This window comes from Lytechinus variegatus, chromosome 6, assembly GCF_018143015.1.
Source record: "Lytechinus variegatus isolate NC3 chromosome 6, Lvar_3.0, whole genome shotgun sequence".
Lineage (NCBI taxonomy): Eukaryota > Metazoa > Echinodermata > Echinoidea > Temnopleuroida > Toxopneustidae > Lytechinus > Lytechinus variegatus.
The window spans coordinates 3,319,054-3,391,142 of record NC_054745.1 but is presented as its reverse complement, the minus strand read 5'-3'; the positions used below and the strand labels follow the sequence as shown (position 1 = coordinate 3,391,142).

General features: G+C 37.3%; 2 protein-coding genes across 2 annotated transcripts in view; both read right to left on the bottom strand.

Annotated features, from left to right (window-relative positions):
• Window positions 1-18,335: 18,335 nt before the first annotated feature.
• On the bottom strand, window positions 18,336-44,415 carry LOC121416851 (cationic amino acid transporter 4-like). Its single transcript, XM_041610369.1, has 4 exons — window positions 44,349-44,415; window positions 24,823-26,745; window positions 24,061-24,169; window positions 18,336-19,122 (listed from the first exon to the last, which is right to left on the bottom strand). The coding sequence occupies exons 2-4, from the start codon at window positions 26,458-26,460 to the stop codon at window positions 18,971-18,973; spliced, it is 1,899 nt and encodes a 632-aa protein (XP_041466303.1). The 5' UTR covers window positions 26,461-26,745; window positions 44,349-44,415; the 3' UTR covers window positions 18,336-18,970.
• A 13,335-nt stretch (window positions 44,416-57,750) lies between these two features.
• The window catches only part of LOC121416848, a 16,882-nt gene continuing 2,543 nt past the window's right edge, over window positions 57,751-72,089 (bottom strand). The window contains exon 2 of the mRNA XM_041610366.1: window positions 57,751-59,095. Within this exon, the coding sequence (XP_041466300.1) occupies window positions 57,957-58,985 (1,029 nt within the window). The 5' untranslated portion in view covers window positions 58,986-59,095 and the 3' untranslated portion in view covers window positions 57,751-57,956. The remainder of the gene's footprint in view (window positions 59,096-72,089) is intronic.

Here is a 72,089-nt window from a genome sequence, read left to right as displayed (position 1 = left end):
TTGCCATTTGAAAGTGCGACAAGAGTATGTTACATGTTCGGGCATTTTGTACCATATACATTCTACAAAAAATATTTGGTAAAAATGATCCATGAATTGTGTGTCCAACCAACATCGGGTATTTCTTTTGGCCACTTTTATTTATCCAGAGTAATGAAATTTTTGCCCCTACTAAGGCAATCGCTGTTTTTTTCCCTTACTGGACAATATGCTTCCTGCATTAAGGAAAATACTGCCAAAAATTCGTTGTTGGACGCATAATTACCAACGTGCCGGTTAAAATTTTACCCAATATTTTTGACTGTGTACAAATAGTAAGTTTGGAAAGTGACCAGACCCTAAAATGATGTAGCTACATTTTCTACGTGAAGCTGACAAAAGATGTATATCAAAATTTATTGTTTGCCTCATTTGCAGAAACCAAAATGTGATTCACCTGTTCAATTTCCATTCCACATTCAAAACAATTCAATAATAGGAGTTTATGTCTCTTGAATGATTTTTACAGATAATGATAATAATAGGCATTTATATAGCGCAATCTATCTAGAAATATTATTATTGATATTATTATTATTACCCCGGCTTTAGCTAGAGATGCCTTTCAGCGCTCATGCATTCAAGGAATTAATCCTGCCGGGTACCAATTCACCTCACCTGTATCGAATGCAGCACAATGTGGATAAATTTCTAGCTGAGGGAAATTACGCCATGGCTGGGATTCGAACCCAAGACCCTCTGTTTCAAAGTCAGAAGACTTATCCACTGGGCCAGAACGCTCCACAGTGCATGGGTGGGGGGGGGGGAAGGGGGTTCACTAAAAAATAAGATAATTTTTGGTACATTTATCAATTTTTCACACCTACCATAATTCCAGGGGTGCTGCCTATGGATAATAATACATGTAGCATCCCCAGGAAAGTCTGGGGGGGGGGGGGCGTCAGCATCCCCAGCACCTCGCGCTTCTCAGGGTCGTACTCCATGGCTGGATATCAGCACGAAGAGACCAGGGGGCCTTATGCATTGAAAACTTTTGCCATAAAAAAACATTCTGGAAATTAATAAATAACTCTGGCGAACAGTGAAAACTGACAAAAAAGAAGACGCCAGTCTGATAGTTTCTCATTCACGCTACAGGCCCAGGTTCGAGTGGTATCCTGGAGATCGCGCTAGTATAGGTAGTTCCTTTTCCTTTTGGAAGCTGTTACGGAAATTATTGCCCATTAAAATTGAGCGTGTTCGTGACTTTCTTGGCAATCGTTCAGGTAAATGGACAAATAAATGTTTTTTTTTCCTGGAAATATACTTTAATTTAACCTGCCGCTAATAATAATACAAGTGAACCCCCAGGAATGTTTTAACAACGCATTAGGTTGGTTACCGTATAGGTACACAATTTCCCATCAACTAACCCGTTCGTTGTAGCTTCAGAAGGTTTTTTTTATATTGATTTTGCTTGTGATAAATATGCAAATGAACCCACAGAAAGTTTGCAGATTCTGTGTTCACCAAGCTAATTTTCGATTGGTGTTTTTATCACTGTCTAAACAGCTAGTCTGGATACTTCAAATTTCAGACAGAGAGTGTAATGAAAAAAATGAGAATATGTATAATTTCATATCTTCACAATCCAAAGAGAATTTGAGGTAAAAATACGAGATTACCTTTTAAAAAAGACCGTGCGTGATCTACCCCAGCAAACAAATAGGCCCTACACTGTGAGAAAATGAAGTGCTAATTTAACACTTACTGTGCTTGTATAGTGATTGCACTACGAGTGCTGATTTTTTAAACTTGAACTAGAAATAAGCACTAGTGGTGCAGCCACTATACAAGCATTTAAATGCTAAATTAGCACTTCTTATTTACAGTGTAGAAAAATGACTGAGAAAATGAAGTGCTAATTTAACACTTACTGTGCTTGTATAGTGATTGCACTACGAGTGCTGACAATAAATAAATGTTTGGTACCACAAAATCGCAAAATAGCCTTAAAAGGGACATAATTATTAAGCTTCTCCACATGCTCATATCGTAAAATGGTAATTGTAAAATCGAATGATCATATATATCGCTAAACACCTCTTTTTAACAAGCCTCTATAGGCGATCGAGAATGATAGTGACTATAGCGTGTTTAGCACACTAAAAATATTTACCCAATATATCATTTCATTTTCAGGATGTCAAATTGTGCGGGAGCGGGGAGCACCGCTCCCAGGAAGCAACAGAAGAGGAGAGGAAGAGGAAAAGAAAGAAAAGAGGAAGGCAAGAAAGGGGAAGAGGAGGAGGAAAAAAGAAGAAAAGAGAAAACTTAGAAAAAAGTGCCATATTTTCATTCATTTAGTTACATCTAGACTAGCTTGCAAAACGTAGCAGAGTAATTCAGTAATACTGAGCACACTTATTCTGGATTTTTTATACATATTTTACCTTGCACTTGCACAGTGCCAGTGAGGTGAGGACAGGTCTGAGTGAGGAAATTGAGTATAGGCGCAAAACAATGTTATTTATCTATTAATTGATACTTGAGATTCTGATATATATATCCGATATTATGTATCATGTAATAATAAGCATAAGCTAGTTTATATGACATGTACAAAATGTATCATGTAAGCTGGAGAAGCACAACCGACCTGACAGGCAAATGTACCCAGAAACAGTCAATGAAACAGTTTTTGTGGCTTGGAATGGGCCAGAAGTGCATTACTGTGATAATGTTGTGAGAAAAGCCTTGGATAGACACTTCGGAAAAAGTTGGCACTTTGTCAGGTCTCACCCTGTGAAACTTTATAGAGTATCAGAAGCTGTTGATCACATCCAGACTCAACATCCAAAGTTCCCCATGGTGTGTTAGCAGGCCTGGGGTCCGTTGCAGAAAGAGTTGCAATCAATCGCAACTCCAAAAATCATGCGCAACTTGATTTTCCAACCAATCAACAGCGCGCATTTTTGACTTGCGATTGATTTTTTTACTTGCGTTTAAACGCAACTCTTTCTGCAACGGGCCCCTGATGTGCTAGTTACCGCCTACATGGTAACACGCACTGTAAGTTCCTAAGGACCATGTAAACTTTACCAGTGCAAAATAAGTATTCTTAGTCTGTAAGTTGTAACAACACAGACATGACAGAAGTTGTATGATGCTAGAGATAAGCATTATAGCAAGCACTACACAATAATATATACGATTACAACTGTACAAAATTGCAAGGTCTATTTAAGCATAAAGCAGTACAGAATAAATACTGTAAGTTTGCATCAGTAAGAAGTCCTAACGTCCAGGCTAGAAAGGTGTATTGTACCTCTAGGTCTAAACGACCCAATGGGAATGGATCTTTCATCCATTTAGATGCTCAATTATATGCACTACCTGTAACAGTACAAAGCCAAAGTGAGTACTGAAAGTCTATACATAAGTTATCAAGTATTATTGGGGTGACTTTGTAACAGTACAACCATGTGAATATGTAACTCATGTTGTATCTTCCTTCACAATGCGCAAAAATGTAGACATTTCAGAATAATGTTGATTATGAAAAATCAACCACAAGTGGTTGTTTTTTACAAGCTGATTGAGGAAACTTTGAGCTTCAAAACTTGCTCCTGAGGAAGAAAAAATAATTTGACGCCCTGTTTCATTTTATTTACAATATGTTTTGTCCTATACATCTTGATACATAATCAATAGAACAAGGAAAATATATATCACAATAATCAAGATAATCTATTCAATGCCGTTCGACTTTGTTTATTCAGGCCATAGCTGCGCGTTGTTTACCTGTTTTTTGTAGGTCTTCGATGTCAGTGAAATAGTGACTTCCTGGAGGTTTGTAAACTAAGGTCTGTACACTGGCCATCCTTTTCTGTCTCGGAACTTCGCTTTTGATCAATGCACCATTTTGCTATTATTCTGCCTTGATTTTGTTTTCTAATCATGTAAAAATTGTTTGTATATATTGTGATCCTCGATGATTTTCCAATAAAAATATAATTAAAAAAAAAAAAAAAAAGATAATCTATTCAAAGAGGTTGAATGCAGGAGGCTATGGGGTAGAAAGGGAACATGAATGTTTGCTGGGTAATTTTTCCCCAAATATTGGTCAAAATGGATGTTTGAATGGTAAATTTCAACGCATCATTGCGTAAAATTTAGAAAATATTCGGTATCTTTTTACCCAACAAACATGCGTGCTCCCATTTTACCCAATATTGGGTAAACTTTTTTTTAGAGTGCAGAGTTGCTGTTAAGCGTTTGGTGTTTCTAGGAATGAATTCCTGCCAGGTACCGATTTACCACACCTGCAGAACAATGTGGATTAATTTCGTGTAAATCTTCAATAAAAGTGATTAGTGAAAGGGCGTAGGGATTGGGGTGCACCGGGCGCACGCGCACGGCCCTCCCGCTGAGGCAGAGGACTTGCAAGCACAACGAAATTTGTAACAGTTCTTCTGTTTTCAACAGCTAATTTTCCAAACTTAAGTCCCAACTACCCTAGATATGCACCCCCTCCCCTGCCCATACCACTGTAGTTCCATCTCCTCATGCTCAAACCCGTTGACGCCCTTGAAGGGCAGGACTTATTCGTGATTTGGGGGGACCATTGACTTCATGAAAGGAAATCCGATCCAACCCTAGCAAAAAAAAAACCCTTACCCCAAACTTAGCCCTAAACTTATCGGTGACCAACATATTGCTATCTTGATTGTGCTCAATATCTTTACCAGCAATTTACCACGTTTTTGGAACAAACCTACTGATACAACTTCGATGTTTTTGTTTGTTTGTTATCAAACACCCACTTTACTCTCTTATCATATCATGATCACGTTTATCCTAACCTACTTTTAATTCGTTATGGTTAATATTACAAGTTTACCAATATAAGCTATGCTTTTTAATAGGTCCCTTGTTTTTCGTGTTTGTATATCGATCGGTAGTTTGTCTTATTATCAAAGTGTATATTGGAACAACGATTTATTCACTTACTGATCATATGATATTATTTATAATGGAAATATTTCTTATTACATTTATCATGCTTCGCATCATGTAGGCCCTATATGTTTGTTCTTGTGTTTATTACTTGGAAGTATAAATAACCTGAATCTTGAGACTTAAAAAAATGAAAAAAATCAATGGACAACTAAGGATGATAACTCCCCCCCCCCCTCTGTCATTTTCGCGTTGTATTCATCATTTGGCAATAACATTAAATATAAGTTCACGATTTAGTTACATGTATAGTCCCGAGATATTTGCCTAATTTGAACTTTTCATGAAAATGATGAAGATATGCATGTAAGAAAGGTACCGTCACTTGTCATATGAGATGTCCCATTTTTTTGGAAATAAAAAAAATCTTCCAAGGGTCATGGATAAAGTCGCTCAGGCATTTAAGGAATAGATCTTTCCAGGTATTCATTCTCCTCAACTGGGTTGAGTGCAGCACAATGTGGGTTGAATTTCTTGCTGAAGGAAAACAGACAATGGCTGGGATTCGAACCCACTTCCCTCTGATTGAAAGACGAGAGTCGTGACCACTAAACCACGACCCCCCCCCCCCCATTCCCAATACCCTCAATTTCGGCTATTGAGGGTCTTTAGAATTCAAATAAAATAAATCAAAGAGGGCTATCTTTTATAATATATGTTTGTTATAACATGTAGGCATGTAATTTTAATTAAAAATCACCACTTTTTTCATTGATATTTGTGGAATACATTCCTCTAAGCAGATTGACGATTAACAAAATACGAATAAAACTTAGCTAATGCAAGAGTGGGAACGTGTTTGTTCCAACACATTAAATATAATAGAACTAAAATAACCCAATAGATCTTATCAATCAAAACATTTCTGTTCTCGATTGAAGGATGATATGCCAATATCCTGAGTACAAATAAAACATGACAGTTTGAGCTTCAATGCAATCATCATTTCTTGTTAGTGATAAGTGATGGGCAAACTTTATTAATACACTGATGTATCAATTTCTTATATTACTTATTTCATTATCATATTCCTCTTCTCATTATTCATGGTTTACCGTCAAGCTAGAATAAGGTATACATAAAAATGCCAGCTACTAGCGTCAAATATTGGAATTTAGCCAGGGAACATGTAGGAAATGTTGAAACTCATAACTTACCCTTATTAAAACAAATGATAATCAGGAGCATGACGAAAGTTTCTCTTACTTTCTGACCAGCCATTGAAGAAAAAAAAAATGTGTATTGCAAGTGCAATGAGCCTCATCAGATCACGATAAGATGTTGTTCAACCTCGATCCTACGTTCATCAACTCATGTATTTGTTTGGTTCTTTAGAAACTGATGCGCACATCATTGCTGACGACCCCAGAGCCGTAAATTGTTTTTATATTATTTTCATTGTCCAAGAAAACAGAGAAAGCTATAAAGATGAGCGAGCGTGAGCGAAAGCGCGTGACATTTTCAGGGTTGAGACTGGTGTGTTTGTGTGTAGTGTTATGTTTGGTATTGTGTAGGGCCTATGCTCGAGTGTGCAGTGTGAGAGTGTGTGTATGGGATTTGCGCGCGTGGGTGGGTGTGTGTATTTCAATATACAGAGTGTGTGTGTGTATAGTGTTATGTTGGGTATTGTGTAGGGCATATGCTCGAATGTGCAATGTGAGAGTGTGTGTACGGGATTTGCGCGCGTGGGTGGGTGTGTGTGTTTCAATATACAGAGTGTATGTAAGCATGTGGTAGAGGTGTGGTGTGTGTATTCGTAAAGTGATTGTATGTGGTCATTGTCGATGAAGATATTTTATGGATTTTAGAAACAAAGTAACCCTAACTAGGCCGGGCTTTTTTTGCTTTTCTGTGGCCGCCGGGGGTTGATTCAACGGCTCGGTGTAAAAATGGCAGAGGTAAAAATGGCAAAGGTACACATGGCAGAAGTAAAAATGGCAGGGGTAAAGATGGCAGAGGTAAAAATGGCAGGGGTAAAAATGGCAGAGGTAAACATGGCAGAGGTATAAATGGCAGAGGTAAAAATGGCAGAGGTAAAAATGGCAGAGGTAAAATCTGGCGATTAAAATATGTACGTCCGACCCCGTGTATGGAGACCTTTCCGATAATTTATGTCTCTGATTTCTGGTTCTTTTGACATTCTTTGATGTTCTCAAATAATCAAGTTTTTGAAGTGAAGTAAAACTTGATAAAAAGGGGTTCGAATATACAACAGAGTTGATTATTTTACGGATTTGCCCTTCAGGAATAATGCAAGAAATCCATAATTTTGGCGAGACAAAAAAACCCACAAAGATAAAAATGGGGTAATATGGTTAGAGGGGAAGAGAGAAGGGCGGGGGTTATTGGTTAAACTGATGAGGTTGCAGAAACAGTAATTTCATGAGAAAATTCTTTATTAAAAACGATGTATAAATAAATCTATATATCAACGTAGACCAATGTCTTAGCTGGTACATTTACACAACCCTACTCTAAATCATGATAGGCCTATGCTTTTACCCCCCTGATTTTACAGAAAAAAGAAGATTTTGCAGAAAGCAATAACAGAATCGTTCTGTAAATTCGTAAAACAGAAATTTTTCTGCAACTTAACAGAACAGGTCTGTTTAATAATGGGACAATGGTGTTTTATTCATAAAGGAAATTTGTAAGGTTTCATACACCAAATACCAATATTCTGTAAAAATGTATTAAAGGTTACGCAATCTGGTAAGATTAAAGGCGTTTCCGAGACTCTGCGGCAGGAACTTCTTTTATTTTAAGCATGAATTTTCTAAGAGTGTACCGAAGAAGAAGGAAAGCAATTAATGATAATATAGATCGCATAGACAGGTAAGCACATGTTGACGGGCGTATCATAATTCATAAGCAAAACCTCGACACTTGGCTAGAAGGTTTTGTTCTTATTGCTTTCTATTTTCTACCATTTGACACGTATGTCTATCTTGCAATTACACTCTAAACACAAAGAGTAAAACATTACCCAATATTATGTAAAAAGGGAACATGCATGTTTGCCGGGTTAATCTTCCCCAAATATTGGGCAAAATGCAATTTGTTTGACAATCAGATCACGTTTAAAGGTGTGCAGTAACCTGAAGAATGTGCGGATAGTCGGCATCAAATTACTGAGCAACGTGTATGGCGTGCAAGTACACGTCATTAATATATTAATGCAGTTGAACTATGCAACGTTATGGCAGAATGAATAATAAAAAAAAATCATTTTCATGTCTTATGACATAAAAACTCTAAAAGAAAATCAGCTGATCGTTGATTTGGAAGTAAATGCAATTAAACCGAAATGTTGCAATTTAAAATGGAGTAAGGTTAGAATATGATATTGTTACAAAACAATAGGAAATTTCTCTTTAGTTTTGTGCAAATATTTTTTGTATTCATGGTGGAGGTTTCGATATGTTTATTTAATTAAAAGTATTATGTTTGATATGTTTGCATTTGTGAAAAGTGTTTCGTAATGGGAATTTTTATTCATTTCATTTATTTTTCCATAAAATACAAGGCTCTAGACAATTACCAGAAAAAACTTCGGGATAAGGGATGCCCATGAACAAAATATAAAACATCAAAACTACCGAAAGGAGCTGTAGAATCAGATTTTCATACATATTTGTTTGAAGATGCAAGAGAATTCCATGTACATTTAAAGATAAAGTTAACACAGAAAATAGTTGAATTGAATCTTTAGAGGAAAAATCAAAAGAAGCATGTAATGTTGAAAATTTTATCCAAACATGATATAGAATGAGAAACTTGTGACATTTTAAAGGTTCGCCTATTATTCACAAAACAGATATGAACAACTCATTGACAGGCAAATAAGAGTCGATGTCTGTCACTTTTTTTATTGTCTGAATTAATCAATATTTGAATTTTTATCAATATGAAACTAGTAGTCAGGCAGCATATGTCATCTACTTCGACAAATTGGCTAAGTCTGATTTTTCACTTTTATGTGATTGGTGACATCACAAGGAACAACTTTCAACTTGGTGACAAATTTCTAATGGTCATCTTGACCATGTGAGGGGTCAAAATGTGGTCAATAGGGGTCAATTTTTGAAATTGCCCCGATCGTGTCGAGTTATACATCAAATTGTTTGTTTTGTTATACTGAACAAAAAAGTGTACATAGATATATACTCTTGACCTCCCGTTAAAAAGTTATGACCGGAAAGGTCGAAAGGTCAACGAACTTTTGGTAAATGGCAAATTACACTGAAAGTAATAAGAAAGCTCCTTTTCCGTGTTTTTATGCATGTGTGTACTTTTTTTATTTTCGATTTGATAAGTCCATCGTCAGAAGTCCTTATCCAGAAGATATGAATGGTCAAGACAAGGTCAGGGAAAGGTCAAAAGGTCAACAAACTATCATTGGTAGCCAAAATACACTAAAAGCGGTTAGAATCTAAGAAGTAATTGGTTCTTTATTTTGAAAAGACTCTCTATCTAAGAAGACATCCATTAGATAAAAAAGGGGTCAAATGTGCTCACTTGAGAACAAAATAGAGATAGACGTTGCATACATTCAGTAGTATTGCAGGAATACTTTGAAACGACTTGACAAACCCTAATGCCCTTAAAATCGTATCATCTTCATGATGTTATAAGTGCAACCAGCTCTTTCAGAGTTTCTTGATTTAGGAATTCAATTCAAGTTAAATTCATTTTCCATTTACTAGTCTTTGATATGGATAGAAACATTTCATCCATTTGCTTTGTACACAATATTTTAATCAATATAGTATTGTAATGTATTGGGGTATAAATATGTAATACTATGTTAAAAGAATAAACTAATCTATTGATCAGTGCTTCCAGCTCCTAAAAAAGATGCCTAATATCTTATTTGGATTAACTTGCGAATAAGATAATGAGGTTAGGATTGAGGATGATGATAGGTAGGGCTCCAATTGCTCCTTATATTTCTGACAATTAAGAGGCAACTTCGTACAGGCATGCACATTGTAATCAGTCATGTGTGTCTATCATGCAAATGTGATATATTCTGACCAGTACTCGATCTCTGGATCTGATTTCTGATTATGTGCTGCCATTATTACGGCTTGTTCTATTTTTTCCCCGGATTTTATCAAGTGTGTTTTTTCCCAGAGCATACAACATGAGACTAAACTTAATACCAGTTCTCACAGCTGCCCCAGAAATTGTGAAGACTTTAATTTTTACTGTAAAATAAATATAATTGACCAAAAGTATGCACGAAATCCTTAAGGGCCCCCAATGATAAGCTCAGAACAGCACATGCACCAGAAATGTGTAGCCCTTCTTGGCTTCAGAGATCGAGTAATGGTCAGGATATCACATCTGCATAATGGACACCCATGACTACAATGAGCATGCCTGCACGATCGATGTTACCTCTTTGCCAGAAATAATATAACCGTCACACATTAGAACTAATTGAGGAGCAATTGGAACCCAACTTATCATCCTCAATCCTAACCTCATTATCTTATTCGCAAGTTAATGAAAATGAAATGTTAGGCATCTTTCTTAGGAGCTGGGAGCACTGATCAATCGATTTGGGGTTTTTTTTTGTTAACATAGCATTTATACCCCAATACATTACAATAATTTAAGTAAATTAAAATATTCTGTACAAAGCAAATGAAGAAAATACTTCTTTACATATAAGACTAGTAAATTGAAAATGAATTGAACTTGAATTAAATTCCTAAATAAATAATTTTTTTAAAAATCGGAAAGAGCTGGTTGCACTTATCACACCATGATGATGATAAGATTTTAAGGGCATAATGATAATGGTTTTAAGTCGTTTCAAAGTATTAATGCAATACCATGATACCACACTGAATGTATTCAACGTCCATCTCTGTTTATCTGTTTTTTTCCTAAACAAGCACATTTGACCCCTTTATATATAATGTCTTCTTAGATAGAGACTTCAAAACAAAGGCACCCACGAAAAATAAGACTTCTAAAATTCTAACCACTTTTAGTGTATTTTGACTTGTAATGAAAGTTTGTTGACCTTTTGACCTTTCCCTGACCTTGTCTTGACCCTTTCTATCTTCTGGATAAGAACCTCTGACGATGGACTTATCAAACTCGAAAATAAAAAAAGTACACACATGCATAAGAACACGGAAAGGAGCTTTCTTAACAATTTCAGTGTAATTTGCCATTGCCGAAAGTTCGTTGACCTTTTGACCTTTCAGGTCATAACTTTTTAACGGAAGGTCAAGAGTATATGGTTGTGTACACTTTATTGTTTAGTATAACAAGGCAAACAATTTGATGTATGACTCGACACAATAGGGGCAATTTCAAAAATTGACCCCTATTGACCACATTTTGACCCCTCACATGGTCAAGATGACCATTAGAAATTTGTCACCAAGTTGAAAGTTGTTCCTTGTGATGTCATCAATCACATAAAAGTGAAAAATCAGACTTAGCCAAGTTTTCGAAGTAGCCGGTAAATCATGACATATGCTGCCTGACTATAGGGCAACCTGACTGAACCATGAAATATTGAAAAAGGAATAGCAATTTTCTATTTCTTTATAAACCCCCTTAAAAAAGGTTTGAAAATCCGAGTTTGGCCATTGATTTCTCCCACTTCTCAATTCCCCACAATGCATATTTAATATCATTCAAATGATCATTTAATTATCTTTAAATGATATTATGCTTGTTATGACCATACCATCACAAAAATAACATGATTAAAAAGTATTGGATGAGGTCTGAATTGCAAAGTTGCAAACGAGCAGAAACAGTGATAAAGGGTCAATACAGAACATGATTCTTTTGTCTGTGTCAATAGAGATGAAATCCATTCAAATCAAGCCCCTGCTTGTTCATTTTTTATGCTTTGTTGTGATTTATGTTGTCATGGTTCTATGAGATAACATGGTTTGAGTTGTGGTTTGAAAAACCCATGCATGTTTGTTTGTTGTGTGTTTGCATGTGCAGAGGTGTGTTTAATTCCATGCTAATGTTGAGGATAGGGTGCATGAAAACAGATGAAAGAAACCACTGAGAAACTCACTCAGTGACTTTCAATATTGTGTTATCTAGCAACTTTTGAATTTTGACCTTGCCCCACATTTTAAGGCACTGCACCTCCATGTGAACCATAATCATATCATGTAGGGTATCAGTTTAAAGAAAATTAAATGATCTTTTCATTGATATTCATTACACATTGATATTTACCAAGGAGGGATTATCGATCAAAGTCAAAGGAAACCGCTGAGAAACTCACTCATCACCACCCGGGGGGGGGGGGGCACTTCAATTCACGAATGGATACCATGCGCCACCATGGGGTCTCGAAAAGTACCCTAAACACGTAATTTCCATATTCTAAAAATGCATCCCTTAACAAGTATTGGCGTGTGAAACCCTACCCTTAACAAGTATTGGAAACAAAACGATACTCTTGGCAAATATTCCCTGAAACGAACCCCTAAACAAGTACAGGAATGTTTTATTGTTACGGGTCCTTCGGTCGTCGGCTTTACCTTATTTGGTTTAGTACGACCACACCTAATTCTACACCTCGCGCAAATCGGACTCTAAACACGAAGTGTTGGGGCAAAAAGGACATCCCTTATAAAACATTTCAATTTTTTTATCACCCCCGCAAATTCGACCCCTAAACACAATATTTTCCTAGCGAAATAGATACCCTTTTTTCATTATTTTAGTGTTTTTGACACCCTTATCACGTTACGTACGTAACGTGCCCTATCGTGAAAAGGACATCCTTTTTACGTGTTTTTCTTGTCGCGCATGGTATCCACTCGTCAATGTAAGTGCCCCCCCCCGGATCACCACTGAAAAAAAGACAGTGACTTTCAATATTGTGTCATTTTGCAACTTTTGAATTTTGACCTTGCCCCATATTTCAAGGAACTGCACCTCCATGTGAACCATAATCATATCATGTAGGGTATCATTTAAAAGAAAATTAAATGATCTCTTCATTGATATTCATTTTTTGAGGAGTATATACATATAAAAATTATGGTGACATCATTTGTGTCTCATTTTGTGAAAGAGAGCGAAATTTTAAAACGTCTTATTTATCTTCTTTACTTCCGATTTCGATGAAATATTTAGTGCTATGTTTGTACGATATTTCTTTTTTTTTAATTCGAATCAACTTTCAGTTGGTGTGGATAGGACTTTGTAGAATTAAAAGTACAGTCTTGATTGTGACGAGGATGGGAATGATGATGTCGACGATGATGATGGTGATTATAGGGTATGATGAAGGACTAGTCCGAATAAGTATATGTTTTTGGTGAATATTTTGATTTGATTTGATTTATTGTTTCACATTCCACTAAAACATACATCTTGAATATAATCATGAGAAGATGATGACAGAAATACACAATTGCAGTGTTTTACAAAGAAATACATTATCGTGAAATATGAGGATCCCATTAAAAAGCAAAGCTTGTAGACATATAGGTTCCCAGAAGAAAAAAAGGATTAAAAACTCCTAACGCAATGAAGCGAGATAAATCAAATGAAAAATAAGCAATATACGTTATAAAGAGATCTACATGACAATCACTCGAGCAAGGCGCCATTTGAAGGTGACAAGAAAATAAATATTGCGGAAGATATATTCCATTGCAATGGCCCAGCATTTTGTAATACCGCATGAATAATGCGCATACATTCGTAATTCCGAAGCTTCGTTATTCCGAAGGTTCGGATATTCAGAAGGTTCGTTAACCCGAAGGTTCGTATTTCCAAAGGTTCGTAATTCCAACGGATCGTAAGTCCGAAAACGAAATGAGCTTCGTATTTCCGAAGGTTCGTTAGTTCGAAAACAAAGTGAGGTTCGTAATTCCGAAGGTTCGTTAATCCGAAAAAGAAATGAGGTCCGTAATTCTGAAGGTTCGTTAGTCTGGAAACGTCATGATTAACAAACCTTATTTCGTCTTCGGACTAACGAACCTTATTTCGTTTTCGGATTAACGAACCTTATTTCGTTTTCGGATTAACGAACCTTCGAACCAACGAACCTTATTTCGTTTTCGGACTAACGAACCTTCGGAACAACGAACCTTATTTCGTTTTCGGATTATCGAACCTTTGGAATAACGAACCTTCCGAATAACGCTACAAATGTTCGGATTAACGAACATCGAGGTATAGCCAATTTACGTGTTTCGGAATTACGAACTTTCGCAATAAAGGACCTTCGGAATTACGAACCTTCGTAATGATGAACCTTCGCAATAAAGAACCTTCGGAATTACGAACCTTCGGAATTACGAACCTTCGGAATAAAGAACTTTCAGAATTACGGAGTGTAACCGAATAATGAGAGTGTAGGATGAATTAGCAAGACCTTATGCCACAGTCACATTTCTCCTATACGGCGTCCGTAGGCCGTGTTATTCATTTTTATTCAATAAATACGAAAACAAAACAATAACGATTGGAGTACTTTTATATTTATTGAAAGCTTGCGATTGTATCGACCATAATATTTTAATTGATCCATTATCATGCGGGTTTGGATGCATTCTACTAAAATGGTTAATGATTTACTTTATAATAATGATAATAATATAGGGTATTTACATCGCGCACGTATCCACCTTGTTAGTTGCACAAGGCGCTCTATATTACCTGGCTAAGCGAGGCGTTCAGAGCGCACACAGCTTCTTAAGGAATTACTTCCTACCGGTACCCATTTACCTCATCTGGGTTGAGTACTGCACATTGTGGATCAGTTTCTTGCTGAAGGAAATTACGCCATGGCTGGGATTCGACCCCACGACCCTCTGCTTCAAAGTCCGGAGACTAATCCTCTGGGCTACAACGCTCCACTAAACCCTAATACTCCGGGGGGGGGGCCATAATGGCCCCCCCCCTCAACAATTTTCGCGATATATCTGCTGCGCGAAATTTTTTCACCTCGCAGCTCACTGACTTTTTACATTCAAGTCTCGCGCAAATTTTGAGACCAAATTTGTGACGCCCGGGTACGCGGTTACGACATTACGCAACATTATGCAAGTGCATGTCAGACCCAAAATTGCTCATAAACGTGATTTCATGTACAAATCCAATGCAAATTGCGTATTTAGCCAAAATTCATAAATGTTTCATTATTTCTACTTTTACTGATTAAACTTAATTAATTTTGCCTTGTTTATGATCAAAATTATGTCTGGAACAATTTCCATTGAAAAAACAATAAAAAACAAAAAGTAAAAAAAAACAAAGAAATACATAAGAAATTCATAAAACAATAAAATACATAAGAAATTTATTTCCAAACCAAAGTTTTTTTGAATTACGATTGTTAAGAATGCTACAAAGAAAATTTTTACCAAAAATTAGCATTCTAGGAGCTTTATTTATTGAATTAGAGCAAAAAGTATGATTTATGCATAAATTAGCATAATTAATTCATATAAAATAAAATCTCATTATTTTGGAAAATTTTACCATACAGCCTTGTAGATTACATCGCACACTACCAGCGTGCAAATTTTTGCGTCGCTCGCGCGATCGGCGGCCGAGATCTTAAGGGGGGGGGGGGCCATAATGCCCTCCCCCCCGGAATGACAAGAATCAAAATACCCCGGGAGATTTAGGGTTAAGAGAGCGTAAGCATCAATACAACCTATTCAGAGTTTCAGGATATTACAGAAGATGTACGACAGTGTCACTCTAATCTCGGTTCTCTTTTTCTATCGTTCCTCAATGACCTGCAACACACACATTTTTTTTACTTCAACCTTATTTGCAGACGATACAAGTTTATTTTATCTGACTGTTAAGGATCCCATACAATTGAATATTATCCTACATTATGATATATAAAAAGTTCATTTATGGTTCCAAGCAAACAAACTTTAAATATACACAAAGAAGACGTCTTATATGATTTTTAAGCCCATAAATAACAAAGTTGGAGAAAATGCAATAAGATTATATATTAATGGTGCTGAAATTAAGAAAGAGCAATATACAAAATTCATAGGTGCATGATAATATGAATTGGAAACAAATACAAAGAATTTCTTTGAACATCTCTCAAACCATTGGTGTACATACTACAATTAAAGCTGCATAATACAATGTTATTGCAATATCGTATGCCGGGAGGAGGGGGGGGGGGGTCAACAGTTGCAATATTTCGCTTAAAACAGTGAATTTTTTGACGAAATTTCCTAGCGTTATGGCTGTTGGATTTATCTTTAATCAACTTTTGACATGACCTCATATCATTTGACCTTTTGATCCCTAGATGATCTTAGACCCCATCATCCTCATAGACGCACGTGTGATATTACCCGAGGATCCAAGATTGATTGATGCAGAAATAAAGAAATGAGAGCAAGTTGAACAAATACCCTTTCGAACAGACTAATGGACTAATAGACCAACAGGAAAGGGTTAAGGTTCGTAATTCCGAAGGTTCGTAATTCCAAAACACGTAAATTGCCTATACCTCGATGTTCGTTAATTCGAAAACGTAAAAGGGTTCGTTAATCCGAACATTTGTACGTTATTCCGGAGGTTCTTTAATCCGAAAACGAAGTAAGGTTCGTTGTTCCGAAGGTTCGTAAGTCCGAAAACGAAATAAGGTTCGTGAAAACTAAATGATTAACGAACCTTATTTCGTTTTCGGAAGAACGAACCTTCGGAATATCCGAACCTTCGGAATAACGAAGCTTCGGAATTACGCAGCTTCGGGATATCCGAACCTTCGGAATAACTAAGCTTCGGAATTACAAACCTTCGGAATAACAAACCTTCGCAATAACGAAGCTTCGGAATTACGAATGTATGCGACATGAAAAGCGATCTAAGCCTGGACCCTAGTAGGGCCAATGCTATATCGACATGTGATAAGGTGAGACAAAAGTTGCAGCATGAAAGAATATAATACGAGAAACTTTGATAAAAAGTTACACAATCCTTCTCATCGTTTCAATTTCTCAACAGCAGTCATAAGTAACCTTGGTTACAGGGACCACTACCTCGTTCAGGCGTTACAAAAATTGCAGCATTAATAAATATAATATGAGAAATTCTGACAAATTACACATTCTCTTGACTTATTTCAAATAAAATTCAAAGCATACATTCTGAATAACTGTGCTTCTCAAGTTTTTCGATGAATAAGCTTGCTTGTTATATTTATATGTTTTGTAAAATCGTTTTTTTTTTGTTTATTCAAATTCTTTACTACCTTGCTGATATGGTTGATTTTGATTTTCTTCATGATTCTTACAATCTAAATAATTGGATTTTCTTGTAAGAGTAGTAATCAGTGTAAAGAAGGGAGTAGCCTTGATAGGTCAATAACTTTCTTCTATTCGCTTACACCCCATTCATTACCTTTCATATTTTGTTACTTTGTCGATTTTTTTTACAATCCATTTTTTTACAATTGTTGTTTGACTTTTGATTCCGTCTCAACGTATCATTGCACCTTTTTTTGTTTCAGATGTAAAAAAAATGTAAATTTGAAATCAGCAAAAGGTACAATAGAAACCATTCCCATTTCTTTTGAGAAAATGACATATAAATAACTGTGAACCTGCTTGCATGTGACATGACACATAAAGCATTTAGAATTCTAATGACGCTATCAATCTTTGATGGATTTCCCTGAAACCTTAACTACTATTTTGATATATTCTGCTATTTCTACAATAAACTTTTGGTCCGGGTAAACTTTCCTATTAAATACCTTCCTAAAGGACGATAGGCCATAGCTAGGCACACTGCCGTAAAACCTGGAAAGCGGGTTGAAATCTCGCTTACACTTCGTAATTCTGAAGGTTCGTAATTCCGAAACACGTAAATTGCCTATACCTCGATGTTCGAAGCTTCGGAAATACGAATGTATGCGGAAATCTCAACCAATCGTAAAGTTTTCCTGTCGTTTGGGTACATCTCCTGTCTCACAAAGGTTGTCAGGGCGCACACCCGGGGGCGGGGGGAGGGGGCACTTACATTGGCGAGTGGATACCATGTGCGACCAAAAAACACGTAAAAAGGATGTCTTTTTCAACATGGGGCAGCGTGATGAGGGTATCAAATATACAAAAATAATGAAAAAGGGGTATCTATTTCGCTAAGAAAATTACGTATTTAGCATGTTTAGGGTCAAATTTGATGGGACTGTTAAGGGTAGGTTTTCACATGACAATACTTGTTAAGGGGTGCATTTTTAGAATATGGAAATTACTTGTTTAGGGTGCTTTTCGAGACCTCATGGTCGCGCGTGGTATCCGTTTGTAAATGGAAATGCCCCCCCCCCCACCCACCGGGCACACACCACTAACTATTTCCCCACTGACTCATGTGTTAAAAATGAGATTTGGAAGAAAAAAATCTCCAAAAAATAAGTCTTAATAATGACATCATCCACACCTTCATTTGGTAGTTCATCCAATATCCCTCAAACGCTGAATATATGAAACGGTGTTTTTCAGCATTTTATTTTGTGACACAGGGGCGCGATTTCATTTTTGTATTTTGTAAAACCTGACTAGTGAGGGACAGCTTCATAACAGAAACTAGTTTTTTTTTAGTCATCCTCAACCACTAGTCGGTGGTAATTTATTCCTCTTGTATATATTCTTGTTGTCTTTTGCCTGGAAATAAAATAAATAAATACATAAAAACCTAGACTACGTACAAACCTGGTTGCAGTCACAGTGCTCACAGGGTTTCTTGGGCAACTAATTAAGTTCCCATAAAATCCAGCATTGACAAATTACTGATCTCCCATGGCACTCAACAGATCCAGGAGTAATCCCTCTCTATACCCATATGAAAAGAAAATGTTCAGATATGCACCGTTGATTTCATATGAATATTTATTCCAACCATTACATTGTACGTCATTTTAGGTGCGGGTCTAAAGGGGATTCCCGAAATTGATGGATCCTATTAGTGGTGTCCGTCAGCGCTCGTCATTCTGCTCAGTACTACCATAGGTGGCGCTATTGTCTGCAGGAACATCATCAGTATAAGTCTCTCCCGAGGATTGATTTTGCTGCCGAGCCATCCCAACTTTGCTGTGACGGTAGCCGTAGGACGCGTAGATGGTCAATCCTGACATTGGTGATCATTGAATAAAATGATTAAGCAAACAGAGAGAGAGAGAGAAAGGATGAACCATGAAAATCAAGGAAATTAAAACAAGGAGCAATAAAAGACACGCACAAATCTATAAAAAAGAGAACATAATACAAAGAAGACAAGAAAACAAAATTAAAGAAAGGGTTGAGTAGATCGATGCTTGATAGGGAAGACCACAGTCTTGAGAAATCGCATTCATGTGCTCCTCCCACAACCCCCGCACGCTGGCACGCAGCTGTAGATTCTCGCATCGCACGCACGATTGATCATTTATAGACGATTATGTGCATTTATACCCACAGTATACGTCTAAAAAAACTATTGACTTTTGAAACAGCTGCCAACTAAACAATATGTCACCATGGGGGAAAGGGCTTACATATATTGAAAGCCAATACACTCAACTTTCAAACGACGCCCCAAAAGTTTGAAACCATGCATGCTTCAGATAGCACTGCCCATTTAAACAAAGGCTACGGGAAATAGGCTGGGCAGGAATTAGCTTTCCTTTTTCTGAGATGTGAGTCCATTGGATCTTCAAAGTTTAGGATGTTGAGATAAATTTATGGTTGCATCAACTAATCATAAGAGTTATTCAATTGAAATTTAGCGCATGGGTGAACAAGAATGGCAAATTAAAACAATGTGGCATTTTAACTTTATGCCGTGGATCCCAGCAGTGTGTCCATGGGAGTAAGGTATCAATGTAAATGGTACATGTTGCATGGTCGAGGGTGAGATAAGGTAAGAATAGGCCATTCTTCTTATTGTTCACACGTCTGTCATCATGTCTTGCATGTCTTGCACTGCTCCTAGCTTGGACCTTTCTTGTATCTTGATTCAGTGCACTCATCCCGTGTGAGAAGCTTCTTCTAAGTTCATTCAAGGAGGGATGGGGAACACTTTCATTTTCATGTATCCCCACAATAAAAAAAATCCAGGAGTAAGGTCGGGTGAACGTGGAAGCCATTCATCATCTCCTCGCAAAGAAACAACACAGTTGCCGAACAGTTGGGTGAGAGGCTCTGTCATTGCTCTTGAGCGATGACATGGAGCCCCGTCTTGTGCCGACCAGACTTATTGAAAGCGACCGTTCCGTCGACGACGGTACCTTTAGTCGAATCTGGTCGACGGCAGGAACAACTTCTTCGTTGATCATCTAGAGGTATGCATCACCATTGACATTGTCTTCAATGAAGACCGGTCCGATGATGTTTCCATTTCCCAGTCTTCGGTGAGTCCGGCCGAAACTGTCACCTTTGATCGGTTATCATGGCGATCGGTAGTGAAACCCATCTGGAGGGTGACCCTTCTCTCGATGTATGCTCTCAAGTTGTGAGTGTTCACTAGGACATTCAGCGCAAAGCTGGACCCATCTCCTACGATAAAAAACATGTAGGAAGCTGGCAGGCCTTTCAAGTAGCCACTGACAAGTAAGCGACGCTTGCGACCACCTTGAAGCAGATCATTGTGCTTGCTCATCCGATAGAGATGAAACGTTGAGTCCAGTCGGGTTACCCTGTTGAATGTTGCGAGTGGAATACCTAATCCATTACGGTGACTGCTTCTTGTTCCTATTCCCAAGATTCAGTGAAGGACTTGTCGAACAGCCGTGATGTTATCTTCTGATCTGCCAGTTTGTCTTCCAGATCTTGTTCGATTTTGATTGTGAGAGAAAAAGAGGTGGAGAGTGCGGGAGAGGGGGGGGGGGGGGGGGGTGGTTGTACGTGTGAACAAGAAGAAGAAGAATGTCCTTTCAATTCGTACCTTATCTCACCCTCGACCTCGGGACCTCGGTACCATTCACATTGATATCATTACTCCCATGGACACACTGCTCGGATCCACGGCATAAAGTCAGAATGCTACATTTAATGTGCAATTCTTGTTCACTCATGCACTAAATTTCAATTGAATAACTCATATGATTTGTTATTACTAAGGAGATGCAGCCATACATTTATCTTAAACTTTGCAAGATCCAATGGAATCACCTCTCAGAACTTAACCCTAGTCTACAACTGTAAACCCACCATCTGCAGTGTGTGTATCACAGCTGATTCAAGGAGTCTGCATAGCAGAGTAGTTCTACTGGCTCGCTTTGCTCGCCCTTTCAGGCTGGTTCGCAAACCAGCTGCAGATCCCACTTCAATCGAGCCATTCAGAGTCTGCATAGCAGACAAACTTAACCCCCCTCAAAAAAAAGCCTATTTTTCATACTCTTTGTTTTGCTTTTCCAACTTTTGGCGTCATTTGAAAGTTTAGGTTATTGACTTTCCATATTATACAAGTCTTTTTTCCAAGGATGACATATTTTTTAATTTGGCAGTCGTTTAAAAAATATTATCAAATCATTATGATGTTGTGTACTAATATTCTTTAAATGTTCTATTAATTGTTATTATTAGAAACCCCTGATACAGACAGTCTACGTACTTGTAGCTTGGTCTGGGAGGGAGACTCTCGGGTCACATTTATCAAGTTAACTTTCCCCAATAAATAAAACCAAACCAACCAAACCGAAATGTTTATATATATAATGCCTGTAACAGCGAACCAGGAGTAAAATGATATCTGGGGAAAAATAGTTTACTGACAAAATATTCATTTTGTTTATGTTCAAAATTGCTGCTACAGACCTTATGAATAACAAAATGGGGACAATAAATTTTACGAGGGCGAGCACTAAAATGCATGTTTGTGATCTATGAGTGGCGTACTGTCTGAAATCATAAATGTTAACGTCATGTATGGTAAATGTGGCAAATGCATTATTTTGATTACTATCCAAAGGGCTGCCATACGTCCCCAACGGATATGAACAATTGGAGCGAGGACAAGTAACTTATGTTTATGAGTGAAATATTGCCTAAAATCACGATTCCGAATGAAATAATGCATTTATTCTGCCATGTAGGCGATAAATACAATATTTATCCGTAGTTTGTAATAGGCCCTAACTGTTTCATGTACTCTGTGAATAAGGGAAATGAAAATTGATAGGGCCTATGGTATAAATGCTGTTTATTTTTTTCCCCGTTCAGTAATACAGGTTGGGGAAACATATTTTGCCCACAAATTACCAAAAACGAAGTGGTATCTGCACCATGTTTTCTTCAGCATCAATTAATTCGGCCATGCGTGACACAAATGGCAAAAATAGGGTATCAACGGAAAGCTGATTTGTCGTTCATATCCATGCAGAATAATTTCACAAAATTGAATACAATCCGAATATCAGCCCTCTAGATTTTGATTACCCTTTTTTCTGAATGAAACGCACTTCATTTTAATTTGAAAAGTGCGTTTCAGAAAAGAAAGGTAATTATATTTCAAAATAAAACATTTCATCCGTATGGCAAAAAAAATGTATCTCGTTAGAAATCATGTTACCATACTATGTATTTCACTCTTCTATGATTATAGCCATTTTGTAGCCAATCAAAGTCATATTTTGGCAAAATTATTCACCCAATCAACTGGTTCATAGTATAGTTAGGGACGTACAGTATGGCAGCCATTCGAAATATCAAAATACGGAAGTTATGACGTATATGGTATAGGCAAGGATATATTTCCTTAGCAATCATATTCGCTGACAGTGCTTCATACATAGATCACAAGTACATTCCCTTTAGTGCCAACTCTTTTACAATTATTTTTTGCCCAATCAAAGTGTTCATAATAGAGTATACAAGGGATTATTGCAGCCATTTTTGAATAACAATGAAATGAGTAAACAGAATCGCGTTTTTATACAATTTTTTTTCGCTCCTAGCTGTGTCACAATTACAGGTATTTTATAGTCAATGACCATGCAATTTTGTGATTTAGATGGGTAATTTGCATATTAGTTTTGGTGTCCATACTTGATCTTGCCAGTAAGCGCGTGTTCAGTCAAGGTTACTTGAGTGGCGTCATTTAGATTTGGAATCAGCACTCTTGAATTGACAATAAACAATAATAAAAAATATTGTCCAAGAATACAAATCGGAAATGAGGCGAGCAATAACCGCTGCGTACTTATCTCTTTTGATCTAGCCATTGTCATCACAATTACTTATCCGCCCCTATTCACAATAGTGAACCCCTTTTCGTTTTCGGATGAACGAACATCGACAGATCGATGTATGCAATTTACGCATTTCGGATTCACGAACCTTCGGAATACTGTAGTCTACAGTTTACAATCTTAGGAATGTAGACCGGTGCAACGCAAGTTAACTAATAATGAATCGATTATTAAAGTCACAAAAATTCCATTTTCTTTCGTTTAGTACAAACATGACAAAGATGCTTGATTTTACCGAATCATAAATAGCAGGATACGATAGGAGATTAAACTGCTTCATAAATTTGCGAAACTGAAATGAATGCAGGGAAATTTGTTAAAAGGGTGAAACTTTCGGACTTGCATATTTTATTGCACACATACAGTGCGATCCTTGTGTGGTTGCATTTTTGTGGGTGACGTCATGATTAGTCTAACTAACAAGCGCTTGCAATTCTAAAATGTTGTGTATAAGTGCGTACAAACTCGTGTCACGTATGTGCAAAACTGTGACTTCTCGTGGTTTACCGACGTAAAAATTGAAAACCTCACACCTCATAGATTAGAGTGACTTTTTTTAACGAAAGTCCTCAAAACGAGACGTGATAAGGTGATGTGAACGTGAGTAAGCCAGTTTAACCCCTCTCTCTTTTTATATAAGGACACCCAAGGGTAATGGGCTAAACACCGACCCCCTGCCTTAGATCCGTAACTGGGCGTTATAGAAGTAGATGAGGAATGAATACAGCACTTACATTTTCTTGTTGGGGGAAAAACAGTGTCTACCAAACCACTTTGTTTAAAAGTAGCGGAGGATACATGTACTACGATAACGTCATGAAGTGGAAATGGAAACTTACCAGCTATCAGCCAGACCAGATACCGAAGCCAAGTGACCTTCCTGAGTTTGAGCATGAGTACAATATTGCATACAATACTGAGCCACGGCAACACAGGGACCAGAGGAACCTGCAAAAAAAGTGTTAAGTGACAAGTTGGAATCCATCAAAATAACATACCTTATGCATATGACATCATAATCTTATTCCACCCTCCCTTAGAGGCTATAGAAACACGCGTACACGAAGTTGTCAGAGATGCGCCAGCTGCAGATCACTAAAGCGTGCCAGGCAATGGCTTCAGCCTCTAAGATGGCGGCGCTATGACGTCATTGCAAAAGGATTATAGACACATGTGATGTAGACTAGTCTTGATACTCCGATACATGATGGTTTTCGAAAATATATTGAAACATTTTCCTTTTACTTGCTACTACTTTTTGTTCCTTGCAGGAAAATGGAAATGTTTGTAGAGGAAATCTATTAACCCTAATATTTTTACCCGGTTGAATATTTGTGTTATAAAATGTTGTTCGGTTTTTCTTAGAAAAATCCTATTAATATCAAATCCATTAATGGCCCTGTTATTATTTTAATAGACGAAGGAAAAATGCAACGCTGAAATAGTGAGGTGTGACTTCTAAACATGCACAAAAAATACACTATAAGGTAATTTTCACATCTTTTTACATGGTTGGGGAGAATATTTGGCACAAGCCCCCATTCACCCCCTCCCTCGGTTGCGTGACCCCTGTGAAATCAAGGTGGGATGGGATTTCTTACCCTGTAGTACTGTTTTGTATCTTCGTTCTGATAGTGAAGCGTGATGATGAGGAAAGTCCCGAGTGCACAGACACCAAAAAGGAGGAGTAAAAGAACCGCCCACCATTCACCTTTTGCAATCTCCTGGGAAGCATGTTCTATCACGGCAATGCTACCAAACAGAAATAGAATCGAGGAGAGTAGACTGATCTTAACAGCTACCCCTGGCTCGAATCGTAGGAGCTCGCGTAGTAGAGGGGTTGAATGAAACTGATGCTTCAGAGTTCCAGGAGTGGGTGTGGATGTGGTGTCCAAGAGAGCGGTGCTATCATTCACTGGTCCGCTGTTGTTATTGGTTAGAGCTAATTGTCCTAGGGATGGCATTTCCACCCCATCCATGGCGCCTGCTCTCAGGTCTTCTGGTCCGTATCGGAGAAAGATGAGTGCACCTGCTACAAAGGCATAACCTACTAACACTCCAATTGAAATAAACTCCACTAGTTCTACGAGAGGAACGAAAGTTGCAGGAATGCTGGCAAGAAACATTGCAAGAAGAGTGGCATACACGGGGACATGTGTGTGACTGTTGACAATGCTTAGACAACTGAAGAGCAGCCCGTCCGAAGAAATGGCGTATAAAGTTCTGGGAATGCAGTAAAGATTCATGGATAGGGCTGAAAACATGGCGCAAATTGCACCTACACCTACAAGCCACCTCGCCCACTCTATCCCACGGGCCTGAAAGGCGCTGGCGAATGCCGATTGTTCGTCCAGTTCTGTATAGGGCACTAAGAGGGTTAGGACAGCTGATGCAAGAATGTAGCAGATGCCAGTGACCACGATAGCTAAGAGTGTAGCCATTGGAATACTTTTCCTTGGATTCAACGCCTCTTCGTTGGCCATTGCTATGGCATCAAACCCGACAAAGGAAAAAAAGAGCGTGGCTGCGCCTGCTATAATGCTGGAAGATCCATTTGGAACAAAACCACCATAGTCCTCCCAGTTACTGATATCTGCTTGAGTGAAACCCATTACAACTATCACGGCAATGACGCCAATATTGATAGCCATGCAAACTGCTGTAACCCATGAAGATATCTTCGCTCCAGTTATAATTATGATAGCCACTAGAACAACCGCAACGCAAGCGAATATATTAGGATAAGGTGCAAGATAGGGAACTTCCCACGTTTGACCCTCCATTAAGACGTTTACGGTGAAGTTTCTGAAGACATACCCGGTCAAACTGTCCACGTATCCTGTGATGGAAGAGGCCACCGCCGCAGCGGTGATAACGTACTCAAGAATCAAGTCCCATCCTATAACAAAAGCCCACAGTTCTCCAAGGGAGAGGTAAGCGAAAGTGTACGCCGACCCTGTCCTCGGGATTCTGCAAGCAAACTCCACGTAGCAGAACGCGGAGAGCATGGCAGCAACCGAAGCAATTGCGTAGGATATTATGATGGCGGGTCCTGTGACCTCTTTCACCTCGACGCCGGTGAGGACGTAGAGACCGGAACCAAACATAGCACCCATGCCCATGATGCAGAGCTGAAAGGCGTTCAGGGACCGTTCCAAAGGCGTCTCAAAGAGCTCCCTGTCGCTGCCAAGCGGTTTCCTTTGACTGATCCTGGATAACAGGTCTCTGCAGAAAGGCATTTCGGATACAGGGCTGCACGCAAATGAGTTAGACTTACAAATACGTATCGTTGATGAGTCTTACGAATCTCAATGTATTGGCAACTTTCTAATTCGTAAGGCTAGCGGTATTTGCGAATCATCCAACGAAATGCTATCCAAAACAACTAATCTCCAACATTTCTTTCCTTTGAGTTCTTTCGACTGATCGCTGGCAGGATGAAGATTTGAGCTGGGAAATTAAGTGGAGCAAGTCACTATGCATGGTACGCCTTTATTCGTTGTCGAAGTCCTGTAATGGGCGCCCTGCAAGAAAAATAATTGGGTGAAATCACGTCAAAACAATGAAACGACTTTCATGGCTCGCTATTACAGGCCTCACAAAATCCCACGACAAAATTTCAGGAATATTTATTTTTCACAAACAAATACACACCTACATGTAGTTACTAATAATGCACGTAGCATTTCCATTTATTTGAAAGCAGGATAAAAGTGCAATGTAGATTAAATGCCTTGCTCACATGCGGCATAGGTGCCGCGGTCAGGGATCGAACCCCGGACTTTACATGTACTGCCAGGCGCCTTAGACCACTCAGCCACGGCACCTCCAACGCACATAGCGCCCTCTCTCCGAGGCTACAGGAAAACGCATGCAAACACACTCGTCAGATATGCGCCAGCTGCAGATCATCAACACACGCAAGACAATAGCGCTTACCCCTAAGTTGATTTCAATGCCTGGACCTAAGGCTATCACAAGCTATGTACATACGAATCCCAGCCATGGCGTAATTTCCTTCAGCAAGAAACTGATCCACAATGTGCTGCACTCAATCCAGGTGAGGTAAATGGGTACCGGTAGGAAGTAATTCCTTTAAAAGCTGTGTGCGCTATGAACGCCTAGCTTAGCCGGGTAATATAGGAGCGCCTGGAGCACCTAACAAAGTGGATATGTGCGCAATATAAATACCCTATATTATTATTTCATTAAATACGAGACCGTATAGACAGGAATCTTGGTTTGAGCGATTTGGCAATTTACAAAAGTGAGAAATGAGATATGATATAATATAACAAATAGGACCAGAATGAACTGGAGGCGCGGGTTCCATTTTTGTATTGTTCAAATATTGATCCTTCTTCCGAACTTTTCGCATTTACTTCTAGGAAACTCTCTACAACGCACCAATTCCTTTGAAAATGCAAGTCAAATCACAATGGAGAGCTGAGAGGCTTTTGTCGAAATTTAGTGACCCGGACAGCATCGGTGTCGCTTGACTCTGGACAAGGATACATTTGAAATTATTCATCCTGTAAAAATCTTCAGATGATGTTCCTTTCTAAATCACCAGCTGTCCACCGAAGCCTCTGAGGTCTTCATACACTAGAGGTTTTATTTGCATTTTCGAGGAAATTGAGGCGTTGTAGAGCGTTTTCCAATAGTAAATGCGAAAACTCCATATTGCCGTCAAAGGTAGACTTAACGTTTAGCTGCCATGTCAACAAAGTAACCAAAGTTTTTGGCAATTTTCTTACATTCCCAAATATATTTACCACTAAAGGACAGCTTTTGGATAAAAAAAAAGATGACCACGTAGCAGAAGAACGTCCTTTGTTGTTCTAGATGATCTATGAAATATATTGCTTTTTGCTTTTCGTATTATATCGGTAACACTATTTCTATTTCTTTCTGAATGATGTCCAGTTTCTGTCAGATTTCGAAAATTTAGCACAATTGAAAAAAAACACCCATTTAATTCCTTTCCCCTGTCTTGGCCAATATGTCACTGTTTATTCATGAAGTTTCATGGTCCCCATTCTGTGATGCCTTTGATCTATCTATAAGCCAGTTCTTAGTTCCTTTCTGCACATGATCAAAAGATTCTACGCATGATCAGAAGAAGGTCATTTGTACTAAAGGGACATGGTGCTTTAAAATCTAATGAGATAAGCACCAACTTTGATGTCTTGATTTTTCATATATTCTTTCGAATTGTCGTTTTCATTTACATCCACAAAAAACAACAATGCTTCCACGAACGACAGGTATTTCACACATTGTGCAACATGCTAAGATATGCATTTAAATTAGGAATGCAACAAATGCCTTCATTAAGTGTTCATTTGTGTGCTATTCTAGTCACCTGGTCTATTCAATTTTTTTCATCCTGCTATGTAAGGCAAGTTTACGTAATATCTTGCTTTGAAATCTGCCTATCATGATGAAAGAAATGAAAGGTCATTTGACCAAAATTGTCCATGAAGTATCTACGAACTGGTCTATTGCCATCTTACAAGGTGGCCAGCCCATCTCCAGGTCCAAGACACATATTAATTGTGTGTGTCGGAAATCGAGTATAAATACCATGGTAACAACATATGCCCCAAATTAGGTAAAAATCTTGCGGTTCGTACTTCTTCATCAGTTTCCAACCAATCCTCATGAAATTTGGCTCACATATTTGCCGAAGAACTTAAGAAACTCAGGACATATTTTTCCATGTGTTGAAAATAATGTTGCCGTGGTAACAACATAATACATGTAAAGAATCTGTTTAAACCGACTCTCATGATATTTAGCTAACACATTGGTCTTGGGATTATACCGGAAAAGACATATTTTTCAATGTGTTCGAAACTGTTGCCATGGTAATGGCGAACATCGGGGGTAATACCCACCTTCAGTGAATAATAATAATAATACCAACATGCTTGTATAGCGCATATCACTGCCAAATGCGTCCTCATGCGCTTAATTGGATATTATTACCCTGGCTTTAGCCTCGCAGCCTTTTACAGCGCGATGGCATTCCAAGAAGTAAATTCCTGCCAGGTACCCATTTACCTCACCTAGGTTGAGTGCAGCACAATGTGGATGAATTTCTTGCCGAAGGAAATTACGCCATGGCTGGGATTCGAACCCACGACCCTCTGTTTCAAAGTCCGAAGACTAATCCACTGGGCCACAACGCTCCACAGTGAAAGTTCTAATTGTTTTGTTTTTCATTGTTTAAATTACACAATTGATTGTCTATTTTACCTTAAGGTTCAACTTGATTGAATCACAAAATATTAGAAAGAATAGTAATTCCACATGTTCGGGGAGGAAGAAAACTCTCATTTATATGACAATTAGGAGTGCAAAATACAAAGGAAATAGTAAATGGATGATGTCATCCTACCCCCATTTGCATTCCGACCAGGATGTGAATATAACTGCTTGAAAATATTGAAAGAATATTTGAAATGCCATAAATTTCTTATTTTCACCCGATTTTGATGAACTTTTTAATGTTTTGCTTGTTTGATATTTTTGCTTTTTATTTCAATCAACTTTTTGTTAGGGTTGACTTGTCCTTCCACTCTTCTCGCCTTGTTCGACTACAACAGACTCCCGAGTTCGAGTCACATTCAGAAGTCACATTCTATTCACAAGACATACAGAGCACATTAAGTCTATTGTTCACACACCCACACACACAACAGTGATGTGAACCTGGCATTCTACTATGTACACACAAATCTATTCTTTACAATAAACCAATCAACTAGAGTAGTCCATGCGAATCCCTTCGTTAGGTTGCACCTTGAAATGAATGTGGCCCAGGAGTGGTTCTGTCTGTGGCGGGCAAAGATTTTAAACAGTTGTATTCAGAGATTCGTTTTTCTTATGCTGTAGCCCCCCCCCCAAAAAAAAAAATCAATAATGATATTCAGTGTGTCCAGTCATGCAAGCATTGGTATTACAAAGGGCAACATTTTCATTATTAAGTATCCTGAATGTGTCTTGTCTGTCTTACGTTGTCAACACATTCCAATCAGTGTGTTTGAGAAGGGTGTCTCCGAGTACACAAGGAACATCATAGGGCACATGAGCATTACAGACTCCCATTCACCTACGTGTTAAATCATAGCTCATCAAAAAATAAATCCCACGATAGATTTTGCTTTAATTTACTCGAATTAGTCACAATAAACATCACAACAAAACTACAAATGTTTACCAGGTACTTGTCCAGCTAAAAAAACGTTAAATGGCCTGAAATACTCTAAATGCGACCGCACACCTTACGACTGGTCTGCGACCCGATTTCAAAATAAAATGTAGTAGAATTTGATGCTAATATTGAGACTTGGAATATTTTACTGTGTAATGTTCTAAATCATCGTACGAATACCTATGATAAAATTTGTGACCATGCTATCATCCTTCTTAGAATGAAAGCGAATTTAATATCTAGTCGTAATGACGTCATAGCAGTCGTTAGATTGGCTACGATTGGAAAATAATTTGGACTTTACTCCAAAATAAGGGCTTGCAATCTTTTAAAATGGTTATAATATTATAATTTCAATTAATTTTAACCTCAAATAAAATGATATGTTCCATTCAAATCTTCAGAAAATCATGAGCAAATTTGCGATTTGTTCCAAAATCGGATCGTGAATAGTCGTAAGGTGTGCAGTGACCTTCTATATGCCCTATTCTGTGCCTTTGTCCTCTCAATTTAAAGGGATGGTCCGAGCTTAATAATTAGAGTAAAATTCAATGAGCAAAATGCCGAAAATTTCATCAAAGTCGGATAACAAAAAACAAAGTTATTGAATTTAAAGTTTAGCAATATTTTGTGAAAACAGTAATCATAATTAGGTGGGCTGATGACGTCATATCCCCACCCCTTCTTTTGTAGTTTATTATATGAAATTAGGTTTAGTCAAATTCTTTCTTCGAAGAACTAGAAAAATTGGATTGACAACTGATTTAGTGCATTGGATATGTATTGCTGCAACTTATTTCATTATAAGGGAGACATATCAATCACACATGTATGAAATAATGAAAAAAAATATGATTTTATGTAATAACATGAGAAAACGGAAAGGATAATTCTTAATTGTTTTCACAAAATACTGCTAAACTTTAACTTCATTATTTGTTATTCGATTTTGATGAAATTTTCGCCATTTTGCTCAGTGAATTCTATTCTGTATATCACGATATATATTTTTTCAGCCCGGATCATCCCTTTAAGCCCAGCGCACACTATGCGATCAGATGTGATGCGATTTTCATGATTTTTATTTATTTATTTATTTTTTTTAAATAAATCGCATTTTACTTGAAATTTGAAAGTTCCATGAAGTAACCATAACTAATTTCAAGTTTGGCAGTGACTGTACAAATTTGTCTGTTGCAGAACGAGTTAGATATTTTCGAACGAAACCAATGTTGCGCCATTGACAGCGGACAGACTTACAAATACAGGTGAAAAACGACACTAGAATTGCGGCATGCCAGAACATGTAGAAACAGGATTTGAATTACCAGAAATGAAAATAGAATCTATGTTAAACATACTTTATTGAGATTTTGAACCACCCCCCCCCCAAAAAAAAAAAAATTAGCTCACATTTACTGTAGCTTAATTTAAGAGAATTTGATTTCATCGAGGTGTCATTCAGGCATGATAGGAGAAATGCAATTATGCAATTTGGTCTGTTAGAAAAGAGAATATGAAACTAAACAGGGTAATGATGAAAAATACGGCGAAGACCGCCCTAGGTAAATTGAAAATGAGGTCGGTCCGCCTACAGAGCCCTGCGGTACTCCAAAACCTGATGACCGCAAGGAGGATGTAAAACCGTCAAGAGCGACGGACAGTAAGTATCACATCCAACGGGACATGGCTTACATTTTCGTGAAATAGACGTTCTGGCCTATAAATCTTTTTCTCTGTCGTCACAGGGGTACTCCGGTCTGAAAATATTTACATCTAAATAAATATAGTAAAATTCACAAAGCAAAATGCTGAAAATTTCATCAAAATCGGAAAATAGATAATGAAGTTATTGAATGTTAAATTTAAGCAATATTTTGGGAAAATAGTTAAATGCACATCATCGTGAATATTCTTTAGATGGGCTGATGATGTCACATCCCCACTTTCCCTTTTCATATTTAATTACATGAAATCATAATCGTTTCATATTTTTTCATACATGTATGAATAATGTATCTCCTTTATAATGAAATAGGTTAAGGCAATGAATATCCAATGCACTACATCAGTTCTTGGTAGAAAAAAATTGAATAAACCCAGTTTCATATAACAAAATAAAAATAACAAGAGAGGGCATGACATCATCAACTTGCTCATTGAATATTTATGAAGACATGCCAAAAACTGCTTTACCTGAATAAGGCAAATCTAAAAATGTCCTTAACTCTGTTATCCCTTATACAGCGTGCCTCAAAAAATACGTGAAAAAAGGGTATATTTTCAATAAAACTTGTGCCAAAAGTAAAGCGGAACGGAAAGATTGGGCAAGACAAGCGCAGAAGAGTTCATTAGATGGAATCAGTGAAATATAGTTTCTCTTTTCCTCATTACCGAGCTCCACGACTTGGTACGATTAATTATCCCCCTCTCCATTAGCTTTTAAGAAAAAGATGCATATTTTCGAAGAAATGCCATGTGTTATAACGATGAATGCAGGAGGAAGTCAAATGTATCGTATTTTTAACAATGAGTGAAGAACTCCCGCGGTTGTAGTTCCGAAAGCACGAGTTAATTTTACACCTCTCCCTCAACCCACACTTTCGGGAAAAGCTCCCCCGGTTTTGTCGAAAATATGTGGCCACCCTCGTTCCGCGAACGGGTGTCTGGAAAACGAAGACCGAAGACTGGGGACCCGCGCATTAATAATGTCAATGGGAGAACATGAGTAGGGGGCAAAGTCCAAAGTCCATTCCAACTCGCACATTTTTATTGTACATACTCTGTACACACTTCGGGCGTGAACTACAAACGGTTCCGAAATTACGGAACATTTCGTAAGTGCATTTCAGACCAAAAATTGTCCCAAAACGTGATTTTGTGTACAAAGTCAATGCAAATTGAGTTTTCTCATCTTATTCATAAAGATATTATTTTTACTTTGAACAGTTGAAATCAATTGATTTTAGCAAAATTATGCTTCATAAAGGCTGTGCAATAAATCTGGTGAAAAAACAAAGAGAAACAAAAGGTTGAAAACAAATATTGCATAAGAAATTCATAAAACAATAAAATACATTAAAAAATATTTCCAAAACGAAGTTTTTTTTCAATCGCAATTGTTAAGAATGCTACAAAGAATATTTTTACCAAAAATTAACATTATAGGAGCTTTATTTAGTGAATTAGAGCAAAAAGTATGATTGATGCATAAATAAGCATAATTAATTCAAGTAAAATAAAATCTCATTAATTTGGATTATCATTCATTGATAAGAATGTAACTATATAGTGATAACAAACATTACCAAATAACCTTTTACTATGAAAGACATCAAATAACTTAAACAATGATTGGTATTTTACATGATTAGGTTTAGGTTAATTCCTAATAATTATGGTTTCCAAATGGAGAAAGATTGGTTTTAAGGTGAGTTTTCTAACAAGCAACAAGTATCATTAGGCAATGATAATTATGGACCCCATAGACATCGTTTTTGAAAATATAAACCTTATCACGAGGTAGTTTGATTTGTGCAAGCTTTTACGTTTTAAAGCTTCTCTAGTATGAGTACCTCTTAAACACATTAATAATCTTACCATACGGCCTTTAACATTCGGTTGCAGAAAACATGCTACTTAGCAACTGTTACTTATCATGGACGGATAAACATGTTATACATGTTCCTGGGTTGTTGTGATTAATGTATTAATGTTTGAATAGAAAAGGATGTGGTGCACATGGCTCGAAAAATTATAATCATAAAAACACTTAGATATTGATTATTGAGGAAATATGTCACCTAGCATCCGTTGCTTTTGGTGCTCATTGGATCTACCTATAGAAAAAATCATCACATAAGGAATATATGGGCCAAAATTAATTTCTGAGCTCTTCTGAGTAAATTATAATGATAATAATAATAATATAGGTATATTTACCCAGGGAAGCCGCTTCAGTTCCGAAAACTGTTCTCCCAGCGGGCCCTGCTATTTTCATTACCCCGGCTTTAGCTGGGCTGCCTAGACATGCTAGATCTGAACTATGATAAACTATTGTTGATATCGGAAAATATCACTTAGAACCCGTTGCTATGAATAAATGGATCATAGCTGTTGTGATACAAAGAAATATATGCTTTAGATAAAAATTATGTAAATTATTGCTTGTAAAACTGTTCCTCAAGCCCTATAAAGCTCGGTTACTAAGGTAAATATGTTACTTAGTAACCGTTGCTATTTTAACTGTGGTGGTGATTTTTACCTGATTGCTTGTAAGCAAGCAACCAGAGCACCGACGCACAGTGGGCCGGGGCGAAACAAAAGTGCGCCAAAAGTCATTTTGGGCAATTTCAGATTTTTAATTTTTGTCATGCCCAGCTGAAAGACAATACTTTGAAGAATATTTAAGCAAAATATTTCATTCCGGAATTTGCATAAAGGTTGTTAATTTCCTACCTCAAATCGTAAAATGTGACATTTTGCGACATGTCGCGTATATGACATCCTAGTTGAAAAACAGGCCATTTTACAGGACGTTTTTCATGTAGAAATCTGAAATGGCTCCCACATAATCCTGATATATTCTTTTTTTGTGTGAAAGGGTTCAAAGTAGATAAAAGACACCTTTTAAGAGGTTTATAGGATGATTTTTCATCGAAATAGGCTGAAAAATCCATGTTTTTTCATTTACAATAGAATAGTTTACATTTCCGTGGATTTCCGTCTAAATTCTATAAACATCGTTTTCCCCGATGTCTAAGCTTTAAGTCGATACCAAATTTAACTGTCCGTTTTTGCCCGTTTTTATATTAGAGCCGGTCTAACTTGACACAAGACCCCCAAAACCTGTTCAAAAACGGTCATTTTTACACCGCGCAGTCATCGTAGCGCACCGCATGGGAGTACATTGCTGTTCGCTTTTGCACGGCGAGGACTATTCCCCTTCCATTCCATGAAAATGACATGAATTCCGGGCTTAATGTAAACACAATAATTGTTGCTAAAGCAAATAAGGGCTATACCTACAACTTTCCAGGGATAAAACTTACTTGTAGAATAATTTCAGCCCCAAACCCTCGTCATAGTAATACATTCGTGGTGTTATATACTCTGCGTTTTACACAATTCAACACAGCACGGTTAATAGTTTTCAGATTTTAAAATTTTTTGTTTATAAATGTAATTAATAATCATTTTGATGCAGTAAAAATTATTTTCGGCATCTCTTAAAACACTTTTTAGGCATAAACTAACATTCACTCTGGCCAACTTTTAAGTAGCACATAACACAAAGTTTATATATTACACAATTTACCTAGTGTAATTTGTCTTTCACAGATATTTCAAGTAACCAATCAAAATTTGGTATCAAGGTAACGTCATAGCGGCTTAAAATTATGTTCAGTCGATTCTACGCCCAAAATTACCCCTAATCAACATGTTAAAGTAAAAATCTAACACGGAATATAGTTTTGGCGCTCTTTCAACTCATTCTGGCCCACTGTGCGACGGCTTAAGGTCCTCTCCGAAGGACCTGGTACTGAGGATTAATGCCTTACAAAAGGGCACTAGCGCACCAAGTGGGAATCTAACCCGGGTCACCGGAATACGAATCCCCCGCTCTACCGACTTAGCTATTGCCCTATATTTGGGAAACTCACGTTGGCACCCCCTGCTAAAATGTTTAGGAAAACTTACTCTATCTTTGTGCCCATTTTCATGCTTGTACCATTTTCTGAACATTTTTTTCACCAATCACCCAGACTATACCAGACATGGTTGTCAAGATATGACTTAGTGTGTAACCTCTTTTCTTTACGAAGCATTAACATTGAGTCTTATTGTAAGAAAACAATATAATTCTTGACCTGATTCATATTGTTACAGAAAGCTTTTGGCGTGAAAACAAACAATCATTAACGAGTTAGATCTTTGGATTGCCGTGTTAATTATCAATGCAACGCTGGCTTGAAATTTGTATGGAAAAAATAACGATTGGCTCTTTAGGGTAATGAACAATTTAACTCTTTTCGAGTAAAGATCATTCAACGTTATAGCTGGAACGATTTCATTCACAACACTTTGGCGGGAAAAATAGATTATCAGACATGGTTGTCAAGATTAATGTGTAACCCTGATTTCTTTTCAAAGCATTAGCATTGAGTCTTATTGTAAGAAAGCACTATAATTCTTGACCTGATTCATTTTGTTACAACACAGACAGCAAGTTAGCGGGAAAACAAACAATCGTAAACGATTTAATAGATCTGTTGATTGCCGTGTTAATTATCAAAGCAAGACTTGCTTGAAGAGTAAAAGAGAAAAAAAAACAGTTTGGCTCTTTTGGATAATCAACAATTTAATTCTTTGCGATTAAAGATCGTTAAACTCTATAGCTGGAACGAATTCATTCACAACGATAGAGCAAAGAAACAATAAACAAAATACGAAACTTTGGGGAGGAAAACAAGCATTATAGTCTGGTCCAGATTTTAATAAATGTGCTCAGAAAAAGTGCTTTAGACATTTTGTGTTAATGCTGATTTATCAATTGTTTTAAAGTTATTCAGGGGTGCTAAATCCAAAAATGCTGTTTGCCAAACTTGATTCCGACGTTTTCATCCTCAAATCGGCAAAAAACAAAATGACGGCATTTTTAATGCAGTTTCCCATATTAAACGATTTTTATTGTTGATTATATTTCAAAACTTGGGATCTACGCGTTATTTTTGATACCCAGGGTTGAAAACATGATGTGCCTGATTGATTCGTCAGCCATCTTTAATTCCAAGATGGCTGCCATGATTCACAGCTGCTGATTTGATAAATAATATGACCAAATGTTTGATAATTCAGGGGCGATGCTGGCATATTCACATTGTGATATCTTTAATGTGTCCGCCATTTTTTGCTCGCCTGCATATAGAAGCAAGATATGGATATCGCTTTTCCGACGGCGGCGGCGAAGTCGACATCAAATCTTAACCGAGGTTAAGATTTTGAAATTTCATAAATTTTAGGGTTTTGTCTATTTCATGAAATTTAGGCATGTTAGGATAAGTCTATTGACATAGGTCATAGTTACAAAACGTTGTCACGGTTCCCTAAAAATTCAACATAGCGTCCACAACGGCAGTCGTTGTACCATCAACTCCAAAAATTAAGTAAATCCTCAAAGTCGAAATCATCAAAAAGCTTTTAAGGCAAATAATGAACCAGGACATTTTTACAAGATAGTGTGTCAGAGAATCCAAGATTACCTTCCAAAATGGCGTCTATAATGGACGTTGTAACTTTGAAATGGTCAAAATTCATATGATATCCGCTTGGTAGAAATAACATTGGGGTCTACCGAGAATAAAATAAAACATAAAAAATCATGATTCCAAAGGGAAAAATTACATTGGAAAAAATTCAAGGTTTATCAGTGGTGCAGTTTTGCCCCCCAAAATGATGATGGCTTAAAAAATAGTTGCTTTTCTTGAAAATCTGGCTGAACGGTTCATATACTATCTACCTACAATGTGAGAACATTTTTGTGTCTTTCTCATGATTTCAAGGGTCATATGATATAGGTGAAGACGGATTACAAGGACACAATGTGGTCCATTTTGTCAAAAAATGAAGAAAGCAATTTTTACGCAATCTTGGATTTTCAGGTACCCTGCAGTACTTATGTTTACTCTTTCCTTTTTCGCCCACCACCATTGAATACATGTATGCACCGAAAAAGTTGTCTAGGGTAGATAAAGTGCCGGTTATTTTAATTTTCAGTTGATGGCGGCCATCTTAGACGCCATCTTTACAAATAACCACTTTCCAGGATCCGGATTTTGGTGGATTTTTAGTATGTTATTTTTTAGATCAAATAGTACCAAAAAACGTTGACAAACATTTTTGTTACAAGTTGTGGGGGTCAAAATAGAGTAAAAATGGGTGTAGAATGGCGGCGATTTTGTTTTTGCCAATTTGAGGATTTTAACATCACAATCAAGGTTGGCAAACAGCAAATTTGGACTCAGTGCCCTCAAATTATGTTAAAACACTTCTCAATTCAGCATTAACACAATTTGCCAAAGGCAGTCTACTTTTCTCAAATCTGGACCTATTACATGCACGATTGTCAAGATAAATGCATACCCGTTTTCTATTGAAAACAACGTTGACGTCGTGTAAAATTACAATATCGATTAGTTCTTTGAGCACTTCAGTCTGTAATAAAACATTGAGTAAAATCGCTCGGTTGTAATTCAGGAACGATTTCAATCAAACCAAACGATATTACCAAGTCAATTAAGCATGCTCCAAAAAAAGAAAGATATTTCTCTGATCTGTAATGCGTGTCAAGCATGTTGGCTTATTAAATAAACTTTAACGACACAAAATTAATACATGGTTGTCAACATTTTTTTTCTTTCTAATCGTATTTCTAACGTTGATTTAAATACTTTCGAGAAAAATACCGATTTCCTCCCCGTTTTCGGGGGGGGGGGGGTACCAGACTGTCTGAGAAATACATCGTTAAAAATCTAACGTACAAACGATTTGATCCACAGAAAATGGCTGTATTATCTGTCACAATTTTTGAGAATAAGTATCTTCAGACCTAACCTGGACTGGCAAAGGCTTTGGGAAGCGTTATTTGTCTTCAGAATAAAGAACATTAACTAAAAAAAAAAAAACATTTGGCTACCAGATTATTCAAAGCATTTCGGTCTTCTTGAATAGTTACATATATTCCGTGCTTTATACCATTTGATCTACCATGTCTACAGATCTATTTTAAGTGTTGTCAACAACGAAAATACCCATGGATGATATTGCTATGTCAACGAAATGATTAACGCTTTGCATTTTACAGCAACTTTGGCATAAAAACTGCATGTAGATGTTTCGTTTCTTGTTTAGTTTTTGTTAATTATTCAATAATTCAAACTGTATTGATGGGTTCGGGGGGGGGGGGGGGAGAAAAAGCCCGTTTTACATATACATTTATTTTCCTGAATTATTTTCTCTTGTTTTATCAAATTTGTAATGGTTGAAACTGGTTTCAGACAGATTTGGGGATATTAGAAATGTGTTATTGGGGTAAAATGGTTACCGCTTCACATAAAAATTGATATTTAACTTTCTAGGGAGGGGAGATAAACTGTACAATAAACATAATAAGTACAATTTCATTGTACGTAAAACTTACGCATATAGGTGGACCTTGTGATGGGAGGTGTCTTTTGGTCGGTATTGCTGTGATAACTCTGTCTATGATAACTCCCGGTCTGATTTACGTTGCGGGCGACCAGTTGCTCCATGTAGTTTAATTGGGGTTTCCGTTTCTGCTTATCTTTCGTGTTTGTAGGAATAACTTGGCTCCTATAAGTCTTATTCCGAAACATTCTTCTCGCGCCGAAGATTATAGGCTCTGGATGCCAAGCGACCCCTCTCCTTTAGGTTGGGCGGGAGGTCTGAGCGAATGGCAACGCGGGAGAAGGCAGGGTTGTCGTCGTAAGTGGTGGCGGAAGCTGCGGCGGCGGATCCAAAAGGGGGCGTGGCTTGGGCGTCGGTCGGGGTGTCCGCGGGCGTCTGTATGTCGGTGTGATCCGATCTAGGTAGTCTTGGTTGGCGTTCGAAAGCGTTTAGGAGGCGATCACGGTCCGGCATCCTCACGGAGCGGATGGTGATGGGATCTGGCCATTGGAACGTTGCGGTTTCCACCGAACTGTTTTGGGCGGTTCCTCGATGGTATCCTACAGTGTCCTATGTGCATTTGAAATGAGAATCCTAGCTGCTTCTTCTTGGGATACCCTTAGAAAATGACATGATATGTCTTGAACGACGGCATAGATATTTTCAGGTTTGCTTTCTGGGACTCCGTAGCACAGTAAATTCCGTTTTCTATCATCTGTGGTAAATTCAGTTTAGTTTCCATGTCTTCCTTGTTTTTGTCGATCTCACTTTTGAGTATTGGAAGGGCATCATTTTCAATGTTAGTTATTTTGTCATGAGCACGAAATACACTTGCTTTAAGCTCGGAGACGGACTCCTTGGTGGGAGAAAGGTCACGTTTGATGGCATTAATTTCGTCAATCACACAATCAAGTTTACAGTTCACTTTGTTTACTTCCATAGCCAATCCAGTGAACATAGTTTTTAGCTCCCCAACGGCTTCGATGACTGTCGATCGGTCAGCATTCGGCGGGTCATTCGTCACGTGATCGTTATTTCGCAGTTCTAGGGTAAAAAATGTTCTCTTCATCAATTTCTTTACAATACATATATATATATAGACCTATATACAGTGCGTCCCACAAAAAACGAAACCGAGATTTATCATATCTTTCTCACAAATACAATAGACATATGACCTACATGTACCATTGTGAAGTTTAGAATCTCCTTTTTCATCTGAAATTACTTAGATTATTTCTTATTCACGCATGATTGAGCAAAAACAATTTGAAAAGGGCATACCAAAAAGTAAGTTGCCGGGCTGCATCTGGGTTTCAAAAAGAAAACCACATTTTCAAAAAGTTTAATATGTGGTCTTTAATTTCATACATCAATTACAGAAAAGGTCAAAAAATAAGAAAGTTCTGAATATTTGAAACGATAAATTCATAAAATGAAGGGGTTTTACAGGCGAGCGTTCAAAATCATTCGACACTCCGTTTTGTTGACGATCAGCTACGCATTAAGTCTTTTGTTATCGTGTAATAATTTCTGTGGGAAACCGGTGAAAACACGTTTATTTAATGAAATTATGGAAATGCAAGCATTGTTTTGAGGGATCATATATATATATATATATATATACATATATATATTTATATATGATAATCATAATGTTCAGTTTTCACTTGTTCCTCTAGTACAGTTATTTTCTTACAATGCATATCCATTTGTATTGTTATCATTTTATATCGGGGTTATCATTTCCGACCTTTTATAACTGAGCTATGTTGACATGAAATAAACCAAGCTTGAATATGAACTTGAACGAAATGTTTGAATAAATGAAATGTAACCCCCTCCAATGTCATAGACGATTGACTATGTCAACGTTATCTTTATTCAAACATGGTAGAGGTACTACCAGCAACGTTTTAGGTGAATCAAAACGAGCGTTGCTAATGATATGCGCATATATTTTTTACCACTTTAGTAAAAATAGTATTAGTGGTAATAAAATTGATAGTAATAGCAGAAGCATAATTGTAAGAGCAGTTGTAGTAATTACATATATATATAAAGAAATAATAATAATAATATAATGATGATGATTAATAATAACAAAAATGAAATGGTGTTGTAGGTTTTTGCGGTACAACATTTATCTTTCTTGGGCAAGTGTTGGTCCTGAAAAGGACCACCCAATCTCGACGTTTCGGCAAGTGTGTTCTTGTCATAACGAAATTATAGAATATAGTAATAATGATAATAGTAATGATGGTATTGATAATACTATTGATGCGCAACGTTTGTATAGCACTTGATATAATTTTTTAAGCGCTATCTACTACACTGTAGAAAATAAAGTGCCAATTTAGCACTTAAAGTGCTTGTATAGTGACTGCACTCCGAGTGCTGATTTTCTAGTTTAAATTTGAACTTTAAAATCAACACTCGTAGTGCAGTCACTATGCAAGCACTGTAAGTGCTGAATTAGCACTTCTTTTTTGTACAGTGTGTTATGCCGCCATCTTTAGCACGGCTACCCTGATCAGTCGCCTGAGCTTTCAAGGAATTCCTACCTACTTACACCTAGGTGGGGAATGGTAAATGCAGATAAACGTCTTGTTACAGGACGCGAGCTCCATAGTGGGGCTCGAAAATAAGGTCCTGAATTTTTGATTTTATAGACGACTCGAAATGAAAATTAATCTAGATGATGGGAAAACAACATAATATAACATTATATAAAACTACCAAGCATATCATTGGGAAGGACTAGGGTCGCAAAGAACCAGAAACTTTCTAGAAATTTATATACAACAACTTCCGGGAATTTTCATCACCGGAAATGTCGGAAATTTTCAGGATTTTTTTTCCTCAATTTTTAAAAAGAACTGAAAATTTGTGCTTTTATATACAAAATCAACGCGAACATTCTTGTATACTATAATTTCTACACATACACAGTAATTATTCTTGATTTGAATCGCTCAGGGTACAGCAGAGCAGTGCACGACTAATCAATAAGTAACGGCAGTATGCAGTTTATACATTAGTTATGCCGTGTATGTTCAATGAAAGGCCCATCCTTTAGAGGAAACTATGCAAGAGGATGCTTACCAAATGAACATAAAAAAGAAAAATCATCGAAATGCAATATATCTGGCCACATTCACCATGTTCACATAATTGTATTCCCCGAACAGAGTTTAGAGGATACTATGGATTTGGTCTCTTCGCGCCGCCGTTGCCGAGATTTCCTTGTGACCGCTCTATCATCTGAATTTCTTCTTCGATCATCTTCAAATTTGGCATGAAGGTCGAGTATGCTATAGCAAAGCCACCTATCGATTTTGATGAGGGCGGAGATATCATTGACATGGTAACAATAGTTTTTGTTGAATAGCGGAGATGTCTTGTGAGCGCTCTACCAGCTGTATTTCTTCTCCGATCATCTACAAATGTGGCATAAAGGTCTATTATAGTAAAGCAAAGCCACCTATTAACTTTGGTGTGGTCGAAGACTTCGTAGGCATGGTAACATTTTTTGGAGGAAATAGCAAAGAATTCCTTGTGAGTGCTGTACTGGCTGCATTTCTTCTCCAATTATCTTCAAATTTGTCATGAAGGTCCATTATGGTAAAGCAAGGCCGCCTGGAGTGAGTGGAGACATGGTTGCCATGGTGACAATATATTTGTGGAAAATTTGGTAAAACCTGTAACGTCTGCTTTTTTTCCAGTTTGTCATAACAGTTAGCATACAGAAACTTAAGAAGGTGAAGCGAAGATGCCTATTATTTTTTGTGGGGGTCTTAGGGTTGGGTTTACAAACTATATCCAGATTACTCTATAATTGTATTCCCCAACAGGTAATACTGGACAATACTTTAGGTTCTGCAGAGTCACGCTGCTGCGTCATATATAGTCATCAAATTTGGTACCCACAGGCAAAATGTTGTATTAATTTGTCAAATTTTTGTGTGAGCTCTATATTTTGCAATGACGGATGACGCGGTGGGTTCGGAGGATACATGTGCTCGGCCGCGCGACCCGCCGAGCGTCTCTAGTTATAGCAGTATTGTACACGTGATATCAAACAGGTTGATAACGCGAATGGGAATGAATGGTAAGGGACGTCGTGGTCTGTTGGCTATGACACTCGTCTTTCAATGTGAGTAACGTGGGTTCGATTCCTCACCGTGGCGTGCTTACTTTCACCAAGAAAGTTACCCTCAATGTGTTGCACTCAACCCAGGTGAGGTGAAAGGGAACCCGGTTGGAAGGGATTCCTTGAACGGTTAATCGCCTGTAGGTAGCTGAGCTAAAGCCGGGTAGTAATAATAGCACGCAGCAAAAACTGGGGATTGTACATAGCCGGGACCGCACCAGTTATTTTACTCTGGCGTTAAATCGACAGTGTAAGTTTAACACCTAAAGTTTCGGTTGCTACATTTACACTATCTGGTGTTATGTAATTTTAACACCTCAGGGTATGGTCTTCAAGAGACAATAAAAGGTGTCAGTTTCAACAACAGTGGAGGGCCCTGCTGAGAGAATAGTTTTGGAACTGAATTGGCTTTTATACCCTTGTTATCATTATCTCAAGTATTATCATTATAAACAAATGCATGTTGTAACACAATGATTCATAATACAATACACCATAACTTCAAATGTAACATAGTATAAAATAGTTGCGAGCAAGTTTTGCTAATGAGAATCTTTTAATCAGCTTACCTCTACAGTTAGCGGTGCCTCGCCATGACATACGTGGAATAAAATTCGTGAATAGAGGCAAAAGCTTAATTGCTGTTACGACTGAGAGAGTGAATACACATTCATTGCGCCTTCTGCGAGATTACGTGGGCAAAGCAAAATAGATAAACACGGACAATAGGAAAGATGAATAGTTCTGATTTTTATAGCGAGGGAGACAAAAACCAAACTTTCCGAAAATTTGACACGGGCCTCGTTCAGACGTGAGTTCCTGTTCTGTGGTAAATATTCGAACGATCTTCTCACGACCAAGAAGTGAATGGAATGAATGAATGAATGAATTTATTATCCAATGCAATGATAATAGCAATTTTACAAGTTTACAGACAATAATTTATGAATACATAGAGAAGCAAGGATAATAGGAACCAGAAAATAGCATGGATGCTAGTCAAGTCTGGCCCCTTCTAGTCTAGATAGATAGAAACATGTTTTTAAGAATGAAAATCGTGAGTCTACTAATACACGCTAGCAATGACTACATAACAATTTAACAAAATTAGTTAACAGTATTTACATATGAAAGATATCTAGATGATAAAAAATATAGATGGTATCAAAATTCATTTTTCCAACAGATGTTCGACAATAGCTTTACGAAAACTTGATCTTGATGGTTTCTTTCTAATTTTGGTTGGTAGCTCATTCCAAGAAGTTGTGCCTACATAAGATAAACACTCCTTTCCCAAGCTTGTCCTAACCTTTGGTACATACAGGTTATCGTCTTCCTTTTGCCTTGTATTATATCTATGTTCAATCAGTGAACAATATTGCAGCAGTGAATGTGGTAAATTTGTATTAATTAGATCGTACATGAAACTACAGATAGATAATCTATACAGTTGGTAAATGTCAAGTATCTTAAGAACCCTGAATAATGGTGCTGATCTTGTCATATATGTACTGAATGTTATCGCACGCACTGCCATTTTTTGAATTAATAATATAGAATCTAGATAACCTTTTCTAGCTCCACCCCCAGACTTCAATACCATATGTGATGTGGGGCTGTATGAATGTCTTGTACAGCAGAATCAAAATACTTCGTGGTACGATCTCTCAGTCGATATAGAATACCAACCTTCTTGCGTATGCATAATTTAATTTTTGCAATATGATTTTTCCATGTCAAATGTTTATCAATGTCTACTCCAATAAATGTTGTAACATCTACTTCATGCACCTCTGTGTCCATGAGATGAATTTTCTCTCTTACCTTAATTGCCTGTCTCTTCCCTCTAATTAGCATATAATTTGTCTTTGACAAATTTATAGTAACTCTATTGACATTACACCAATTCAGAACTTTCTTTAATTCTAGGGTCACTTCTCCCAGATCTATCTCAAATTTTCCAGCTTGAAATGTATGAAACAAATTGGAATCATCAGCAAACAATCTAAAAGTGAAATAGTTACTTGACCTTGGTAAATCATTAATATACAAAAGAAACAGAGTTGGTCCAAGAACAGACCCCTGAGGTACGCCGCAAGTTATTGGACTGTACTCAGAGAGTGCCCCATTATAAGTTACAAACTGAAATCTATCAGATAAGTAATCCATAAACCATTGAAGGGGCATTTCTTCCAACCCATAGTGTTCTAATTTCTTGAACAAAATAGTATGATCTATCGTATCAAAAGCCTTTTTAAAATCAATGAAAATTCCAATTGTAACCATTCTATTGTCTATCGACTTGATAACATCATTAATCAGGTTAATTAAGGAAAGTTTTGTACTAAACTTTTTCCTAAAACCATACTGATGCTTATACAATGTTTCATTCATTTCCAAGAAGACAAGTAATCTATCATTTACCATTCTTTCTAAAATCTTTGCAAATAATGGAAGGACAGATATTGGACGATAATTACCAGGGTTATCCCTTTCACCCTTTTTGTAAATAGGTGTGACTTTGGCCACTTTCATTGAATTTGGAACTCTTCCTGTATGAAGTGAGAGATTAAAAATATGAGACAATGGTCTAGCAATAAAATCTGCTGCATCCCTTATTAACCTAGCTGGGATATTATCATGACCACATGCTTTATTTACATTCAGAGACAATAATTGACATTGGACCTCATATTCTGTAACTGGTTTAAAAGCCATTTTACCTTTACTTTTATCACAAAGATAATCCCTAAAGCTACGACCAGCAGTGTCTTCCTGTATGTTACTTGCTAATTTCGGACCCACATTTACAAAAAAAGTTATTAAAAACCTGTCCGATTTCCTCTGCAGAAGAAACGTGAGTCCTCCCTCCATTGGTATCTGATTCTGAGCACAACTTTTCAATCTGTGTGACCTTTGATCTACTGTTACCACTATGGAGGAGGTCATTTATCACTTTCCAGGTCTGACCTGTGTCATTTTTATGAGTCATGAATAGGCAGCTGTAATATTCCCTTTTCACTTTTCTTAAAACATTTGTCAAGATGTTCCGAAACTTCTTATATTTTTCAACATGCTGTGGCTGGTGGTTAGATGAAATCATTTTAGAATAAAGCTTATGTTTAGTTTTGATTTCAATATAGCTTTTGTTATCCATGGGTTCCTTGCCCTTTTCTTTACAACAGAACACTTCAAAATTGGGGCGTGTTTGTTACAAATGGCTCCAAAAGTTTGTAAGAATACATCATAAGCATCATTTACATTTGTCTTATTTTCAATATCACTCCAGTCTTGAGCAGAGAGCTCTTCACAAAAACTTACCTTATTTTAATACCTATAATTCCTCTTAAATATCTTCTGTTTGACCTTTTGCATCAGAGAAAGAAAGACCAAATCGAGCATTAGTTCATGATAAGAGCCCAATTGTAAGGAACCTATGGCTCTCATGGGCACAGCTTGAATTAACTGACGGTGTCTTATACAAACGACATATGACTAATAATAAACTAACAACAACCAAACAAGTCGTCGTCCCATCCGCATTCCGTGATCGTATCCTAGAATCAAACCATAAGTCTGTTCTATCGGGACATCTTGGAGTGAAGAAAACATTTAGTAGGATTCAGCAGAAATTTTACTGGATAGGGATGAGGGACTCTGTAAAACTGTACATCGGAAATTATGTAAAATGTGGTGCCCGAAAGCGTCCGACTTCCAAACCGAAGGCCCCTCTTGGCGAATACAACTCTGGATTTCCTATGGATCGCATCGCTCTCGATATCATGGGACCATTTCCTGTTAGTAACCAAGGCAACCGCTATGTTTTGGTAGTTGGAGATACCTTTACTAAATGGATCGAGGCCTATGGAATCCCTGATCAAACTGCCCGTACTGTCGCCAATATCGTTGTTAATGAATTTATTGCTAGATGGGGCATACCTTTGGAAATACATTCGGACCAAGGGAAGACTTTTGAATCCCAACTATTCCAACATGTTTGTAAATTGTTGGAAATAACCAAAACAAGGACTACCCCATATCATCCATCATCTAATGGAATGACTGAAAGATTCAATCAAACACTTGTCAATATGATATCCGCTTTCGTCCATAAGAAACAAGAGGAATGGGACTTGAATTTATCGCTCTTGACTGCTGCCTACCGTAGTACCGTTCATGAGACAACTGGATTTTCGCCAAATTTTCTTATGTTGGGGCGTGAGGTTAGAACCCCAATTGAAATTGCCCTCGGTGTAGACCAGCCCGACATCAATAACTATGACTATGACGAGTTTGCCTCCAATGTCGTTTCTACTATGAAGGATGCATACAATATAGCTGGTGAGCATCTGTCCTCACAAACCCAGAGACAAAAAAGGGACTATGATTCTAGACTATCAGTGAACACCTACCAGCCAGGGGACTTAGTCTACTATCTAGACACCACAAAACAGAAGGGACTTTCTCCTAAACTAAAGTCTGCTTTTTGGATTGGACCATGTATCGTTACCAGAAAGCTTAGTGATTTGGCGTTTGAAATCAAATCTCAACAGAAGGGCAAACTTAAAGTCCTTCACCATGATCGTCTCAAACCCTTTCGAAGCTCCGACATCCCGAAATGGGTAAAAGAACACTCTGATGCAAAAGAAAGGTTGCAGTGTCGCATTTCGTAAAAACAAGGCAAATCGTAAAACTCAACGCAAAAAGTAAAAAAAAAAAACACAAAAAAAAACAACAACAAGCTGTGGTGTAGTGGTTCTAACTCTCGCCTTGTAAACAGAGGGTCGTGTGTTCGAATCCCACGGCGATCTGGCGTCCTCTTGCAAGGCGTTAATCCACACTTTGCCACTCTCGACCCAGGTGCTAAATGGGTACCCGGTAGGATGTGAAAGTCATTGTAGCTTTCCCAGTACCGTATGTACCTCAACGGCGACTGACTGGAATGCTCACCAGGGAGTGGAGGATGTGCACACATTTTGTGCAGGAATGACTGATTATATCCGATGACCGGGTTAATAATATATCTTTAAAGCGCTTATATATATATATATATATATATATATATATATATATATATATATATATGTATAAACAAAGGAAGAGGGCCCTTTGCACAACGTGTATTGCAGTGCATCATGTTCTATGTACAGACCCTTCTGGCCGAAAGCTAGCCCAATAAAGAGATACTTGGAACCTACGTCTTGCATCAATGCTTGAGTCATTTTACGTTTATATACATATATATATATATATATATATATATATATATATATATATATATATATATATATATATATATATATATATATATTCCGGCCGAGATCCGCGCCTGCATACAACAGTGTGTACAGTGTGGCAATATACATGATATTTGATATAGTTGCACCTCCTAGTGTCGCTTAAAGCTTGAACTTTGCATAAACTTTATTGAAACATAATTGTCTTTAAATTTTACAACTTGCGCTTTACGTTTTGCGAGACCCTTGATTGACCTAATTTAGTTTTTTTTTCTAAACGACATGTGTATTTCTTTTTTACTTTTTGCGTTGATTTTTACGATTTAATATAATAACGTTTTATTTACCCAGGGAAGCGAATTCCGTTAGGAAACTGCTCTACCATGTCTAGTGGGCCGTGCAAAGCATTACCCTTTTCCAATCTAAAATGCTGAGCGGCTATAGCAATAAGGCAGATCTGCCTTCTTGCTATAGCCGCTCAGCATTTTAGATTGGAAAAGAAGGTCTAATTTTCAAAAGTTTTTAGAATGACTCGGTCGGGGATCGAACCCACTACCTCCCGTTCATGAGGCTGACCAGTTGATCCAATGATCTAATCACCAAGTAGACCAAATGGTTTATGGACTAAATGGCTCTTAAGACTATCCGTTATCAGACGAAATGGGGAGTGGACGAAATGGCAATCAAAATATGTGGATATTGGACGAACCGATGGTAGACCAAACGATAATAGACGAGTTGGCAATTGGACGAACTGGCATTGGACCAAATGAATAATAATTATACTTGCTTATATAGCGCTTAATACTTACTTTGTCAGAAGTCTCTAAGCGCTCGACAGTATATGCAGCAAATGAAAATAAGCCACTGCTCCGTCCTCTTCTCCAACATATCCGACTAGGCTTTCTCCGACCTATCCACCGTCGTAATAAGATAAATGTCTTTGGAATTTCAATCCATGCATTTTTACAATTTTACTCCGACACAGAGTCAACGTCTGAACCACGCTCGTTATGGTCGATTAACGTTAACGAGTCCTCTGCATGAGAGATTCCATTCATGTTATGGGTTGTTTTGATTGAAATTTAGGAATGTTAGCTCTGTGTAGGTAGGTATTAATATTAAACAATAATGAATAGAAACGGGTACGGGAAGGGGGGACGATTGTCAGGTGGTGCGCTAGTCACGGTCCTTTGGTAAGGCATTTATCATCATTACCAGGTCTCTCGAAGAGGACCTTAAGTCGTTGGTCCCCTAGTTGCTTGCTCACAGGCATTCGTGCTTTCTTAGCAGTCAGGTAAAATAACCTCGGTATAGCATAAACGAATGAGAGAGAGAGAGAGAGGGAGGGAGAGAGGGAGAGAGAGAGAGGGAGGGAGGGAGAGAGTGAGAGAGAGAGAGGGAGGGAGGGAGAGAGGGAGAGAGAGAGAGGGAGGGAGGGAGAGAGGGAGAGAGAGGGAGGGAGGGAGGGAGGGAGGGAGAGAGGGAGAGAGAGAGAGGGAGGGAGGGAGAGAGAGGAGGGAGGGAGGGAGAGAGAGAGAGGGAGGGAGGGAGAGAGAGAGAGGAGGAGGGAGAGAGGAGAGAGGAGAGAGGGAGGAGGGAGAGAGGGAGAGAGAGAGAGAGGGAGGGAGAGAGAGGGAGGGAGAGAGAGGAGAGAGAGAGAGAGAGAGAGAGGGAGAGAGAGAGAGAGAGAGGGAGGAGGCCGATGTATAGGTCTAACATTATTTGTTTTCCTGAGGGGGGGGGGGGGTGGCTGTCCCATTGAGGGGGGGGGGGGGGTGGTTGTCCCATTCCTGATTTTGTGGGTGAACTTTCTTTACTCTGCAATTCTTAATTGCAATTGAGGAAACTTAAACAACCCCATCCCCGATTTTTGTGAAAATTCTTCAGAAACATTTTAGGTCCTTAAAGTTTAAAATGAGGGCAGGGGGGGGGGGCTCTTCGCAGACCATCAAAAAAGGTAGGAGCAGACAGAATTCCAAAGGGGCATATTTCCCAAGATTTGAACTTTATCATAATAAGTATAATTATAAGCCTCACTGCCATTTCATAGAAAAACAAACGAATATATCACAGTAAATCACTTTCATTGAACAACAAGTGGAACAAAATGACAAATAAATGCAATGATCCAAATGAGGATACGAGTTAATTTAACTAACAAACCTATTTAATGCAAAAAATATATTGCAGTTCGTGACAAAATACAAGTTTGCCGATAGATGGCAGTATATAAAAATAGTTCATATGGCAAAGTGATCTCTCTCAAAACAATTGCAATTTCACGGTAAAAAAGCAAATGACGGTGTTATTCAAAACAACGTTCTACATATTCGTAATGATTTCAAGTATCATGAATCAATTCTCAAAATACGATGTTTACATGCGGAAAAAATTCATTCATTCAGTCATCGTGGTGGTGGTGGGGGGGGGGGGCTTTGGTCAAAATACTATCACATCCTTCACATAATACAAATGGCTATCTTCCAAAAGAAGAATGCCCTTGACATATTCACATATTCATCATCCTCACAATTTTTCAATCGGCAAACAATTTTCCCCCTTTCGCCGTTAATAATAACTACCACCTCCCTCATAAAACAAAATGACGGAGACCTATGAATATCGTTGATCGATTGCATATAAAGACAACACGCTAATATCTTGTTACATGATTTTCCATCTTTCATGACAAATCGCAAAGCCTGGTGCAGCATCCTTCATTCATTCTTGAATGCCTCCAATTATAGTAATATAAGACTTATCTTACAATCAATTTTTATTTATATTACAAAGATTAATTACTAAGAAAAAGAATAAGTATTCACAAAAAACAAAACAGATAACAAATGCTTAATAATATTCATAATGGAAAGAATATCAAACATATATTCAAATATGGCAAGAAGTGAACCTGTCAAGAAATAAATATTGCGACATATTCAATATCCATCTGCTACAGTCATATAAACTAACCAATACGAAGAGAAGTAATGTATATAGGTGCCACGAACCTAATTACATCAGGAGGACTAAAGATATTCGTTCGACCCAACCCGATTTTTTTTTCAATTTGTTATTGCTGATTGACAAAAATGTATGGTGTGATTCAAAATCTAACACTGATTCTAAAAATGGTGACTACTGAACTTCCTTCGGCCAGATTGGGAAGATAAATGACTTGGATCTATTTTGTGACTGGCGGATTAATTAGGGCTATTTTACTGTTTCAGTTGATGAATTTGATCCATACATAGTTATCTTTAGAAATGGCGATTTATTTTTTAAATGACCTGGCTACCCTTTCCTGGTCAGATTTGGATTGTCAGATGGTCTTATCTAATGGTAGTAAACATTCCACCCTCTAATTTCTCATTTATTTTTTATGAATTTTTCAAAAGTGCCATTTTAACACAGAAGTCTTTGGGGAATGTTTTACGCGCGTGACAACTTTTTTCGGTCTGTTTAGCCGGTGCAACTCGGGTATAAATCATTTTGTGACGTCGACTTTGGCCTCTGATGCACAAGCTGCATCCCATACCGGCTTTGAAGCCACCTTTGTGCCTGCAGTATGGGTGGTGATGCACTTACGCCGAAAAGGAACGAGATATTCTGAACTTTTTCTAGAAGGAAGCATTCTACTCGCACCAATTACTTTGGAAATGCAATCAAAATCACAATGAAGAGCTAAGAGACTTTAGTCGAAAGTTGGTGGACTGGCCACGGCAGCTGCATGATCGTCCGAAGATTTAGGTACACCGGACCATGCCTGCACCGGACGAACAATTGCAGATACATGTCTGTCGGTGTCCAGTGTCAAGAGATTCAGACGTTGTCCCAGTCCATCAACTTTCGACAAAAGCCTCTCAGCTCTCCATTGTGATTTGACTTGCATTTTCAAAGGAACTGGTGCGTTGTAGAGAGTTTCCTTCTAAGAAAGGCAAAAAATCCGAATTATCTCCCTGATACGTGCAGATTAAGGCCTGGTCACACCGCCCGAGCGTTGTTGGAGCGGTCGTGGAGCGGTAGGGAAAGAGGATCGAATTACGCTCACAAAATTGGGGAAAAAGTCGAAAACAAAAATGGAAACCAAAATACAAACAATCGAAATCGAAAAATGGTGAACGGTAGCGAGTGGTGATGATTTTTTACTCTCCTCTCATCGACCGCTCCAACAACGCTCGGGCGGTGTGACCAGCCTTTAGCTTCACGTCACCTATTGAAACGAGTCGCCTGACTATTTACAGTTCAATGGTCAAGCCTGCCTGAGTTCACTGGAGTTGATACATCCAAGACAAGCCACATTCGACACTGGCCTCAGTTAACTTTCGACCACCCTTATTCTTCTATAATATCGAATATAAGAAATTGTTTTTATTTGTATTCCCGATCGCTCACCTCACAGTAAAAAATACAACGCTATTTACTATATGAACCTTACAGTAATTGTTTAAACGGTTTAAACAAGTGTTTAAATCTTAAGCAACAGAGTTTAATTTTCAATATCTAATCTTCAATAAACTAAACATGATTGTTTAAACGGTTAAACAAATACTGTTAGGTTCATATAGTAAACAGCGTTGTATAAAATCTTAAGCAGCGTTTTTACTGTAACTAGTAATAAATGTTAAGTATTTTGCAGACCTACTCGTAAGTATACAAATGAAATCTAAGTGTAAGTTTTCAAACAAGAGAGAGAGACTAATCTGAATAATGAAATATGATATATTCGATATACGCAGATGGCAAGATTTTCACTTTTTAGATATCTTTATCAACAGCTAATTCTGTTCAACAGTAAACACGAACTGACTTTAGACTGACCTTAGACGTTTTGTCATTGGTAATAACATAATGAATATGGAAAGGTCTGGATTGGTTGTAACTGAAGGCAAATGTCGTTGCGGATCTCAGTCGACAACAGGGGGTTTTCGCTTCCACGATACTTGACGCCTTCCAGAACAAACAAACCAATGTATTGTCAATGTATTGCCCTTCATGAAAAACAGAACAACCAAAAAGTTTATGCCAAAAAATGCGTGAATCAAAACGACAGTTTAGTCCTTGAATCTGGACAATGACAAATTTGCATGAACTCCAGGAAGTTAATAATAATAATAATATGCATTTATATAGCGCATAAACTATATCTATATATTCTATTGCGATGCAAGAGCTTCCTAGGTGCTATACATACTATTGGAATAGATAGGTTTTTAATTTTAACTTGAAATAATGTAAATTTGTTGAATTCCTAATTTTGAGGGGAAGTTTGTTCCATAGTCGTGGGGTTGACATCAGAAATGACCTATGACCTATCTCCCAGTGTTGCTTAAGTCTTGTGTGGGGGTACTTGTAGTGTGAGCGTATCTTTTGAGCTACGTAGATGATGGTCATGAGATAGGGATTTCAATTTCAAGAGATCTCAGATGTAACTTGGGGCCTGACCATTAAGACCTTTAAAAACTATCATTAGGATTTTAAATTCTTTGTCGGACAGGTAGCCAGTGTAATCTCTCAATAATGGGGTGACAGGAGAGAATTTGGGAAGACGACATATCAGTTAGGAGTAAACTGTTATTCCGGCTCACCAATCGCTAAATGAATTGACCAATCAATAAAAAAGTTACACGTGCATTTGGTTTAAAATTCTGACCAGGAACCAATCAGTGCGCTTCTTTCATATTTGCAATTCATCGCAAACCTTTGTGTTACGGATCCCAGATCAGTGACGGGAATCTCCAATACATTTAACATGTTAATGTGTTCTTGAATCCGTCTCTGTTGAAGCTGCAAAATTCTCCCCCAATAAGCCTGTTCACGGTTGTAAACTGCGCACAAGCAGATCATTTGAGATAAAGATGAAGGTGGTTATCAAATTCACCGATATAGGCATTTGTGATTTGATGATTAGTCATGTATTCCTTTTTAAATATTCTTTTCATCAAATCCAAGTTGAAGAGAAACAAAGTCTTCTATCACTGGTATTTGACAGTAGCCCAAACAGTAGTCAAAATGTGCCAGGAGCATACAACAAAACAAACAGATAAAACAAAACTTTACCCCTGATGCACTTTTCTAGTCACCTTCTGTATACAATGCCTTTCATTCTTAGAATTTGAATGCTTTGTCGGGAAAACTTACGCAACATCTTCATTTGAAAATGTTAGTGCTCATCCTAATAAAAAAATGCAAAGGTCATTGGAGAAAGGAAGATCATCAGCTAACCATGAACTGGCTTGTTCAAAATTTGCGACGCGTTTGTCTTCACACGGTCCCCACTAGGTGATACCGTGTTCTGGTCACAATTTGCTGATGGGTCCTGAGCCATTTTGGCTACCGCCCTCTGCGTCTCAATCGAGATGGCCAAGTCTCATTTTGTCTCCAACCAGTGCCTCTCAATATGCTCTGGACTAATCATTGCTTAATAATAATAATAATATAGGGGGTATTTATATTGCGCACATATCTACTTTGTTAGACGCTCAAGGCGCTCCTATATTACCCGGCTAAGCTAGGCGCTCATATATAGCGCACACAGCTTTTTAAAGAATCACTTCCTACCGCTATCCATTTACCTCACCTGGGTTGAGTGCAGCACATTGTGGATCGGTCTCTTAACCATTGCATCTAGTTCCCATTATGGCTTTCCCTTCTTTTCTTGATATCACTTGGTCTAACCTGCCGAGATGAACAGTTAATGAACCAAATTCTCGATTGTCAAAGTAAAAATTGATAAGTAGACGAGGTGATATTAGACCAACTGGAAATTACAAAGTAAAAAAGAAGTTGCATGTAATCAAGTGCAGTGTAAAACTGTTTTGTTTTTGGTTGCCCAACTGGCTAATCCAGTAATCAGGAGTTGTTACACTGTTTATTTTATGCTGTTTGTGTACTCTAAAAACTGTGGTGTTAAAACTGACACCAATTGGTGTTAATAGACGACCACACCCGGAGGTGTTAAAATAACACCCTAGAGATTGAACATAAAACCAAAGAGTGTAAATGTAACAACCATAGGTGTTGTAATAACACCTATAGGTGTAAAACTAACACCACCTATTTAACATCGGTGTAAAATAACTGGTGTGGTCCTCTATGTACACCGGTTAACACCACAGTTTTTGCTGTGTGGTGTTTCATCTGAAATCTATTGCATTAGATGTATTTCCCAAGTGTGTTTATGATGCCAGGCCAGTTCGTCTTCGATTTTGCACATCTCTAGAATAATGTAAGTCTTCTGAAACATACCTTTTTGTAAAGTGTAATTTTACGAGGCCCCCATTATTATTAAGCCAAATCGCTCATGAAGGCGGTTTACTGCATTCTTTTAAACTGCCGTTATGTTTAATGAGTAATACATCCCCCCAAATATTATTGATCCAATGATTATACTGCAACTATGATTATTATCAATTTGTTACACATCACAGTTGTACATATTGTATATATTGTGTACTTACATCCGATATATTAAATGCAGAAATAAAGGAAATCAATTATTATTGGAGAGCTGTGAATGTAAAGCGCATAGAGGTTTGATTGATTATACACTGTTAAAACTAATTTAAACAAAGCTGCTTACTATGTGATTCGCACAGTAGTTGTTTTAAAAGTTTTTTCGAGTGTTTGAAATCTTAAACAACCATGCATAAATGATTAATAATTATATATTTGAATTTGTTGTTTCTGTGCGATACACCTAAAAGCAGCGTTGTTTAAATTATTTTCAACAGCATGCGCTATACATGCATAGTGGTTCCCACACACACACACAAACGAAACCCAAATTTAGCGATGATTGATCATAACTTAATCTTAAATACAATAGACGAATGACCTACCAATGTAAAGCTTAGAATCTCCTTTTTTTCATCTGAAAATTACTTAGATTATTCGTCATTCACGCATGAGTGAGCAAAAACAATTTGAAGAAAGGATACCAAAAACTCATTTGGCAAGGCTTATCTGAATTTCAAAAAGAAAATCACATGCCTATATCTGCTCTTTTATTTCATACCTTAATAACAGAAAATGGTCAAGAAGTAAGAAAGTTCTGTTCCCTTAAAAGAATTCTTGAATTTCCATCATTTCAAACGTGAAAATGTGTTTTCAGCGGTTTCCCACAAAAGCTATCGCACTGTTAAGAAAAGACTAAATGCATGGCTGATCGTCAACAAAACGGAGTGTCGGTTGAGTCTAAACGCTAACCCGTAAAACCTTTTGATTTAATGAAATTATTAGAATTTAAGCTTTAGTCTAAATAACTAGAACTTTTTTTCCAGACCATTTTCTGTAACTGAGGTATCAAATTAAAGGGCAGATATTGAACCTTTTGAAAATGTAGTTTTCTTTTTGAAAGCCGGATACAGCCCGCCAAGTGACATTGTGGTATCCGCTCTTCAAATTGTTTTTGCCCACCCATGCATGAATGAGGAATAATCTCAGTAATTTCAGATGAGAGAGGACATTCTAAGCTTTACAATGGTAGGTTATTTATCTACCATGTCTATAGTGTTTGTGATTAAAGGTATTATAAATCATCGACAAACGCGGATTCGGTTTTTGTGGGACGCACTGTACAGCACCTATCATTAGACCAATTGCTGCATCCAATGTGGTATTGGACTATTTTTGAAGTAGGCAAACCCCCTACAAAAGTTGACATTAACCGTTCGCGTATATGTGCAACAGTATTTTGCTCAAAACTGTGTCTCAGAAGTAAAATAAAAAAAAACCGGTCCATTCTTTATAATACGACTTTACTCTGTATATAAACTTGAGTTGAGCAATAATGTTCTATATTCTGATTATGCTATAATAGATACAGATATAGGCCTAACAGATAATGCATCATTCAGTCATTTTTATGATTTCTGACAATTAAAACATGGAAAATAAAAGTGTCTAATTGCATAGGGACATATCATGCTTCATAAATCAAACGTGGCTCTCATACAGTAATGATTTATATCTACGCCCGTGCCCATGCCGAGTTGGTCTTCTGCCATCTTCTTCCCCCATAATGCCTATTATCGATACTGGCCTGGGTGTTTCTTCTGGGTATTCACTTCCGGGGGTCACATAAGCCGACGACGGACGCACAGTACGCTTTGCTGGTTTCGGTGCAGGCGTCGGCAGTGGGCCGTTTCTTCGCGGGCGTCGAAAATCCTGTTCATCCTGCAGCGACATGACTGGATTGTCATACGTACCATCGTATGTGTGGCGGTATGACGGTGGCGGTGGACGGGCGTGGTTTTGACGACGAGCGACGACGGCGTAATCGTGGGGCGTGGAATAACGGTCATGCGAGCGCCTCTCGTAGGAGTTGTGATGCGCACGCCTCTCGGGACTTCCACTGCGGTTTCGTTCATCATGCCGATTGCTGTGACGTTCGCTTCTTTCTTGACGTTGACTGTGTCTTCTGACATCGTCTTGATAATCATCATTTACCGCGTCGGTCCTTACCGCTTCGCGATCCGTCTCTGTAGGGTCTTCACTGCGGTCACGTGTTACGTCACCATTAGCCGTTTCGGGTGGCGGGGCGGTATCGTCTGCTGCCGTTTCTCCCTCGTTCCGCCTCCTATACGATGTCAACTGCACCTCCTCATTCGTCAGAAACTCAGTCTCAAATTCGTGCGAAGCAGTCAATGTACCCGACATCAGCTCCCCGTTCGCCGTAATCGTCTCCTTTCTCATTCTCTCCGCGATCTCGGGGATGATCTTGTCCAAGCGTCGAATGTCACTCTTGTTACGCTCAACTACGAACCAGAGGATGAGAGTGCAGAGGACGGCGAGGACGACGACGACAGCTAAGCAGGCGTAAATGACCGCTTCCTGGTGTGTGTTGTGACCGGGGTCCTCATGAGGAGGTATAGCTGCGCGCTCATCAGTTTCTCCGAGGTATTGTGACGTCACACCTTGGACCGATAGCAGGAATAGTGGCAGCACGACTGGAAGTGATTTCATTGTGTCGGTTAAGGAATGGAGGTGAGGAGAGACACACAGTTGACGTTCAGGTTTGTTTTTTTGATTCACGGGGAAACTTGGGTGAGCGAGGTCTATAACAACGATTTTATCTGTGTATGGAAGGAAACAAAAAGGGAGAAAAACATCGATTAAATGGCTATTCGTAGAAATCACTCTAAGCCCAGGAAAATTTGACCTTGGCTTATCATTGTATCATACCCCTACAGTAATTGAGATGATGATTTCACAAAACCTTTCCAGTATTAACGTGAATAATTTGCCTGCACTAGAAGATAATTTTTCTTCACCAATTAAATGGGAGTAGGCCAATGGACCTATTAAAATATTCCGCTAAATTTAGCCTACATATAATTATACTTCAAACGAATATATTGCAAAGCGATATCCACTGTTGGTACGTTAACTTTCTTTATAATCATGATAATAAAAAGTTTGCAACCATTAGCAGGCCATTGTCACTTTGAGACCGGGAACCGGTTTGCTTCACCGACTTGTTAACCAACGAACATCCGCCGGATATCTGTTTCAACCTTGAATAACAAAGTGGTGCTGTCAAAACAAGGCTGAAAAGTGACAGTTCATTGTTTTATGTCATGTATGCAGCTTGCAATAGTTCACGTGTGTGATTTTGTATGTGTATGTTAGTGAAAACTTAATGGCGCGAATTCACAAAGGTGGTTTTGACAACCCACGGTTGAGTCCATGGTTTATGCAGATTTCCTGTATAAATTACACTTTATTTAGCGCATATTGGGTGCGTGTCTAAAACATGTCCAATGCTGATGCGCGCTTTTGTTACAGTACGCCGAATTGACGACTATTACCATGGTTAGATACGCTATTTTATTCATGAGTCCACTGTTTGAAGAGTAGACTCATGAATAAAAACAGTGGACTCATACTTAATAATGTACTTAATGGACTTAATAATGGGTTTTCAAAACTACCTATTTGAATTGTTTGATTTCTGTATATCATGATTTATTACAAGAGGGTGAGAATTTAATATAATGTAATGTTATATTCGACATAATTTCCCATCTCGACAGAATAATCCTGGTTTGCGCTCGTGAAACTGTATATGCCCTAACGAACAAACAAACGAACAGATAAATGAACAAACATATATTTTACGCATACGTCCCCTCTATTATGTACTGTTTGGTAGAGGGAATTTAAAAAATGGAAGCTAACAATGAACTCTGTAAAATATATTGAGGTAAGCCGTCAATAGGGGGAAAGGGGTTAATGTAAATAACACACTTGCTATCAACCGTGGGAAGATTGAGAAAGGGCTGAAATATGCTATGATCCATACTGTAGCTATTGCAATTTAAAATGTTAATGTTTGATATTAGACGAGCAAACAAAACAAAAAGCACACCGGATGGGATGAGGGGGGGGGGGGGATGTACACTGCAAAAATACCTTTGTCAATTCAACACTAGCCCTGATTCTATAATGGAAAACACCAGAGATGTCTTAAAACCGCACCATGCTCGCATAAGGCTAACACAGGATACGCATTTAAATTACAGCAGTAAGTTTTACAACAGCGTAATTGATTGTAAACTGGTGTTGTTTCAATACTTCTTTTGTGTTGTCCGATATAGTTACCGTCTGGTTTTTAATTAACACCGGTATTTTTTGCTGTGTATATGATTCGTCGTTTAATTACACCCATTTCAATCTGGGGTTGGTGTAAAATTTTACAACATTTCAGTTTGAAATGAATCATCCTCTGGCTAGAATGATGAACAGTGATATAATGAGCTAAAAGAAAAGAGTGAGACAGACAGACAAACAGAAAAAAGAGGGGCCGTAAATGGCGTGTGAAGCATTTTTCCTTTTGAGTTGCGAGCTAGAAAAACGAGCGAACAAAATGCTGACTTATTTAATATAAAGATTAGTTATGTGATATATATTTACATATTCTCACTAATTTATATAATACAATGATCTTGCCTTATATAACCTATTGCAATATAATATGGGGAAGCACCGCATCTTATTTATTACAAAAAATATTTTTAATACAAAAACGTGCAATAAGAATAATCACCAATTCAACATTTCTTGCCCATACAGACCCATTGTTTCGAAAGCTTACAATTTTGAACATATGATTTACATCGCTATTTTGTTGCTTGTTCTATGTATTCTTATTCTAAAAGAACTTTATCTGACAATATCCACCATGGGAAGACAGATATATTAAAAGAATATCATAAAGCTGGAATCTGATAATGATAAAGGTGCATATAAATAGTATAGTCAATTGTCAAAGGAGTAAAAAAAAAAGATAGATTTTTGAAATCATGGTAACAAATCATGTTGGTGGGTCAGCAACACACGCTCCTGCCAGGGTCGTGAGGTCTCGTGGTCGGTTATGGTGCAGTTGTGAGGTGGGAGTTCAGGCATTATCTATATACTTTAACCACCCCTCAAAAATCAGTAACATACATAACAGGTGCTTCTATAGCGCTTTACCAAAAATATGATCAAAGCGCTTTACAATAAATAACTAATAATAATAATAATTACATTAAACACTTTAGATATGTCTACGGGACTGGTGCCTGATCTTAATGCCCTGTTCACCCGCAGTTTAAGGAACTTGCCCAGAAGGCAATCCGGCAGGTACATAACTCACAAAGGCTCTAAAAACACCAGGCCTAAGCTAAACCCTAACAAAGAAACAACCTACGAAAGAGAATTAAACATGAATATTTAAACTTATAGCTTTACACAAAAAAATCATATAAGGAGAAAAAATCAATGAGCAAATAAATGTGTTTTAAGCAGAGATTTAAAACTTGTCAGCAGATCTTACTGTAACAGGCAGTTTATTCCATATAGATAAATAAATAACCGAGATAAAAAACTGAATTAGTAATAATTAGAAATGTGTAAATATTCTTTTATAATGAAAAAAAAAAATCAAAATAAACACCAACCAACCGACCGACCCGTCATGTCGAAGGAAGTCAAATGATTGGTTGACAAATAATGAGAACCCCCCCCATCGCCCATTCCTTTACTTCAACCAGAAAAGCCAGTACCCCACGTCATGAAGCTCAACTCCGACGAGATTTTCAATTTCATTTACGATTCAATTGGCAGTCATTTCCTATCATGATTTATGAACCCGTTGACCTTATTACACTCTACGGTATCTGATAAGACAAATATAAGAACTGTCAAACAATATCTAGCCAATCCTGATGAATGACAGTTCTGTACAACATCTTACCTGCATTAATAATCGCATCGTTGGGTTCGACTCATGTATCACGTCCATGCAGGATTCAAGATTCGAAAGATTCAGAATATTTTTTGTCAGTCAAAACACAATTTAACCTTCTCTCTGTTGCCATTAGAAAACGTTGTGAAAGTATTCCCTGAATTGTGTCTGTTTAATAGTTTCCATTCATTGACACCAAGAAGGGCTTTTCAATATTATCTTACAGATTAAAAAAAGAAGAAAATGATTCTATTCAATTTATTGCGGGATAGTTTGAGAGTTAATTGCAGAACCCAATGAAGGTACCCTTAACAGAACTAAAGAGGGCAACTACGCACTTTATACCCGGAAATAATGCCCTTGACTTTCAACAGAGTTTAGATTATAGCCGGAAAGACCATTATTCTTTCCGTTGGATCAACATGGTGAGTCCCACGATGGATATAGAGCAGATGGACTGTTACAAACACCAACCGTTTCCCCCTTTTAGTCCCGTATTCCCATTTTTTTTATCATAAACAAATCATATTTCTTGAAAGCATGCATTCAGTTCTTGATATTAACCTTAGGTTAACAATACAGCATCGCTAGAATTTAATATCGTTATTATGAATAATATTTCTTGTTAACAAAAGGTCTTTCTTGATTTGATACATGGCATTGATAAACCAATCTTACAGTAAATATTTGAATATGCCTATATAAACACTGGTAATAAATATGCTGATGCAGAGAGTTGCATAATGAATTTAAATTGGCAGTCGATTTCCCTCTAACTAGAAAAGTGAGACAAGAAGCCTGTTGCATAAAACTTTTTACCTGAGAAAACTCTGGTAAAAACTGAAAACTAAGGTTAGTCTGATTTCCGCCATCGACTTTAGCACAGGCAAAAAACTCCGGTAAAAACAACCTGAGTTGTCTCAGGTAAAAAGTTTTATGCAACGGGCCCAAGGTTGTCCAGTGTCTACCCTTCTTTTCGTATTTGCAGAAATTTTATCAATTGATTTGAGTAAGAATGATGTAATCAAAGGTGCATAAAAAGTTTATATCCCCAAATGTTGAACAGTATTGGTCACTTTATTAAAAAAAAATGATTTGGAACAATATCTCGGAAGAAAAAGTTACTTTCATTGAAGAATTTCGTTTAGCTGAATTCGACTTAACATTTTTGTATAAACTTTTGACGCAAATGAATATTTTTTTTTCGATTTAAATTTGCAGAATCTCCACCCTGTTTTAAATGTAAAACTATTGACAAGTATTATCACTTACTTCATGATTTCCATTATTCTAGATTCTTGTGGTTGAAATTCAGTAAATTTTAATCTGAATGTTAATATAAGTTATAAAGACATTGTGATTGGTAGACGTGGCGGTAATGGACACAACATCATATCTTTCTTTAATGTATTAATTAGTTTAGCTTCTTATACAAGTAGAAAATCAAACTTTAAAGAAATATTTGAAATATTCTTAGAAGAAATAAAAAATGGAGAGCAAATATAAACAAGTATTTGTTTGGAAAAAACTCCAAAAACAAGATTGACAAGTCGAATTGGGCACTTTGTTTACTATTGGATATGTATCTATAACTCTTTCTTGCTATAGGGGAAGGCGGGGTAAGTTGTGACAGTTTTTGCTTTTTGCATGTTAGAATTGATATGATTAATAATTTTGTCGAAATAAGTACCTTGCCTTGAAATTTAATTCTTCTGAAATATTTTCCACCTATATATAACTTTCTATCCCCACACTGAAAGTCATCGTGACCTTTGAAAAAAACGATGTCAAATGGCTCAACTTGCCCATATATGGGGTAAGTTTGAGCCACCTTCTGGGGTAAGTTGAGCCACAAAAACTATGTACAAAATGTATGGGGGAGAACCAGCATGTCAATTTTTTGTTCAAAGTCTTTTCACTTGCTAATTCTCTATAAATACTAACATCCTGTAAAAGGAAAAGAGCAGTCATGTAAATTTGCTCCTTTCAGCCTGCATTTCAATCGATTTATATGGTTTGTTTGTTTTTTAAGATACATTACCATAGGAATTACCATGGCTCAACTTGCCCCATGCTGTTTGGCTCAACTTACCCCAGTCCGAACTTAGTGCGATAATTTTGTATCCACACATTTATTATACATCCATCATATAAAAGACTATGACAAGAATGAAGATCCATACCTGGACTAATAATGTTGTTATCATGTCTTTATTATATTTAAAGACGTGTGTGTTTATAAAGCACTTACCTATTTCACACTCTTTTTTACTTTTTTGGCTGAAATTGATATTTTTCCCTCTAAAAAACTACTTTTTGTTTCAAAGTTGGAAACAATGTGGTGGGGTTAGGGGTTATGCTATGGGTCATCAATACATGACACCACCACAATGTCTGACTCATTCATTATTGGCCTGGGGCTGGTGGCTCAACTTGCCCCTATGCTCAACTTACCCCGCCTTCCCCTACTTATACAGTGTCAAACTTTTCATGTTCAATTTTAATGTAAATCTTGGTTTTTTTTAATGTACTGTGACTATGTAAATGAAAACATACAAATAAATGAAAATATTTGAATATCTTACAAGCTCTCACTACATTATTTTCTATTGATACTATTTACCTGATTCGCATGCGTCAAATTTAAACGGATTAAAAAAGAATATGAAATTGACTATACAGGATACCGTTTACAAGGACTAGGTCTTTATACTTATCGCAATATATATTTATACATGCTTCTACTATAGGACTACTCATACCCTGCCTCCTTGTTCTTCTCCAACCCCCTCCTCCTCCTGCTACTTTCAATACACACTACTACTTCTTTTACTACTACCACTATACTACAATCACAACAACTGCTACTTCTACTATTTCTACTACTACACAGTAAAAACGCTGTTCAAGATTTTATACAACGCTGTTTACTATATGAACCTTACAGTAGTTGTTTAACAGTTTAAACAATCATGTTTGATTAATTGAAGATTAGATATTGAAAATTAAACCTTGTTGCTTAAGATTTTAAACATTTGTTTAAAGTGTTTAAATAATTTCTGTAAGGTTCATATAGTAAACAGCGTTGTATAAAGATTTTAAGCAGCGTTTTTACTGTGTACTGCTAATTACATACGATAATAATAACCACCAAGCTAATCATTATTATCATTAGCTTTATTTTAAAAGTATCAAATGAATAACGACATCGTTTCTAATCATGATCCTGATGATGATAATATATAGATTAAAAAAGTTATGAAGCTAAGATTTTGAAATTATAGACAATATTGTGTTAATGGTTGATTTTCTTTTCGTAAATGATATGATATGGAAAGCACCATGAGCACTGACGTCATTTTTCGTTGAAGTATTTTGCCCTTGTTCGTAATCGTAAGTTAGCGGAATAAATCCGTAAATGAGATAAACTTAAGCGTGTGAGACCTCTGGCGTGACCCGGGGATAAATCTCCCCCCTTTATGACTTTACCAAAAGCTCAAGTTAAAGGTTGAACTCAATCATGCACTACAAAAACCCCGGTGTTGATTTACCACCAGCCCGGAATCTAAACCCCTCAAAAAAAATTTTGCAACTCAGTTTTGGGGGATGATATCTTTTTGGTTAATGAAGTATATAAGATGAAACTGGTATCATTGGAAAGCTGAATTATTCTTCTTTACAATGACATGCCATTTGCTGTGATTATGTAATCATGGAATATGCAGTCACCCTGAACATTGAGAAAAGTCAAAAGTTAAATGTTGCAAAATGCATTGATTTTTAACAAGAGTCTACATTTCTATAACATTTCCACCATGCAGGTGACAATGAATGCACTCGGTCCATCCTCGAAACAATTGGAAATTCGCTAGTGGAAACGACGCATTTTGCAACATTTCATTTCTAACATTGCTGTATATTATCATGTCTGTGTATTTCATGATAACACTCGCATTACAAAATGGCACATGATTGTAAAGAAGAATAATCATGCTTTCTAAAGATATCACTTTTACACATGATGATGGCACATTAAGATATTTATTAGCACTCAAACTTGCAGTTTGAGTTGCAGAACTCGAACATGATATGGCAACGAATTTTGCAACATTTCATTTTTTACATTGCTGCATATTTATCATGTCTGTGTATTTCATGATAACACTAGAATTACAAATGACGCATGATCTCAAAGAGGAATAATCATACTTTCCAATGATACCACTTTTCCATATGATGATGGCACACAAAGAAATTTATTAGCACTCAAACTTGAGTTGCAGAACTTTTTTTCAGGGGTTTATATGTCCACACCAGAGAAGTATGAAACAAAACCAGTTTGGTATTGATCTAACACCAGATATGTGTATATACAACACCAATTAGTATTAAAACAGCATCAGTTTGATTCCAAACTGGTGTTTTTTTTTCAATAAATCTCTCGTGTGGACAGATATCGATTCCGGGCTGGTGTTAAATCAACACAGGAATTTTTGCAGTGAGCCACCAATGATAAAAGATTGGCAATAATGCCTTTCGAACATATCATTAATACTCAATATTTCTCTAACTCGCAATGTGTATCGCATACTGATCCTATTTTTCGGAATCTATTTTTTTCTTGAAAATTAACTATATCAATTTTTTTCTAAGCTGCCCTTTTTATGTGTAATTTATCCATCAGTGATACACCTAAATCCTTTAAAAACATGTTTATTTACAACAGCGACATTCATTCATATCCTACACGTCAAACATCATAGCACCCCAAACCTGATCCTATGGCCCATATTTATGGAACGATATATCCAATAACATTCACTCAAAATATTGCTCATTGACTCACTTTTCTTTTAAGCTTACTGTCACTAAAAAAATTGCTCTTAGTTAAATGTATTTTATTCTATAATATATCATGCAATGTAGATCAATGCTATGTGTCATATCCAACAAATGCAGAAAATCCTGCCCCCCCCCCCACCAAAAGAAAAACAAAAGAAAGTTCCGTATTAAAAGCAGCATCGGGAGCAATAGAAGCGTAGTAGAAGTATTCGAAGTAGTTGTGGTGGTAGTGGGATAGTAGAGTTGTACTAAAATTATTGGGAGCAGTAGAAGTGGTAGGAGGGGTAGAAGGAGAAGTGCTAGAATTAGTCGTAGTAGTATTAGTAGTAGTAATTATTGGTAGCAGTAGAAACAGAAGTAGAAGTGGTGGTAGAAGTAGCAGCATTAGTAATAGCAGTATAGTAGTAGTAGTAGTAGTGGTAGTAGTAGAAATAGTACTTTAGTAACATTAGTAGTAGTCGTAGTAGCAGTCGTCGTAGAAGAAGAAAAAAAAAGTGATGGTAGTAGTAGTAGTAGTACTAGTATCAAACGTAGTTATAGTAGTACATATTGTTGTAGTAGTAGTAGTAGTAGTAATAGTAGCAAAATTAGTAGTAGTAGCAAAAGTATTTGATAGCAAAAGCAGTAGGCCTAAAGTGGTCTTTTGGAGGGCAAGACTACGAAAATGTGAGGTCCCCCCTTTCAAATTAATTATATGGGTATTAGATCTCCAATTTTATATTTTTCATAATTTGTTTTCTTCCGTTTCGCTTCACTTATTTGTCTTTGTTTCATTTTCCCTGTGTCGCAACCCTTGGTAAAAATGTACCCTTCAAACGTTTTATCCATTTATTTTTATTTTTTTTACGTAACATTGTACTTAACATATTTTTATGTTTCATTTTTAACCAACTATGGGTATGAATTTTAATCAACCTGCTGTGCATTGTAGAAAAAAAAATAATGAAAAAAACGAAAAAAAAAACGTAAACAACTTATTTGAACGGGCAAAGTTCATTCGCGGGTTAAGAATTTAATATCAAGCTATTGTTAATCGCCCAGCTCATACAATAATAATAGCTGTTTATTGTTAATGTTCAGTCATCGGAAATGATTGTCATGTTAGCTTCCGATTTTCGAACTTCTATTTGGCCACCTGAAAATAGAAAACAAAATATCAACTTGAAAGTTTCACATTTCGTATAGAATACCGTGAATACATGTACTTCCTTTTATCCTGTTTTATTGATAAATTGATATGTTCTAGAGTAGTCATACCTATTGACCATTGCCTCACGCCCTTTTCAAATAGGCTATTGTTCTCATTTTATATTTTCATAATGATTACTAAAAAAATCAAAATAGAAAAAATGAAATACATAACTCTTAAAATCTAGATATCTTTGTCATGTTTATTCATAAAATTTCCAATATACATGTATATATATATACTACAAATGATCACAAATATATAGCAGAACGTTGGCCCTATGCCTGAAAACAGAAGTGGCAGATTTGCCATATATGATGATAGTATATATAACTTCAAACCCTTGTGCCCTCCACGTTCCACTCCAAAACTTCCTAGCTATGCTAACCCTCAAATACAATAGGAAGCCTCGCTCTGTTATTTCAGGAATCTAACAATCCTTTTGTCTCGAGTGTCTAGTTTTGTTTTTGGTAAAACGACCTCAAATAATCCGTAGTCTGTGCTCCAGTCCAAAATGAACCCTTATCAATTGATGTTCAGAATTGTATTTTACAACAGTTCGGCAAACGTATCGTCATCAGTATGATTTTTACTGTATGCATATTGTGATTTGATTTGAAACGATTAATGTCATCTCCAGTGCCAATGCAATTATCAATATCATTTTAATTTTTTTTATTGTTGCAGATTTACTATATTATTATTATCATCATCCTCATTATTATTATTATTATTATTGCTATAATTATTATCTTTATCAACATTATTAATGTTAATCGTTATTCATAAAAGCCATTTTAGGAGATGAATAAAAGTCATATTCCGCTCGCTACTTTCAATCCAAGACCAACGAGGTAAACGTTTGTCATATTGCCCTTCCCTGGATTTGCCCATAGAAATCCTGTACGAAATAATGGGCAATATTGGTCATATTCCTGCTAGTGCGCTTGCGCAGTAGGAGCCGATTTTGATCGCTAATTTCAGTATTTGAAAAATCTGGCTAGAACAAGTTTACGAACCAACGCATTGTAGATTTCTACGCGTTAAGTGTATGTGCGCGCCATGCATGATGCGCGACTGCAAGGTGACAATTTACGTCACAATAGCTTATTAACGATTACTTTGCTGAGTTCGTAAATAACCTGAAATCGGAAACAGTGATAAGCAAACAGGCATATAAATTGTTCCAAATAATAGCTTGAGTTACACATTGTACAGCTTTAGGTAATACTAATAATATTGACCGGCTCTCCTTTCGGGTAACATCAATTATTACCTGAATGAGGCATTTTGGAGACATGATATAAACGCGTATTTTGTCTGTCTAACTGATTAACTCAACATAAACTACGTCACAATGACTAGTGAGCGATTAGCTGAATGACGAGTGACCATAATATTCGTACACCCCTCCTCCCCGAAAAGAGTAATTTTCCTATTGCACCTACGTACAATAATTAGCGGTCCACAATATCCGTATTCCGAGCTCATCAATCCCCAGCGCATTTGTGGATGCAATAAATAAAAGAGATACGCTTCATAAGGATCCGCGCACCAACAATATACGTCATAATAAAGACCACGCTGGATCCGAGCGCTTGTAAGTACGTCATAATGGTAAAGTGCAGAATTGACTTTAGAGGCTTGACCAAGGTAAGTCCAACAATTTAGTTATATAATCTATCAATATGTTAATTTAATGTACCAGAAAGAGGTAACAGGTAATAATAACAATATTGACTGGCGTTACTTTCGGGAGATACCAAAAATATTTCCCTCACTAGACCCATATTGCCCTCGTCTACGACTCGGGGCAATATGAGACTAGTTTGGGAAATATATTTGGTATCTCCCTCAAGGCCAGTCAATATTATATAAATATGTCGCCCTTAAAAGAACCATATTGCTCTCGTCTAAAGACTCGGGCCAATATGATTCTGTTGCAGGCGACATATCCCCCCCCCCGGCCACTGAATGTTATGTAATTAATCTATATAGAGAGTTCTAGCAATGCATTAAAAACGCATATTTTGGTCTGCGTCAATTGCTCGTGCAGTGTCAGAGTGTATCTTTTAAAAAAGACAGACATCCCACGAATTTCCCATAGGCTCCTGTACAAAATTTGCTATTGAATATGAGAGCCTATTAAAGTACGTAATTCAACAGTTAAGGGCGCGTGCGCGAATGCGTGAAATATATAACGCGTACAACAATAAAAGCAATGCGATGCGCAACATAGAGCACAACTAAGCTCGATGACGTCATAATGAACCAGTACATGAAGTCGCATGTCAACGATCAAAAGTTATCCTATGAGGTGATAATGGCACAATGTGATATGACTTGTCATATCAAAATCATTACTTCCTCTTTTTTTTTGGGGGGGGGGAGGTGGGGGGATAGATGATAATGATTATATTGGATGGCTTTATTTCATGAAATACCAGAAATATTCCACTCATCTTCGATTCGTGGAATATTTTTTCGAACTCTTGGAATATATCTGGTATTCCAATAGAACTATTTCTAAGCAATAATGATAATAGTAGTAAATATCACAGGTGCAACGCTATGATAAGCATTAAAACAAAAATCTGATAATTTCAATTTATATTTTGGTTTGGTTTGAAAATTGATATTTCCCTTTTTTCAGTTTCATATCGATGCATTTAATTCTAAGTGAAAATATAATGGCGACGTCTTTGTATTATTTTTTTTTAGATACAAAGTAAAATTTATTTCATCCACATTTTCAGTGACATTTTATGATTTTCATAAGTGTATGTTCTAAAATTTAATTACAATAATGCGCGAATGAATTTCCATCCACCGTTATATGGATATAAGAATGATTTGAATCAGGCGCGTACGCAGGATTTTTGAAATGGGGGGGGGGGAGTTTCGAGCTGATTTTTTTAAAATCTCCCGCCCAGTCTCTAAAAAGTGATGAGCGGGGGGGGGGAGGGGGAGGTGATGATTTTTTTTCTTTTTTTTTTCAGCGCTGCAAATAAGACAATAACATTTAAGTGGGGATGGGGTATGTAACAGTGCGGTCATGACCCGCGAGCGAGCAGAAATGTTCTCGTTTTTGCGTTGAAAACATAACCTTTTTGTCAATAGTTTGTTGGTATCATAGTCGATGCTACATGTCCTTCGGATCGTAGCACTCATGATATAGCCTTGATCAGAACACTAGAAACTTGAGAAATGTCATGAATAATTACGAGCGAGCGGAGCGAGCGAGCCGAAATGTTTGCGTTTTTCCGTCAAAACATACAATTCTTCTCAATAGCTTGTTGGTAATGATTACATATTAGTTGATGATACATGTCCTTCTGCTCGTAAGTCTCATGATATGGCCTTGATCAAGAGACTAGAAACTTAAGAAATTTCATAAATGATTACGAGCGAGCGGAGTGAGCGAGCCGAAATGTTTGCGTTTTTCCGTCAAAACATACAATTCTTCTCAATAGCTTGTTGGTAATGATTACATAATAGTCGATGCTACATGTCCTTCTATTCGTAACACTCATAATACGGCCTTGAACAGGAGACTAGATACTTAAGAAATTTCATGAATAATTACGAGCGAGCGGAGCGAGCGAGCCGAAATGTTTGCGTTTTTCCGTCAAAACATACAATTCTTCTCAATAGCTTGTTGGTAATGATTACATATTAGTTGATGCTACATGTCCTTCTATTCGTAACACTCATAATACGGCCTTGAACAGGAGACTAGATACTTATGGAATTTCATAAATTATTACGAGCGAGCGGAGCGAGCTAACCGACATTTTAGCGTTTTCCG

Coding starts and splice junctions, on each gene's coding strand:
- LOC121416851 (XM_041610369.1), bottom strand. CDS start 26,460: ATGCCTTTCTGCAGAGACCTGTTATCCAGGATCAGTCAAAGGAAACCG. Junction 24,170..24,822: donor ATACAAAACAGTACTACAGG/GTAAGAAATCCC, acceptor CTTTTTTTGCAG/GTTCCTCTGGTCCCTGTGTT. Junction 19,123..24,060: donor TCTGGTCTGGCTGATAGCTG/GTAAGTTTCCAT, acceptor CACCAATGTCAG/GATTGACCATCTACGCGTCC.